Source organism: Amblyraja radiata, chromosome 29 (assembly GCF_010909765.2).
Source record: "Amblyraja radiata isolate CabotCenter1 chromosome 29, sAmbRad1.1.pri, whole genome shotgun sequence".
In the NCBI taxonomy this organism is placed as follows: Eukaryota; Metazoa; Chordata; class Chondrichthyes; order Rajiformes; family Rajidae; genus Amblyraja; species Amblyraja radiata.
Genome location: NC_045984.1, coordinates 23,131,507 through 23,203,595, shown reverse-complemented (window position 1 = coordinate 23,203,595; position 72,089 = coordinate 23,131,507).

The window sequence follows — 72,089 nt, the reverse complement described above, 5'->3', positions numbered from 1 at the left end:
GCTCGCTACATTTTCAAACCAGATTCACGATCTATTTTCACACTCCCCCGTTAGATGAATGGAATACATTGGGCAATATTTTAGTCACCTACGGCCACCCTTGCAACCTCCAGGGGTCAAGGGTCAAGAGTGGACCCTGCAGCACCAATAAGTTGCATCATTTGTAACCTCTGTGGCAGCTTGCTTTTCGCCCAACTCCTCCTTCTCTCACAACAAAGGTTTAATTCTACCTTCCTCATGCACATGAAATCTTGGTGCAAAAAATTGTCATCACGGAAGCAAAATTACCAAAGGACTACTTTTTTGACATCAGCAAACGTTTTAGAAGGAGTCGCTGAATTCAAATGAAAAAGAACAAATGCCGGATCTATTTCCCGTTCATTTCTACTAAAAGGGTAGGGAATAAATATTTTATATAGCAGGTTCCAGAGTAATTTCCATTGATATTGGCCTTAGATTAGCATTAGCAACGGCGCCAGAAAACTATTGCTGAGTTTTTGTCAAGCTATTAAATGTACTAGATATTTGGCCTTGACAGAAGTACCCTGCAGAGCTGTGGCTGTTTAGAAATAAGCAAAGTAACTCATTCGTCTGAGGTTTTGTATTAACTTGGAGACTTAAGGAACTGCAGATGCTGGAATCTTGAGCAAAGCACAAAATGCTGGAGGGAGGAAAGCGAGTAATACAGCATTTGTGGACGGAATAGACAGGCAACGTTTTGGATCGGGACCCTTCTTCACAAGGGCCAGGGTGCAAATAATCCTTGATTATGTTGGTTGCTTTCCCGAGGAGCTCCAACCGGCGCGGCCTTGTCGGCTTCGGAAGCCGCGGCCTCCAGTACGGAAGCGGCCGTTCCAGGGTTCCCAAGCCGCTGCGAGGATTCTCCCGACGCCGGAGCAACATCACCCGGCGAGAACGGCCAGGAACATCGGGCCTCCGTAGAGGCAACTGTGGAGGCCTCAATGGGCCCGACTATGGGTGAACTGGGGTTGGGGACTGGACTTTGTGCCTTCCCTCATGGTGGGAGCCATTGTGGGGGGATGTTCTTTATGTTTAATCTCTTATTAATGTTATGTCTGTATTCTTTCTTTATGTGCTGCACTGGCAAGAAGCATTTCACTACACCTAGGTGTATGTGACTAATAAATAACCTTTGACCTTTTGACCTTTGAAGAGGTCTGCCCCCCCCCCCCCCCCCCCCATCCTAATCATCCAACAAGTACTACTGTTTGCATCTTTGTATCCCTTCGTTATCACCTCTTCCCCAGCCAACAATGGACCATTATGGGCACCACCCGTCCTTGGTCATCTGTTGTCGGCCTTGCCTTGTTCCGGCCTTTTCTGACCTTCAGTTCTCTCCCGTCTACTTTCAGTCCGAGGAAGGGTCCCGACCTGTAACGTTACCCATCATTTTTCTCCAGAGATGCCACCTGACCCGCTGAGTTGCTCCAGCACTTCATGTCGATCATGAAGTGTAGATCCTTGCATTTCAGTCATAAATGCAGGTTTCCAGTGCCTGCACTTGTTTTTGTTTTTCATTTAGTGTAAGTGGAAATCTCTATCTTGCCTTTGGATGACTTGCTCAAAACAGCAGGGTAACATCAGAACACAGAGTGCAGGAAGAACTCAGCGGCTCAGGCAGCATCTGTGGAGGAATGGACAGGTGACATTTAGGGTCAGGACCCTTCTTCAGATGGTCATATCAATGCATCACAGCTTTGCTTGGCAGCTGCTCTGTACAAGACCGTGTGACTTTACAATGAGTTGTGGATGTAGCCCAGTCGATCTCCAGCCCAGACCATCATACAACCCAACCTCCCTTCCATTTACTCCATTTATACATCACGCTGCCTCGGCAAGGCCACCAGCATAAGCATGGACGAGTCACACCCTGGCCATCTCCCCTCTCCCATCGGGCAAAAGGTATAGAAGAGTGAAAACGCACACCACCAGATTGAGGGTCAGTTTCTCCCAGCTGTTATCAGGCAACTGAACCATCCTACCACAACCAGAGAGCAGTGTTGAACTACTATCTACTTCATTGGGGATCCTCGGACTATCTTTGATTGGACTTTCCTGCTTTTACCTTGCACTAAATGTTATTCCCTTACCGTGTATCTGGACACTGTGAATGGCTCAATTGTAATCATGTATTGTCTTTCTGCTGGCTGGTTAGCACGCAACAAAAGCCTTTCAATGTACCTCGGTACACGTGACAATAAACTAAACTGAAACGGAAACTGAAACTAGATCAGCCTCCCCACCGTCGACTCCATCTACACTTGATGCTGCCCCAGAAAACATAATCAAGGACCATTTATAACGTGGTCATTCCTTCTTCTTCCCCTGCCAATGGGCAGAGGGTAGAAAGGCTTGAAACCAAGTGCCACCAGATTCAGGAACAGCTTGTTCCTCCCTGTTAGCAGTCCAGTGAACGGACCACTCGTCTGAAAAAGGGTCTCGACCCGAAACGTCACCTGTTCCTTTTCTCCAGAGATGCTGGCTGACCCACTGAGTTACTCCAGCTTTTTGTGCCAGAGAATGGTAGTTGAGGCAGTTATTGTAACAGCAGTTTAAAGATGCTTGGACAGATAAATGGATAAATGGAGGGATATGGGCTAAATGCAGGCAAATGGGACTACCTTAGATTGGGCATCTTGGTCAGTTTAGACAAGTTGGGCCAAAGAGCTTGTTTCTGTGCTGTGTGACTATAACTGCTACAGTGACAACGATAGAACAGCAAGATATGTCTTAGTCAGGCTGAGGAGAGTGGGGAACTGATGTGTCTTCAGTGCATCATTGAATCTTTGATGGATGCAGAGTCAACGGTTTGAGAAGTGCTACAATAAGCCTTTGGCAAGTTATTCTAGTGCATCTGGTGTTATGGTACACCAGTCATTGAAAGTAGGCATGCAGGTGCAGCAGGCAGTGAAGAAAGCGAATGGTATGTTAGCATTCATAGCAAATGGATTTGAGTATAGGAGCAGGGAGGTTCTACTGCACTTGTACAGGGTCTTGGTGAGACCACACCTGGAGTATTGCGTACAGTTTTGGTCTCCAAATCTGAGGAAAGACATTCTTGCCATAGAGGGAGTACAGAGAAGGTTCACCAGACTGATTCCTGGGATGTCAGGACTTTCATATGAAGAAAGACTGGATAGACCCGGCTTGTACTCACTAGAATTTAGAAGATTGAGGGGGGATCTTATAGAAACTTACAAAATTCTTAAGGGGTTGGACAGGCTAGATACAGGAAGATTGTTCCCGATGTTGGGGAAGTCCAGAACAAGGGGTCACAGTTTAAGGATAAGGGGGAAATCTTTTAGGACCGAGATGAGAAAAACTTTTTTCACACAGAGAGTGGTGAATCTCTGGAATTCTCTGCCACAGAAGATAGTTGAAGCCAATTCATTGGCTATATTTAAGAGGGAGTTAGATGTGGCCCTTGTGGCTAAAGGGATCAGGGGGTATGGAGAGAAGGCAGGTACAGGGTACTGAGTTGGATGATCAGCCATGATCATATTGAATGGTGGTGCAGGCTTGAAGGGCCGAATGGCCTATTCCTGCACCTATTTTCTATGTTTCTATGTTGCTATCTTGCAGATAATACGCACAGGGAACAAATCGACAAAACAGTGTATCTCACAATTTTTGATAGCCCCCTTTAAAGGAAGTCACTCCCAGTAATTTAGCTTTTAGATTTGGGCTTAATTTCAACAAAGTCACGTGTACCACGGTACAGTGCAAAGCTTTGTTTAGCATTCTATCCAATCAAACCAGAAAGCACTATACACAAATATAATCAAGTCAAACTCAAGTGCAATAGATAGAGCAAAGGGGAAGACACAGAATGCAGAATATAGTTCTCGGCATTGTAGCAAGTCAGTTCCAGAGACAAAGTCCAATATGCATAATGGGGTAGAGGTCAATTGGACAGTGCCCTAGCTCATAGAAGGACCATCAGCCTAATCCAGAAGACAGAGTATAGGTTATATTGCATGACTATGATTTAGACCTCAAACAATTAGCAGTGTTGTCAACAATTGGGATCTTGTTTATGATTTATTGATTTTCCACTATTTTTTAATGGGCACCAATCCCCTGAATAGAATGGCGAGATAGCAAAAATTTCTCTCTCTTTCACTTCCTCTTTTTCCATTCTCCTTCTAATCTCTCTTTTCTCATTCACCCTTCCTCTTTCCCTTCATGCCTTGAACAGTGCCTCTTTATAAAATAGTTTCAGATAGCGATGTTCATTTTTACTCAGGAGATTACTGCTTTAACATAATAGATTAGACAATGACTTAATGTAAATGCTCTCATCCGGCCCCTGTGGTATTCTACTAATGGATTGCTTTGAATCATGAAAAAAAAAAAAATGTAAAGGTTATACAAAACTATCCATCTATATTGGAATGTCAAAAAAAATGCTTTGATTCGTTGCTCTTATACATTTAAGAAATTAGTAGGGAATAAAAACTTTACGAGGGCCTGAGCTGTAAGGAGAGGTTGGGCAGGCTAGGACTTTATCCCTTGGAGCACAGAAGGACGAGGGGTGATCTTATAGATCTGTATACGATCAGGAGGGGAATAGATAGGGTCTATGCTCAGAGTATTTTAACCAGCATAGGGGAATCAAAAACCAGAGGACATAGGTTTAAGGTAAGAGAGGAAAGATTTATTAGGAACCTTTTCACTCAGGGAGCGGTGGTTATATGGAACGGGGGTTGAGGCAGGTACAAGATCTACTTTTTTAAAGACATTTGGACAGTTACATGGATAGAAAAGATTGAGAGAGATACGAGTCAAACGCAGGCAGGTAGGACTAGTGTAGATGGGACATCTTGGCTGACATGGATAAGTTGGGCCGAAGGGCCTTTTTCCATGCTATATGACTCTCTAATTCTAACTTCTTGGTTTCTTCGATGAAATGAGAATGATGACATCCAAATTCATCTAGCCATTTCCCCTCTCAATCTGCCATAATCACAGCTTCATATAGCTTTACTTTGTCCTTGTCGTGCTTGGAACGCTCCGTTTTACACGCGACCTTTGACAATCAGCAACTGATCAAAATCCTCTTGCTAAAGCGGGCATAATGCATTTACCAATGAGGGACAAGCCACTGAATTCGTAATATTCATAGAACATAGAACAGGAACAGGCCCTTCGGCCCACAATGTCCAATGCCCAACATGATGCCAACTAATCTCCTCTGCCTGTACGGAATCCATATACCTCCATTCCTGCCAGCACATTCCATGCACTCACCATTCTCTGTGTAATGGGACAGGTGCATATTTCCACCATTTAAAAAAAAAATACTTTATTTTATAATACAAATACTTTTATTCCAAAAAATAAAAATAAACATACAAATTAACACAATCAAAGACTGCCTATGTTGACAGTTTTACAAACAAACGATCATCAAATTAATATGACGCCGACTTTATCAACAAAACACTCGACCTCCCGCCCTATTTCCACCCTGGGAGGTAGGTTCTGACTGGTTGCCCTGTCCATTCCTCTCATATTTACACTTCTATCACATCCAAGATGGCGCACAAGCCAGGCGACTCTTTGTGTGCTGGTCACTGAGGTTGATTTGCAATCACTCATTACAATCGCTCCACCCTTTTAAATCTCTACCATCTCACCCTTTTAAATCTCTACCATTATGGATGGCTCGATTGTAATCATGTATAATCTTTCCGCTGACTGGTTGGCATGCAACAAAAGCTTTTCGCTGTACCTCTGTGAGTGCGACAACGAATCTCAAAGGTCTTCTCCTCAATGCTTTAAATCTAAGCCTCTTAAATACCCCTGGCATATCTGTTAAAGGCCCCTTTCGTATCGATTCAGAATCTTGATGAGTCGGGATTTTTGTTTATGACTCTGGGATCATAAAGTAATATGAGAAATCAACAGCTTTAAAGCAAAATGTAACTCAAAAGATATTTTGAAGTGATCGATATCTCGATCTCATCCGTGACAGTATCAACAAATCTTACATTCCCAAGAGTGTCACAACAAGCTTTCCACTTCAGTTTTAATATCTGGCTGCTCAAATAGACGCAGACCTTCCAAACTGCCCAGAGATCTTGTCCAATGCCGATCAGAAGACTTGCATTGTTGGCATCCAGCGACAGGGTTACGAGAAGCATCGATGAACCTTTGAGGTCTGTCGGGCCGTTGATGCGTTTAGTTCATCCATTAAGAAAGGAAGTTGTCTCCATTCAGGGTCTGAGGAAGAGCCTTCGACCTGAAACCTTAGCATTATTTCTCTTCCCACAGATGCGGTCTGACCTGGGGGATATTTCCATTGTGTTCTTACTCAGGGGTGGGATGTTTATATAGATTCAAAGAGTGATACAGTGTGGAAGCAGGCCCTTCGGCCCAAAGTGCCCAACATGTCCCAGCTACACTAGACCCACCTGCCCGCGTTTGCTTAATATCCCTCCAAACCTGTCCTATCCATGTTCCTGTCTAACTGTTTCTTAAATGTTGCGATAGTCCCAGCCTCAATTCCCTCCTCTGGCAGCTTGTTCCATACACCCACCACCCTTTGTGTGAAAAGGTTACCCCTCAGATTCCTATTAAATCTTTAGTAGATGTTCACAATCTCCTACCTCTTTCACAATTAATTTGGCCCTTACAGTTATCTCAGCTTGCAACGCTCCGAGTTAACCAATCTAGTTTAGTTTAGTTTAGAAGTTCGGTCACCGAGTCCTCCACATGGCCAGTGGTCCCTGCCCACTGAAGGGCCTGTCCCACGAGCATGCGGCAAGCGCGACCAAACCGGAACCGGGGGCCACGTGGAGGTCGAGTGATCCCCGTACAGGGCCTGTCCCACCAGCATGCGACTGCATGCGGCAAGAGCGACCAAACCGGAACCGGGGGCCACGTGGAGGTCGAGTGATCCCCGTACAGGGCCTGTCCCACCAGCATGCGACTGCATGCGGCGAGCGTGACCAAACCAGAAGTGGGGGCCGCGCGGAGGTCGAGTGATCCCGTACGAGTTGACGTGAAGTTTGAGCGAAGTCCGCGGGAAGTTCACGCTAATCATAAAACGTCAAGACACTGCGTACGGCGTCAAGACGCTGTGTACGGCGTTGAGACGCTGCGCACGTCCGTCAAGGCGGTGCGTACGGCCTCAATGTGGCTGCGGGCCAGCAGGCTGTTGCCGTGCGGAATTTTTGGACAGTGTCAGTTTTTCGGAGCCCCGCGCGATGTTGGGACCAGCTCCGCACAACTCCATACGGCTCCGGTGATCGAAGTGGGACCGGCCCCACGAGGCTGTACGGCTCAAGCGACCATGTTAGGTCGCGCTTGCCGCATGTAGTCGCTTGCTAATGGGACAGGCCCTTAACACTAGTTCCAAACATACTAGGGATAATTTACATTTATACCAAGCCAACTGGCTGTATGTCTTGGGAATGTGGGAGGAAACCAGAGCAGCAGGAAGAAACCCGTACGGTCACAGGCAGAATGTACAGACAGCCCACGAGGTGAGGATCGAACCCGGGTCCCTGGCGCTGTGATGCATCAGCTCGACTGCTGCTCCACTGTGCCACCCTAACCCGCAATAGGTTGATACAGGTGAGAGGGTTAGTTTGGCTGAGGGCTGGACGAAGGCCGGAGTTGAAAGAGAAACAAAAGGTATGTGAGATGCAGAGATAAGAGGCGAGAAATGTGAGGCCTGAGGAATGGATATACTGTTGGTGGAAGAGGAAGAAGGGAAGAGGTAAGTGAGACATGATAGTGGGAGAAATGGGTGCACATCCAGGTGGAGCACAGGGAAGAGGTGTGGGGGAATTAAGGGTTTGGGTTGTTACCTGTTGCTTAGGGCGGCACAGTGGCGCAGCGGTAGAGTTGCTGCCTTACAGCGCCAGAGACCCAGGTTCCATCCTGACTGCGGGTGCTGTCCATGCGGAGTTTGTACGTTCTCCCCATGACCTGCGTGGGTTTTCTCTGGGTGCTCCCGGCTTCCTGCCACACTCCAAAGATGTACAGGTTTGTAGGATGAACAGGCTTGGTATAAATTGTAAATTGCCCCTAGTGTGTGTGGGATAGTGTTAGTGTAAGGGAACCGCTGGTCAGTGCGGACTCGCTGTGTCGAGGGGGCTGTTTCCGCGCTGTATTTCTAAACTAAACTAAAAACGACAATTTGGAGAAGTCAATGTTCATGCCATTGGGTTGTCAGCTACTCAAGCGGAATCGGAGGTGCTGTTCCTCCAGTTTGCGTGTGGCCCGTTTATAGACGAGGAATGTGGTGTGGAACAATTTTCATCCAGGTGTCTCTGGACACTTAATGCAAGAGCTAGCGGAGGAAGCTACTTATTCCTCTGATATTCATGCTGAGTTGAAACACCGGGATAAGTCAGCAAATGAACTCAATAAGGCGGCCCGGTGTGGGGAAGAACTGTAACCATATATTTCACGTACATTGAAAATCCTTTTATGGATCTGGTGGGTAGTTGCGTACCTTATAAATCATGTCAGTTTTATACCTCTGTCTCTTATACCTCAATCTGCATCTGAAAGCAAAAATGAAATATTTATTTCGACAACCACGGTCGGGTCCGTTTTATAGGTCTGGGGAAGGAACTAGTGAGCGCAGCGATTAAAGCAAGATTGATTGAACTCGACTCAATAGTTTTTTTATTTTCACAATGCATATTGTTTTTCAAGAAAGAAACCAAGTTTCCTTGCTATTCTTCTGTAATATACAATAAAAAAAAGAATAATTGGACGGCTGCCAAAGAATCCAGATGTTGCTGAAATAGTCGTAAATATTGACAGCGTTGGACAGTTGCCAAGAGAACCCAGATGTCTTTGAAATATTTGGTGGAAATCATTAAAAAAGTAAGGTAGTGCCACATATTTTGGGGTGGGCGGTGGGGGGGGGGATGGGGGGGGGGGGAGGCATTTCAATGGATGGTTAGATAAAGTTTTTGCAGTCTTTTCAAGGTGCTCCACACAATTGTCTTCAGTATCAAGACAACACCTTTTCAGTATGTGTAGGAAGGAAGGTTCAAAGCAAAGATAGATACAAAAAGCTAGAGTAACTCCGCAGGTCAGACAGCATCTCTGGAGAAAAGGAATAGGTGACGTTTCGGGTCTAGTTTAGAAATACACTCTATGGCCCACTGAGTCCGCGCAGACCAGCGATCCCCGCACACCAACACTATCTTACACACACTGGGAAACCGTGGACAGTTACCCAGACTTTGTACCTCGTATGAATCTGTACCATCTTTGACACGATTACACACATAGGACAGTGACATGGACACCAACCCGAAATAGAATCTAATCTTGAAGGTGATGGGCAAACAAGATGTCCAAGAAAACCAGCAGTCCAAGAAGTACAAACTCCGTACAGACATCACTCGTAGTCAGGTTCTAACCCGGGTCTCTAGCGCTGTAAAGGGCATGTCCCACTTGGACGACCTAATCCACGAGTTTAGAAAATCTTAGACGAGTTGAAAAAAATCAAGGTCGTGTTGACTCGCTGAAGTAAAAGACCTCCTACGACTATGTCTACGACCTCCTACGACCCCCCTCGGCCTCAGACTTCCACACCTAAGACCAACTACGATTAGCTACGAGTGGAAAATGCTCAGATGATAAAATGATGTCATGTCCGCATTTTTTTCTCGGGGCAGCTACCGACCTACGACTATCTACGACTACCTACGACTACCATCACAACATACTACGACCTACCTAAGACCTACGTACGAGTAAAAAGTACCAATTTTTTCCATGCCGATCTTTTTTTAAATCTCGTGGACATTTTTTATCAGGCTGGAATAAACGCCGCGACCTACTTGAGGCCACGAGTACGCAGAGACCACTCACGAGCATGAGGAAGAGTTACAAAGACCTCCTACGACCTTGTGGCAACCATGCTGAGAGTATGAGTCAAGGTCAAACTCGGCAGAGGTCGCCAATTAGGTCGTGAAAGTGGGACAGGGACTTAAGGCAGCAACTCTGCCGCTGCGTCACCGTGCTGCCCGACTTAGTCCAGCATTTTATGTGCATATTCGGAACACGTTCGAGGCCACTTCATCCAGCCTGAATGAGTGCACCTTAATTGTTATGGGTTTCATCAAGAGATGTGTTGACGACTGTGTTCTGACAAAGACCATTTAGAGTCTGCCTTAACCAGAAACCTTGGATGAACAGGGAGCCACCCTCTCTGCCAAAGTCCAGATCCAAGGCTTTCAACAGGATGATCCCGCACTGTACAAGAGGGCCAAGTATGATCTCCACAAGGCTTACCAGAGATGCAAAGAGACATTTCCAAAACAAGCTGGAGTTTCAATTTAGCCACGTGGGTTCTAGGCGACTACGACAAGGTATGTATACCATCACGGGCTACAAACTGAAATCAGTGATGATCCCTGGCAAGGACACATCTCTACCGGATAGGCTTAATGCCTTTTTACACCTGTTTTGTGCAGGCAAACCATGTTCTTCAAAATGTGCTCCCCCTCCCCATTCCTCCACTGGTTTCAGACATCTCGGTCAGATCTGCTTTCACGGGGTTAAACCCTTGTAAGGTGGCCGGCCCGGATGGAGTCCCTGCACTCTTACACATCCAATGCATTTCAAAGGTAGCTGTGCATCTGGTGACACCGCGCCTCATGTAATACCGGAGATTCGCTGGGAACGTGGTTTTCTCAGGAGTGTCGGAAGCTTTCATCTTTTTTACAGGAGTTAGTGTGTTGTGTACTTATAATCAAATTACCTTAATGGTATAGTGCCATCAGTCCTTGTAGCGTTCATAAAGGAATAGATCCAAAAAGCAGTAGAATTTAAATTTATAATAATGCCAAGAGTAATACAAAAATACTAGAACCCATTCTAAATCCCTGTTTCCTGGTCCTACCGCCCATTACATTGTTCCTCGTCTTGTTGGGTCTCGTTGTCTGTTACCCGTTTTCACCTAGGCCACCTCTAACAATGGCCTGTTCCCTTTATCATCATTCCTTTTTTGCATATCTTTCATTCAGTTTGTCTGTATGCCTCTACATCACCGTCTACAGTACATATATATATCCACCGACTCTCAGTCTGAAGAAGGGTCTTGACCCGAAACGCAACCTGTTCCCTTTCCCCAGAGATGCTGCCTGACCCGCTGAGTCACTCCAGCTTTTTGAGTCCATCTTCGGTTTAAACCAGCATCTGCAGATCCTTCCTACTCATTGGAATTAGCCTCGGCACTATAGATAAAGAATGCAGAGTAAACAAGATATTTTGTAGGTACACAAAATTGCTGGGGAAACTCAGCGGGTGCAGCAGCATCTATGGAGCGAAGGAAATAGGCGACGTTTCGGGCCGAAACCCTTCTTCAGACTGCGATATCTCCTCAAGGTATGCCTACTTTGAAGAAGTTCTCCTCCTCTCTCCGGAGACAGTTTCACAACCTCCTCTCTAACATTTCCTTCGCTCCATAGATGCTGCTGCACCCGCTGAGTTTCCCCGGCAATTTTGTGTACCTTCGATATTCCAGCATCTGCAGTTCCTTTTTGAACAAGATATTTTGTAGATTCAGTTCAAACATTCATGGAATTGTCGCTGGCAAAGCTATAAAATAAAATAAGATACTTTCTTTGTTAGAAAAAGAACAAGCTTATTAAGAACAAAGTGTTTGATTTGCCACTGTTAGCCCCATCATAAAAAAATTCAATAGTTTTAATACACATCTTTAATGTGCTTTTTAACTAAAACCATCCATCATTATTTCCACGCGAAGCCTTAATATTCGTTTTCATTGGACTGAAGACTTCAGTGACCTGTAGTTAAAAATATAGTGTCATAAATCAAATGTGCTTCTCCCATTTACCCACTTTTTTTAGTGTCATTAAAGCACGTCGCAGTCAAAACAACTCCACCAAAAATAATTTGTGACCTTCCACCCAGCAAAAGAGATAAGAGCGTTCCTGACTATAGCTATCTTTGCATATTTAAATTACTTTTACAGAGAAATTAATTTATCCAGAGCGCGCCTCGATCTTAATTGATCTAGTTCAAACAACCAATTAATATTTAAAATAATTCTGCTAATCAATAATTAATATTGAATGACTTTAAGTCTCAAAGCAGTAAATGGCACCGGGCTGCAAAGAAACCATATTTTTTTCCATTAAAAAATTCTGTGTATGTGGGGTGCATGCAAGCCATAACAAAGGTTGCATTATTCTCAATGTGTTACTGCGCGTTGGCAGTGGATGAGGCAATTTGCTGTCAGCATTTGTCAAGTATGTTGGCTCCAATGCATGAATGGAATTAAATATAAATGTTGCCGTTAGAGTTAGATGTTGCCCTTAGACCCTGAGAGAGTTAGATTTAGCTCTTAGGGATAACAGAATCAAGGGATATGGAGAAAAAGCAGGAACAGGGTACTGATTATGGATGATCAGCCATGATCATATTGATTGGCGGTACAGGCTCGAAGGGCCGAATGGCCTACTCCTGCACCTACTTTCTATGTCTCTATGTTTCTATGTAGTATAAATCCACTGTTAAATCATAGCTGCTTTCTGATTGATTGAAAGATACTGCGTTGAAACAGACCCTTCGGCCCATCGGGTTGACACTGACCATCGATCATCCATCCACATTAGTTATCTGTTATCCCACTTTTTTCATCTACTTCGTACACACTAGGGGGAAATTTACGGATCGAACCCGGGCCTCTGGCACTGTGAGGCAGCAGCTCTACCAGCTGGGCCACTGTGCCACTCGACATTTAAACCGATTCCGTGTTGGTTGGGATTCTGGCAGGCAGTAATTTGGTGTAACGTATAAATATAACATAAAGGGAAAGTACAAATATGAATAGAGTAAAGCATATTAAAGCAGGCATGGAAACGGAGGAATGTTACGTTATGAAATATAGACTACTCTTTCGAATTTATACTTTGTGAACTTTCAAAGTAAAGATTACCTCGAGTCTTCCATCTGTGATATTGGCTCATTTTTCTCCTCTCTATTAATTTATTCTGACCCGCTGGGCATCCCCTACACCTCTCTGCATTCATTTTGTCCGAGTTCTCACTCTCTTTCTCCCCTCTTCTCATGGTTTTTGTTTAATTTCTTTCTCACTAACTGCTCCCATTAACCCATCAACTCATAGAGTTTGCACGTTCTCCCTGTGACCGCGTGGGTTTCCTCCCGGTGCTCCGGCTTCCTCCCACATCCCACGGACGTGCGGGTTTGCAGGTTAATTTCCCTCTGTAAACGACCCCTAGCGTGTATGGAGATGATGAGAAAGGGGGACAACGTAGAACTGGTGTGGACGGGCAATCGATGGTCGGCGTGGACTCGGTGGGCCAAAGGGCTTGTTTCCATGCTGTATCTTTCAGTTAATCAAATAGCCTCTACAACTTACCCACAGAGCAACTCTGACCTCTCAGAGATATTCCCTTTGTCCTATCCATCTCTCTTCTAATACCTCTGCAATTTAAAACCAACTTGGTTCCTCTCTTTCCCCCATTCTGACTGAAACATGAACTCCTTTTCTCTGCCCTCAGCATATCTGCATTGTAATTCAAACAGTTTCATTTTTTCTTTCAGATTTCCAGCATCTACAGTTGTTAGCTTTTCTTTAAATATAAATTTAAGACACTTTTAGATAGGCACATGGATATGCAGCGAAAGGAGGGTATGCATTATGTGCAGGCAGTTACGAGCACGGACATTGTGGGCCGAATGGCCTGTTTCTGTGCTGTACTGTTCTATGTTCTATGTATGACTATTACTCCTTAGGACTTGGCTCAATTACATCACCAGCTAAAATGTAAGCCTACTAAGCAAGGCTAAGCAATAAATACTAATCCAACCCGATCTAACAAAGCCAATTGAGAATAACTTGGGAAATATGTTACCATTTTAACGAACTGACATGATGAGACAAACATTCTATGGAACACATGTGGTAAATTTCAGAATGCACTTAGAGTCATAGCGTCATTGCACGGAAACAGGCCCTTCGGCCCACAATGTCTGTGCTGAACATGATGCCGTGATGTTCATGAACTGTTCTATGTTAGCAGAGTGCAATCTGCTTAATCTGTTGTGGAAACAAGGAACTGCAAATACTGGCTTACATAAAAAAGACACAAAGTGCTGGAGTAACTCAGCTGGTTAGGCAGCACCCCTGGGGAATATGGAGAGGTGACGTTTCGGGTCGGGACCCTTCTTTAGTTTAGCTTAGTTTAGAGACACAGTGCGGAAACAGGCCTTTCGGCCCACCGAGTCCGCACCGACCAGCGATCCCCGCACATTAACACTACCCTACACACACACACTACGGACAAGTTTACATTTATACAATTATACCAAGCCAATTAACCTACACACCTGTAGGTCTTTGGAGAGTGGGAGGAAACCGAAGATCTGAGAGAAAACCCACGTCAGGTCACGGGGAGAACGTAAAAACTGCGTACAGACGAACACCCATAGTCAGGATCGAACCCGGGTCCCTGGCACTGCAAGGCAGTAGCTCTACCGCTACACCACCATGCCACCCAAACCTCCTCAGACTCAGTCTGCTGTAACCTATCACAACAAAACCGTTATTTGAAAATCTCCATCAGAACGTTTCGGTAGGTGGGCCCCAGTAGCAGAGAAATCAATTTGCCTTTGGTTTTCCGATATTAAGTTTAGTCTATCTTTGATAGCATTGTCTAGCCTGCCCTGCACACATGCTAATGCAGAGCCGCAATTCTCAGCAGGTACAGGTCCCTTTCTGTACATTAATGAGAGGGATTGCCATAACTTCTCAGCCCGAAGCATTCTGCAGACCCATACGAGGCATATCAGCTGAGTCCCTTAACCCTTATCCTGGCACGCAGGGGAAAGGTGCGTGACATTTTCCATAGGATGATTGCATCAATATTACAGTCTCCCAGGAGCTTTAACCACCGCTTGTAATATTGACAGATGAAAGATTATGAGAAAAAAACAGTCACTCTCAATGCTGCAAAGACAATGCCTTTGCAAGCCTTCGAGGAGCCTGCTAATATTTCACACGGCATCAAAATATCGTATCACTTCCAGCCCCATCGAAGAATATTCATGTCGAGGATGCTCTTTGTTCTGCATATCATATAGTTATTATCGAAACACTGAGCGAGCTCATTCATTTTCATTTTGCTTGCATACGAGTAAGATCTATTTGTGTTTAACCTTCAAAGGCCATTTAGCACATCAAATATCAAGAGATTGTGATTGCACGACATAATAGAATAGAATATAGCTGTTGTGATGTGTATATATATGAACATTCCTGTTGTCCTTTCCTTCACTTACCTTCATTGTGTCGTACAGCACGGAAACAGGCCCTTCGGCCCATCTCATCCATTCCGACCAAGACGATGCATCTAAGCTAATACATTTGCTTGCATTTGGTTGATATCCGTCAAACCCTTTCTTATCCATATACCTGTCCTAGTGTCTTTTAAATGCTATTATTGTACCTGCCTGAACTACCTTCTTCGGCAGCTCGTTCCATGTACATACCACCCTCCGAGTGAAAACGTTGCCCCTCAACTTCCTGTTAAATCTATCCCCTCTCACCTTAAACCTATGTCCTCTGGTTTTTGATTCCCCTACCCTCGGTAAAATACATTGTGCATTCACCCTGTCATTAACCTCACAATTTTATACACATGATCTCATGGCAGAAGGTAACATGAATTTGAGACTCGGTACAGAACGATTAACGTTTAACGGTTTAGGAGGTAGCCCGTACAGCTATTTATGAGCCATTCCTTAATCAGACACGGTGGTGCAGCTAGTAGAGCCGCTGCCTCACAGCGCCAGAGACTCGGGTTTGATCCTGACCTTGGGTGCTGTCTGTGTGGTGTTTGCACGCTCTCCCTGTGACTGCGTGGGATTCCTCCAAGTGCTCCGGTTTCCTCCCACATCTCGAAGACGAGCAAGTATGTAGATTAATTGGCCAATGTAAATCGCCCTTAGTGTGTAAGGATGGATGAGAAAGTGGGATAACATGCGACTAGTGTGAACGGGTGTTCGATGTTCGGCTGGGACTCGTGCTTTTTGCAAATGCAGCAGTCTACTCACAATTAAATGAGTTATTTTCTTCGTCAAGCTATCTGCACCAACAAACTTCTTTATCGCAAGGGAGGCCTTTATGGCCCATCGGGTCGATGCTATCTCACACAGGGCAATTGCAGCCACAATTTATTTTTTCTGCGACCTATTCTCCCCACCTTTCTTCCCCACATTCTAACAATGGGAAAATCCACCGTGTCAATTAACTGATAAACCAGCACATCTTGAAAGAAAACGGGGAGAGAAATCCATTGTATCACAAGGAGGCAAACTACACGGGCATAGAAGATTGTGGACCAAGTGCTGCGAGATGAGATTAATATGAATGGGTTACTGCTGGTCTGTGTGGATGGGATGGGACACACGACCTGTTTCTATGCTATACAATTCCATTTGTATCTTTCCCCTTCCTGGAGATCAAACTGTTTTAACAAGGCAATGAAAAATAAATAAGTGTTATCTTAAAGCATGTCTGCAAGTCTCTGCCTAATGACTATCAAATGTCCACACTCTCCATTTTGGATAGAAATCGAGGCTTCCAGGACTTATTTTTGGAACGTAAGCTATTTAAGGCTGTAGCGCCAGGGTTCAGAACTCATCCATATCCTGCAGCAGTGAGCCAACGATTTTCTATAATTTATGACAAAGAATGTTGAAAGGTAGAACTCTAAAAAGTGCACGGAGCCAAACGTGGCTGTTTGAACTGATCACGTTCTCGCGGAGTAATCTCATAAGTCATAGGAGCAGAATTAGGCCATTCGGCCCATCGAGTCTACTCCGCCATTCGATCATGGCTGATCTATCTTTTCCTCCCGACCCCATTCTCCTGCCTTCTCCCCGTAACCTTTGACATCCTTACTTAATCAAGAACCTGTCAATCTCTGCTTTAAAAATACTCAGTGACTTGGCCTCCACAGCCATCTGTGGCAATAAATTCCACAGATTCACCACCCTCCGGCTAAAGAAATTCCTCCTCATCTCCATTCTGAAGGTACGTCCTTTTATAAACCGCTCATTTGATCAGCAGAAAACCTTAATCCATCCCCTTGATAAAAAAGGAAAATAATATTTTGTGGGAAATAAAACAATTCAGGAGGAAAAGAAAAATAAACAAAAATCAATGGTGCAAGATATTGGTGAGGCTGTATTTGGAACACTGTGTTCAGCTTTGGTCACCTGCTACTGGAAGAAGGCCATTAAGCTGGAAAGGGTGCAAAATGATTTACAAGATGTTGGCAGGACTCAAGGACTTGAGCTATAGGGAGAGACTTGGCAAGCTAGTGTTTTAATCCTTGGAGCACAGGAGGCTGAGATTATAGAGGTGTATAAAATCATGAGAGGAATAAATAGAGTGAATGCATAGTCTTTTACCCAGGGCAGAGGAATCGAGAATTAGTGGACATAGTTTTAATATGAGAAAAGATAGATTTAATAGAAAACTGAAGGGCAATTTTTTCACATGGAGATGTTGGGTATATGGAAGGAGCTGCTGGAGGAGTCATAGTCATAGAGTGATACAGTGTGGAAACAGGCCCTTTGGCCCAAATTGCCCACACTGGCCAACATGTCCCAGTTACATTAGTCCCACCTGCCCGCGTTTGGTCCATATCCCTCCAAACTTGTCCTATCCATGTACTTGTCTAACTGAGGTAGTTGAGGCAGATACTATAACAACATTTAAAAGAAACGTGGGCAGGTGCATGGATAGAAAAGGTTTAGAGGGATGTGGACCTAACTTAAGCAAATAGGATTAATTTAGATGTTCAACATAAACACATTGGGCCAAACGGCCTGTTTCCAAGCTGTGTGACAGACTCTAAATCAGGGATTTCGTACAATATGTTGAAATTTTGGACACAGTATATATGTATATGGAGTATTATTAGATCGGCACAGGCATTAAACCTGCAGGCATTGTGCAGCCATTTGTGGCTTTTATTTTGTTCCACCCATCCAGGATTTGATCAAGGCGACTCCACTAAAACGCATGCGGCACATTTGTTTAATCGCGATGCAGAGTTTTGGTGTATCGATGGATGACGGGGGCATTTAAAAAAAAAAAGTTCAATCTGTCTACACTCTCAGGCCAGGTGCTTTCCATTAGGCCTGAAATCCCTAACAACGTCCCCGTTTCAGGCAGTATTTCACTCGCACACGCACATAAATCCACGCAGCCCCTCATATGGATACTTTTAGTGGTTTTTCACCGTTTCGCGATTTCATTCCTGCATCGGTGGCCGTAGAAATTTGTGACATTTTTAAAAAACATTGCTTATATGATCCTGACTTGAGAAAAAAGAACTGCTAACTCGGGCTTCCTTGGGTTTGATCAGTCAAGAATCAAGAATGTTTTATTGTCATGTGTCCCAGATAGAACGTTGAAATTCTTACTTGTAACAGCTCAACAGAATATGTAAAACATAGTACACTGTAAACAATATAATAAACGGGAGAGACGAAAAAGTTCAGTGTGTGTGTCTATATACACATACAAATACACATCTGTGGGTTTTCTCCGAGAACTTCGGTTTCCTCCCACACTCCAAAGACGTACAGGTTTGCATGTTAATTGACTTGGTGTAAATGTAAAAATTGTCCCTAGTGTGTGTGTGTGTGTGTGTGTGTGTGTGTGTGTGTGTGTGTGTGTGTGTGTGTGTGTAGGATAGTGTTAATGTGCGGGGATCACTGGTCGGTGCGGACTCGGTTTCCGCTCTGTATCTCTAAACTAAACTAAACACACGCGCACATACGTACACACAATAAAACAAACAATAATAGTGCAATATTAGCAATAATAGTCGATTGTAGTTCAGAACTTATTTGAGGTTGTAGAACTTAATAGTGTGATGGCTGTAGGGGAGAGAGTACGAGGCGGGATCAGACCACTCCTGCCCTCGCTTCCTCAGGCGGGACAAATGTGCGGTTTAGCGCCTGTGTGCCATGTGTGCTGCTGGCTGCTGCTGCACCGATCTCTGGAATGAGATTGATTCGGAGATCACACAGCACACAGCCTGCTCCCCACAGCTGACTGCCCTTAGAGCCGACGGGCTCTTTGTTGTTGTCTGACGAGAGACTGGCAGAAATATCATGGGCCGACATTAGAACTTGCGCCTTTTTCCACCGGAGTCTGTGATTGAGTTACAGCAAAGGCTCAGATCAGATCAAATGCAAACACTTGCCCCGGCCAAATGCTTCAAAGATGACTTGGTTCTTTTTTAAAAAATAAAACCCCACAAAACCTCTCAGGTTACGCAGAGAGTTCTGACAAATGTCCGTCGTAATGTTAAAGCATGTTTTTAATATTATTAACTGTATCCCCCCCGTAAAGCCTAAGGAATTCCAGCTTGCTCGCTATCATTCAAAAGACTAAGCATCAGTTCATCATCAAAATACAACGTGCAGGGACAATTGGATATCTGTCAGTAAATTAAAAGGCAGTAATCTTTTCAAAGGGTTCAAACCACATTTCACAGACGCAGCAGATTTGAAGTGGTTTGCAGGTGGAAATTCAGGATTTAATTGCAGACAATAATGTAACTACAGCAGTTGAAATATATACATAACGTTAAAACGTCTTCGCCTAGAAATGGTTTGGATCTGTCCCGGTTTGCAGATACAAAAATCAGTTTTTACTCGGGGACAAACACAGTGGTAATCAGTTTGCAGGTGAAACTGCACCAATCACCAACCTGGCTGCCCACATATGATTACAGTCCCTACTAGCATCTGAATCCTTAACTTAGAGCCACAACCATAACTTGGACCCCCTTCTGACTGGAGTATCTCAACCCGAAATATCATCTATTCATGTTCTCCAGAGATGCTGCCTGGCCCGCTGAGTTAGTCCAGCACTTTAAGTTCTTAACAAAAAGCTTTTCACTGTAGGAAGAAACTGCAGAAGCTGGTTTAACCCCAAGATAGACACAAAAAGTGGGTCAGGCTACATCCCTGAAGAAAAAGAATAGGTGACGTTTCAATTCTAATCCCTTCTTCGTGGCCCGAAACGTCACCTATTCCTTTTCTCCAGAGGTGCAACCTGACCCGCTGAGTTACTCCAGCTTTTTGAGTCTATGTTAGCTTTTCACTGTACCTCAGTACATTTGACAATAAACTAAACTAAACTAAACTAAATGTATGTTTTTTTTATTACAGAGGTTTGTTTAGTTTAGAGATACAGCATGGAAACAGGTCCTTCAGCTCACCGAGTCCATGCCGACCATCACCCGTTCACACATTAGTTCAATGTTATCCCACTTTCTCAATTTATAGAGGCCAATTAACCTACAAACTTTCCCAAGTCTTTGTGGTGAATGGGGAATGATATTGGGTGGAACGGTGGCGCAGCAGTAGGGTTGCTGCCTTACAGCGCTTGCAGCGCCGGAGACCTGGGTTCGATCCCAACTACGGGTGCTGTCTGCACGGAGTTTGTACGTTCTCCCCGTGACCACATGGGTTTTCTCCGAGATCTTCGGTTTCCTCCCACACTCCAAAGACGTACAGATATGTGGGTAAATTGGCTTGGTAAATGTAAAAATTGTCCCCTGTGTGTGTAGGATGGTGTGAAAGAATAAGAAATAGGCCATTTAGGACAGAGATGAGGAAAAACTTCTTCACCCAGAGAATTATGAATCTGTGGAATTCTTTGCCATAGAAGGCAGTGGAGGCCAATTCACTGGATGTTTTCAAGCGAGAGTTAGATTTAGCTCTTAGGGCTTAAGGAATCAAGGGATATGGGGAAAAAACAGGAACGAGGTACTGATTTTAGATGATCAGCCATGATCATATTGAATGGCGGTGCTGGCTCGAAGGGACAAATGGCTTACTCTTGATCCCAGTACAATCCTGACCTCAGGCGCTGTCTCTGTGGAGTTTGCACGTTCTACCTGTGATAGCATGTGTTTCCCTCGAGTGTTCCTGTTTTTACCCAGTCGGTGAAGGCTGGGAGATGAATTGGCCACTAGTGTGAGTGAAAAGGGACAGCCAGAATCCAGGGTTCAACTCACTAAAACCAAAGCAGGAACATCATTTCACCAGAACCATTAATCCTGTTTCTCCCTCCGCAGATGCTGCCTGGCCTCTTGAGTGATTTCAACATTTTCTGATTTTGTTTCAGATTATCAGCGTCTGCAGTTTTCTTTCAAATTTTCAAAAATAGTTGAGAGCCAGTTTCCATTCACCCTTTGACCCCTCCCTTCGTACACTCATCTCCCTCATTTCCCATTTATCCCCCCCTCTTTCTCCCCTGTCCCTGCCACATTCCACCCGTATCCCTCCCTCTGGCATTACATTTCACTCCACTTCTCTCCTTGTTTGACACCATTTTTGTCTCCTTTGTCAATTGGAATCCCAGGGTCATTCCACCATGATGCAGGACAGAACGCCACAGGAGATCCTTCTTCCCTGTGGCTATCAAACTTTTCAACCTGCCCCCCCTTGTTCTGTCACAGGGTAGACTGAGACTGACTCTTCCCCCCCCCCCTTCCCCCTCACCCCCCCCCCCCCCCCACCCCCCCCCCCCCCCAACTTTTGCACATCCCCCACTCCTTTCCACTCGTCACCTTAATTTCATGTTGTATGTATTTTGTGTTTCAATTTCCCTGCTGGGATAAATAAAGTCCTAACCCTATCGTATTGCAGAGTCGTACAGGTTCTTTGGCCCAACTTGTCTATGCCGACCAAGGTGCCCCACCTACGCTATCCCACCTGCCCGCATTCAGCTGCGCCTCCTGCTATCCAGAGTTTTCCTGCGTCCATAATATTAGAGAATAAATTCCAGCTCACAACCCGCGCTAATTAATAGGAACATGGATTTAAAAATACCTGACTGGTGCGGCCCAGTACAATAAAACAAATTGGTTACCTCCAGACTATGGAGCCCTAATTCTGCTACATAAAACGAGAGCTCACTTTGCCATGGAGCATGTACGTCAGCAAAAAATCTAACAAAGATTATCTATCACACAGAAGGTTAAGAGAATATATCACAGAATGAACCATGAAGGCTAGAATAAAATTATATTGATCCAGCACTGAGAAACTTTCACTCTACATAAAATGCTTATTTAACCAAGTTAATCCCTTCCCTTCTCTGAAAATGAAGTGGTCACTTCGTAGCTTCAGCTGTGGAACCAAGAGACCACGATGCATACAGTAAAACTCTGGTAGGCCTGAATCTAACCATCTGATCGCCTTAACACTGTGACAGGCTGATTTAGCCAAAGATCTGAGTGATAAATCATAGACCCATGGAGTCATAGAGCACAGAGGATGGCCCTTCGGCCCAACCATTCCATGTTGACCAAGATGCCCCATCTACACTAATCCCACCTGCCCGCCTTGTCCCATATTCCGCCAAACCTTTCCTGACCATGTACCTGTCCATGTGAATTTTAAAAGTTGTTATAGTGCCTGCTTCAACAACCTCCTCTGGCAGCTCATTCCATATACCCACCACACTCTGTGCGAAAAAGATGCTCCTCGGGTTCCTATTAAATCTTTCCCCTCTCTCTTTAAACCTATGTCGCCTTGTTCTTGATTCCCCAACTCTGGGTAAAAGACTTTGTGATTTCACCCTGTCTATTCCCATTTCGACCTCTCTAAGATCACCCGTCAGTCTCTAAAATGCTCCAAGGAATAAAGTCCTGATCCTGCCCAACCTTTTGTTCTTTTCTTTTTTTGTTCTTTTTTTCTTAATAGCTTGATTGGAGTAGTTTTATTTGAATTGTCTGTTTAGTTTATTTTATTGAATTTCGCATTTGTTAATGGTGAAGAATGGGGGTAGGACTTGACAAGCATAGGCTTCTTCCTATCCCTTTTCGAACGAGTCTAATGTGTATTATGTTGAAATTGACTTTTGATTTTTTAATTTATGTATGTACATATATGTTATGTATATGTGTATATGTGTATATGTATGTATGTATATATGTACATGTATATGTATGTACTTATGTATATATATATATATATGTATATATATATATGTATATATATGTATATATATAATTTTCCTTTTATTTATTCATTTTCATCTTTTCTTTTCTTCTTTTTTTTTTTTAATCGTTCGAAATAAAACAAAAGAAAAGAAAAAAGAAAAAGGTCCTTGAGTCCTGGCAATATCCTCTCCGCGCTCTTTCCAGCTTCATGAACATATTTCCCGCTGTGGCTAACGGTACCAGTCAACCACAAATACTAGCAGTAGTGACAGAAACTCTTATCTGTCATCTGTGCTGGACGAAAGGGCCGAAAGGCCTAATCCTGAACATATTTTCTATAACACAGCAAGTAGTCTTTTTCAGAGACACACAGAACTGCAGATGCGGCAATTCTTGAGCAAAACTGATATATACTGTATATATGTGTATAAATACATGTACAGTATATATATACATATACATATACATATACATATACATATACATATACATATATATATACACACAGTATGCACCAGTGCTTTCTCTGTTGCTGTGTGTCTGTATGTCTCTGTCTCATTCTCTCTCTGGCTCTCCCTCTCGCTCTCTCTCTCTCCTCTCCTCTCTCTGTCTCTCTGTATATCTCTCTCTCTGTCTGTCTTCCTCTCTCTATAGAGAGAGGCAGAGAGGCAGAGAGACAGAGAGGCAGAGGCAGAGGGAGCACAGTAGCACAATTGGTAGAGCTATTGCCCCACAGTATCGGGGACCAACGTTCAATGGAGGGCAAGGACTCGGTGGGGCGAAGGGCCTATTTCCGTGCTGTATCTCTAAACTAAACTGAAATGGTGACTAGGCATCTAATATGGCCGCCACTCTATCCACGGAAGAACTGCATTCCTTGCCTCATGATAAAGGCTCCAGTTTAGGCCCAAACATGCAAAATGGCCAGCAGTGCTCAAGGAAACAGAGTGATAGGGAAGTCCAAGCTGACCTTTGGACTTAAATCTGCCCTCCTTTCCCCTTGGGTCCAAGATTTGCCAGCCACAGATGGCAACAAATGTAAAACCCACACAGACACAACACAAACTCAAACTTCATCTCCTCAGGAAAAAAACTAATTACCATTCACCCCAGCAAATGACAGAACATACGTGGAAATCCAATTCTTTGCATTGTTTAATGTCTTACTGGAAACCTGGAAGAGATCTATTTGCAGCATATTTAGAGAATTACTCCCAGTGTAAACCACAGTTGTAAATCCTTAAATTTTTCAAGGGAAGAAATCAGTTTGAGGAAATCAGTCAACGCATAATCCCCCGCAATTAAAGATTTGCAATTAATGGCGAACCTGTCACTGTGTTTGTCCATTTTTACACCTTGGACCAGTGAAATATAGACATATAGCATTTTCTTATTTAATTCCACCACTGTACAATAAATGACATCTTGTGACATTACGAGTTTGGAATCGTTGTAAAAATGAATTTACAACAACATATTTATTAGGCTGTGCCGCTTGTATGCTTTGAAGGTGTCATTCAGTGCATTACTGGCAGAGGCTTGCATTGTGAGATACTAGTGCCCTCTCTCTGCCTCCTCTGTGCTTACAGCTGAGTGAGCCATTCTAAACTGACCCTGCTTCATCTCCTTCATAGAGTTCGCCCTCCCTGGGGGCAGCTCACGCCATCTGTCCCTCTCCTTTCTAATGCCTTGTCAACAGGTGGGCAGAGCAAAGGGAAGGCTGATCCAGCTGATCCAGTTTAGTTTAGCTTAGTTTAGTTTTGAGATACAGCACTGAAACAGGCCCTTCAGTCCACCGAGTCCGCACCGACCAGCGATCCCCGTACATCAGCACTATCCTACACATACTAGGGGAAATTTACTATTTTTACCGAAGCAACTTTACCTACAATCCTGTACGTTTAGTTTAGTTTAGAGATTTAGTTTCGAGATACATTGCAGAAACAGGCCTTTCGGCCCACCGTGTCCACGCCAACCAGCGATCTCCCTGTCCGCCAACACTCTCGACACACACGAGGGACAATTTACAATTTTACCGAAGCCAATGAATTTACCGAAGCCAAACCTGGAGTGTGGGAGGAAAACGGAGCTTACGGAGAAAACCCACACAGGTCCCGGGAAGAAAGTACATACTCCATACAGACAACACCTGTAGTCAGGATCGAGCCCGGGTCTCTGGCACTGTAAGGCAGCAACTCTACCGCTGCGCCATCGTGCTGAACTTCACCGTGCCATCCTCTAGGTCACTGCTCAGGATGGGTACGTGCTACCCAAGTCCATTCACCTCCAGTCTACTGAGTGTGTGTACTGGATGTATTTATCACAGGTGGACCCTAAAGAACTCTATCGCTGCGCCACCGTGCCGACCTTTTATTCTGAAAACCTTCTTCAGATCCACTCTAACCTTTACTTTGCTTTAACTTTATTTCTTCTTCCTGAGGATACAGAAGCTTGAAAGCTTACACTGGGAGATTTAGGAACAGCTTCTTCCCCTCTGTTATCAGGCTTCTGGGGTGGAAGATTGCAACCTTCACGTGGTCCGCCCTGTTTCGATGAATGCAATCAACCCGGCGTGCACAATCAAATAAGATCAAATAGAACAAGTTGTCCAACAACTTTAGGCTGTACACGCCATACGCAAGAAGAAGAAGATCGGGCTTCCGAATCGAACCCGGGTCCCTGGCGCCGTAAGGCCGTAAATGACAATTATAAACCTAGATGTGAACCTAAACCGAGATGCTGCCTTGCCCGTTGAGCTACTCCAGCTCTTTGTGTGGTTTTGTTTTTGTAAATTGGCATCTGCAGTTCCTTGGGTCTCCTGAAGCGAAATGAATCCTCATCGTCTCTGGATGACCTGTGGTCATGGGAAGACCTTGTAAAGTCCAGAGCCGATGGCACCGAACATCAGAATGGAACCCGGGTCATTGTAGCTGTGAGGCACCAGCTCTACCAGCTGTGCCATTGTGTTACATTGAAACCACTTTGACCAGGACCTTTTTAGGTTTGTTCCTCCTTACTGAAACGGCCGATTCTCTGTACTGCCACAATGTTGGGAAAAAGGAGAAGTAATCAGCGTTGTGACTGTTGATGTTAGCAAGCAGCTCTTGTGGGCAACGTGAAAACTCCCCAAAAGGCTGCCAACTGCCTTTCCATAATTTTATAAATGAACTAGACCAAGTGGGACCCGTTGGGTCCCTGTCACACAGGCGGCCTGGTCCCCCAACGCAATTCGTTCCCCAAGGTAATATTCCACCACTCACCTGTTCCCCCAACATAATCCATTCCCCCAACGCAATGTTCCACCATTCACCCATAGCCCCCAAATGCACAGGGGCTGCTTATTTTCCCTTATTTACCCTCCCTCATTTTAAACTATAAAAAAAATGCAATTGCACTTGCTAGGGCTGTCAGGACTCAGTGTCCTGGGATTGCAACATTGTAGCGGGCAGGGCTACAATCCCATTGTGACGTCATAGCTGTAACTGCCAGTGCAGAGGGAAGAAAATGTTCTCAAATTGGGATTTTGTAGTTAAAAATGTGAATAGCTTGTAAAATATAAGATAAATCTTAAAACTTAAAACTTGATACACCACACCACAGGGTAATGGTGAGTAAGGTGGTCCAAACATTGTACTACTATTGTGTACCATTTTGGCATAGTTCAGGCCATGAAAAGCACGAGCACAAACAAACACGCAAACTCATTCACAGACAAGATGAGAGTTTTAGTAATATACAGATAGATAGATAATGGAAACTTCGCTGATGTAGGCCCAGTGTGTTCAGGAGAAGAATTAAATCAATGGCTTCTTCAGTCTGAATGTCACCTACCCATGTTGTCCAGACATATTCTGCTTGGATAGGTTACAAGCCAACAGTATGTTTACTGACATTTCTAATTTGGGTAACGTCTAACAACACTCCCTCTTTTCTCTCCCACACCCTCCCCACCTCCCGTGTGCCCCACCTGGACACACCCATTTCTCCCCTCCTCCTCCGCCTACATCCTTTCCTTTGGATTCACAATTCACAACTCTTCAACACTTCTGGCTCGCACCTTTTTTTAAATCTCTGGCCTTTAACCAACCGTCTGCCGATCAAACCCCCTTCACCAGGACCTGCCACGCTTTGTCCCGCCCCTCCTCTCTTCTAGCTTTCTCCCCACTCCCCTACAATCAGTTTGAAGGAGGGTCCAGACCTGAAACATCACCAATGCATGTTCTCCAGAGATGCTGTTTGACTTGCTGAGTTACTCCAGCACTTTGTGTCATTTTTTGTAAACCAGCATCTGCGGTTCCTTGGGCCTAAATAAATGGCTTTGAAGCTTACAGCCGAACAGTATGAACTTAAAGTTCTCCAATTGTAAGTAACTTCCCCCTCTTACTTGCCCGTGCATTTGGGTATGCATCTATTTCCTCCACTATCACTGCCTCTCACTCCTCATCTCCCTTTATCTGCCTTTCCCCCCCTTTTGTCTCCTTTCCATCTCTAGCCTCTATCCACCCTTCAGCCAATCAACACCTCCCTTACCTTTATCCACCTATCACTTGCCAGGCTTTGAGGCCTCGAGTACGCGGAGACCACCCTCGAGCATGAAGGAGAGTTACGAAGACCTCCTACGACCTCGTGTCGACCATGCTGCGAGTATGAGTCGAGGGCAAACTTGCCAGAACTCGCGGATTAGGTCGCCCAAGTGGGACAGCCCCTTAACTCTTCAAACTTTGTTTAAACTGCAGAAAAGTGTAACGTTCAAACGATGCCCAGGACTGCAAGCATGGCAGAATCAAGTACTCGAGTGGGATAGTTGCTTTCATGGTTTATGGCCACTTAAACCCCTGGAGTGTGTCACAATGTAAGTGATTGCTTATTTTCCTCATAATTGGATGAACAGTAATTGGCTGCAGAGGAGAGTTGGTAGAGCTGATTATGCCAATTAGGTGAATTGTGTATGGTTTGGTAAGTGACTTGTAGTTTTGTAATAGGCTACGGTATGAATAATTGATGTTTCTGGAGAAGCATCCACTATTAAAGAAATGCTCCAGGGAAGGTTTGCAAAAAAAAAAAAAACAAAAAAAAATCCTGTTTATGAGACTTCCCCATGAGGGTTGGCTAGAATAGTTAGTTAAAAATATATAATTTCATTTCACAAAGTTCGATCCCACATCCCCAAAATTCGACCAGCGAATAACAAGATGGGATTAAAGCCACTTAGTAACAAGAGTATTTAAAAAATACCTTGTTAAACGTTCACATAATAGTCAAGAGAAGCAAATTTGAGAGATGATTGGTTTTAAATGTCTGAGAGGTGTTTTATAGGCAGGTTAAGTAGCAAGTTAGCTAAGTTTTGTTGCAGAAGGGGTTCACTTTAGCTCCCCCTCCCATGCCAACACTGACCTATCTGTCCAGCGCAAATTGGCGGAACAGCACCTCATATTTCGCAAGAGCAGCTTACACCCCAGCGGTATGAACCGTTGACTTCTCTAACTTCATGTGACCTTTGTGTTCCCTCTCTCTCCATCCCTCCCCCTTCCCAGTTCTATCCGACCTCTCTGTCCTGGGTCTCCTCCATGGCCAGAGCGAGCAACACCGGAAATTGGAGGAACAGCACCTCATATTCCGCTTGGGGAGTCTGCATCCTGGGGGCATGAACATTGAATTCTCCCAATTGTTTTAGCCCTTGCTGTCTCCTCCTCTTCCTCAGCCCTCGGGCTTTATCCTCCCTCAGCCCTCGGGCTCCTCCTCCTCCTTTTTCCTTTCTTCTCCCCGCCCCCCCACCCCCCATCAGTCTGAAGAAGGGTTTCGGCCCGAAATGTTGTCTATTTCCTTCGCTCCATAGATGCTGCTGCACCCGCTGAGTTTCTCCAGCATTTTTGTGTACCTTCGATTGTCCAGCACCTGCAGTTCCTTCTTAAAAACTCTCTGACCAGTCTTACTGTCTCCGACTAATTTTATCTCTGTTTGCTTTCTTGTTAGCTTCTCCCAGTTTACAATGACCCATTCTATATCTTCCTTGGTCTCCATTCCCTTTGACCTATTGTCACACCTTTAACACTTCCTAATCTATGCACCTCCCCCTCCCCCTCCCCTGACATCAGTCTGAAGAAGGGTTTCGACCAGAAACGTCACCCATTCCTTCTCTCCAGAGATGCTGCCTGTCCCGCTGAGTTACTCCAGCATTTTGGGTCTATCTTCAGTTTAAACCACCATCTGCAGTTCCTACCTGCTCAACAGTAAGTCACCTGGATTTAGAGGGTTTAGTTACGAGGAGAGGTTTATCTAACTTAGATGGACACAAAGTGCTGGAGTAACTTGGCGAGACAGGCAGCATCTCTGGAGGAAAAATGGGTGACGTTTCCATATAACCATATAACATATAACAATTACAGCACGGAAACAGGCCATCTCGGCCCTACAAGTCCGTGCCGAACAACTGTTTTCCCTTAGTCCCACCTGCCTGCACTCATACCATAACCCTCCATTCCCTTCTCATCCATATGCCTATCCAATTTATTTTTAAATGATACCAACGAACCTGCCGCCACCACTTCCACTGGAAGCTCATTCCACACCGAATGAGTTTCATGTTGGAACCCTTCCGATAAACTTCTGATAACCTTCAGATAGACTTGAATTGTTTTCTCTGGAGCAGTGGAGGTTGAGGGGAGACATGATAGAAGTATATACAATTATGAGAGGCGTAGATAGGGTTGACAGTCAGAACTTTTTTCCAAGATAGAAATATCAAAGGCGAGAGGGCATATCTTTAAAGTGGGAGGAGCAAAGTTGAAAGGAGACGTGTGAGGTAGGTTTTCTTTATACAATGGGTGGTGGGTACCTGGACCATGCTGCTTGGGCCTGTGGTGGAGGCAGATATGGTTGATAAGTGTCTAGTGAAAACATGGATATACAGAGAATGAAGGATCATGTGCAGATAGATGAGATTAAGCAGTCTAGGCATCATGTGGGCTGAAGGACCTGTCCTGTGCCTGTACTGTTTTATGAAGATGAATCCCAGGTTTAGGGCTGAGATGATAGCAGAATGGTGAGGACAGAGGGTGAATAGACTATGGCTAGAGTTGAAGGCAACAAGCTGAGATGTCAGGCCAGGGTTGATTGCGGAAGAGTGAGGGTCACAGAGAGATTGAAAACTATGATAATGAACCTCAAATCGGTATTTTGTTTAGTTTAGAGATACAGCATGGAAACAGGCCCTTCGGCCCTCCGGGTCCACGCTGACCAGCGATCCTCGCACATTAACAGTATCCTAAACATAACCGGGGACAATTTGTTTACACATACGTCAAGCCAATTAACCTACATACTTGTGCATCTTTCGAGTTTGGAAGGAAACCGAAGATCTCAGAAGAAACCCACGCGGTCACGGGGAGAACGTACAAACTCCGTACAGACAGCACCCGTAATCGGGATCGAACCCGGGTCTCTGGCGCTGCAAGCATTGTAAGGCAGCAACTCGTGGCCGGCCCGATTGTGAAGCTATTGTAAGGCAATGTTGCCAAGGTCTCCTGGGTTTACAATGAGGCAAACACAATGAACTTGGACAAGTTGGACTGTGTTTACAGAAGGATAAGGAATGTTGAGAGGGAGATGGGCCAAACGCGGGCAGGTCGACTAGATTAGATGGGGTATGTTGGTCGGCATCGGCCAGTTGGGTCGAAGGGCCCCGTTTCCATGCTGATTACTTTATGGCTTTATAACTATGACTCTTTAAGTGGGCAAGCAGGGCAGTGGTTAGTCATCTCTTGAAGCAACAAGAAGATAAACCTGTCAGTGATGGTGAAGTGAAACAGGTGGTGGAGGAGGTGTAGCCTGGATGTGAAAGCTGAATTAGAGATGTGGGATTTAAAGTTCAACGTCACGTTTCTATTTTTAACTCCATTGTCAGATCTCCATTCAGTCCCATTTATTTACAAGATCCTACTTCAGTCATCAACCATGCCACCACCACTTCAAAAGATAGGAATAACACTGAGGGGGAGCAGGTTAATTTAGGGATACAATGCGGAAACAGGCCCTTCGGCCCACCCAGTCCGTGCCGACCAGTGATCCCCGCACATTAACACTATCCTACACACACCAGGGAACAATTTACAATTATACCAAGCCAATTAACCTGCAAACCTGTACGTCTCTGGAGTGTGGGAGGAACCTGGAGACCCTGGAGAAAACTCACACAGTTCACGGGGAGAATGTACAAATTCCATACAGTCAGCACCTGTAGTCAGCCTCAAACCTGGGTCTCTGATGCTGTAAGGCCGCAACTCTACCGCTGGGCCCACTAGATGTGAAAGAAACAATATTCAACAGGGCGACTTCTTTCTCATATGCTCTAAATGCAGGTGATTCCAATGGGGATCTGGACCCTGTTTTATTTTACGAGCTGATTTAACTCCAGATACTCTCTTCACAAAACCCTTGCTTAATGGTAAAAGGGAATATATTAAACACAACAGATAAACAGGTTCCGACCTGAAATGTTATCTATCCATGTTCTCCAGAGATGCTGTCTGACCCTCTGAGTTACTCCAGCACATTGTGTCTTTTTGTGTATCCGGCATCTGCAGTTCTTTGTTTCGACAGGTTACTGTCATCACAGAACAATAGGCAGACCTGTGCAATCTCAAAAGCAACAGGAAATTTCAGAACGTCGTTAACGAAAATGAACAAAGCTTATACGTTTACTGTGAATCAATGATTCTAATGTCACAGAGTCGTACAGCACAGAAACATGTTCTTTGGCCCAATTCGTACCTGCCAACCAAAAAGGATGATCAGAACTGAACACAATACTACAAGCACAGGGTCCCAGAATTCCTATTCTCCTCTCCTCAAATCTCCAAACACAAAATATCAAAGCAAGGTTAAAAAATTTTAGAATCCTTCTTACGAAGTGGAATCTTATGTCTTACGTGGAAGTTAACATTATGGGCAATAAACGACACAAAATGCTGAAGTAACTCAGCGGGACAGGCAGCATCTCTGGAGAGAAGGAATGGGTGGCATTTCGGGTCGCGAGCCTTCTTCAGACTGAAAGTCACGGGAAAGGGAAACGAGAGATATAGATGATGATGTAGAGAGATATAGAACAATGAATGAAAGGTATTTCCAAAAAGTAACAATGATGAAGGAAACAGGCCATAGGATGGAAAGGTCAGTGTGGGAATGGAAAGGAGAATTAAAGTGTTTAGCAACCAGTAGATCGGGTAGGTTGAGGCGGACTAAAGAAAGGTGTTCAGAAACGATCGCCCAGTCTACGTTTGGTCTCGCCGATGTATAAGAGTCCACATCTTGAACAACGGATACGGTAGATGAGAATGGAGGAGGTGCAAGTGAACCTCTGCCGAACCTGAAAGCACTGTCGGGGTTCCTGGACAGAGTCGAGGGAGGAGGTATAAGGACAGGTGTTGCATCTCCTGCGGTTGCAGGGGAAGGTACCTGGGGAGGGGGTGGTTTGGGTGGGAAGGGATGAGTTAACCAAACACTCTTAGTGGAACACAGTCATTCATATGGTCTCAATGCTTCTTAGGACAGGAACCCAGATACCCAAAATGGTGTTGTGATCTCTGACACATGAGCATGTACTCATTCGGGTTGTGACCCTTCTTCAGACAGAGAGCATTTTATAACATGTACAGCCAGGTGCATCTCCGTCTCATATCCTAAGCCGGAATGAAAGGATTTGTTATAGCCTTGTGGAGAGGAGTATCGGGATTCTGGGACCCTGTACTTGTAGTATTGTGTCCAGTTGTGGTCACCCTCTTTGGTCGGCATGGACGAGTTGGGCCGAAGGCGCTGATCATCTGAGCGTTCACCTGATGTTGTTGAGGCCACACTTTGAGAACTGTGTTGAGTAAATACTCTGATCATTAATAGAAAGGGAAATATGCCTACGGCCATGCTTGATGTGCCAAGTAACGAAGAAGATTTTAATTTTAGTTTTAGAGATACAGCATAAAGCCAGACCCCTACGGCCCACTAAGTCCATCGTTCATCCGCTCACACGATTTCTATGTCATTCCACATTCCAAAGACTGGTCCGAAAGCTTCCATCATCTCCATCACAATGGAGGGAAATAACTTAAGGTGAATGGACTTTGTAAATGTACCTCAGTACAAGGGACAATAATAAACTAAACTTGACTAAAACTGCAGACGCTAGTTTACCAAAAATAAAAAACACACAAAGTGCTGAAGTAACTCAACGGGTTAGGCAGCATCTCTGGATGACATGGATATGTGATGTTTCAGGCTGGGACCCCTCTTCAGACAGAGTTCTTCAGACATGTACAGCCACATGCATCTCCTTCTCACTTTCTTAGCCAGGATTTACTACTGTTATAACAATAGTGGAGTATCCATTCCATTGGGCATGATATTGGTGTGGCCACTGTGTTCAGTTGTGGTCACCCTTATTAAGCTGGAAAGTGTGCAGAGAAAATTTGCAAGGATGTTGCCAGGTCACAAGGGCCAGATCTAAAGGAAAAAGGATGGGCAGTCGCGGACATTATTCCTCGGAGTGCAGGAATAGAGGGGATGAATGTACCAAGTTTTTTTACCCAGGGTAGGGGAACCCAAAGGGCAGAGGTTTAAGATGAGAGGGGAAAATTTAATAGGAAACAGAGGAGCAACCTTTTCACACAGAGAGCCTGAAGAAGGGTCCTGATCCAAAATGTGGCCTATCCATGTCCTCCAGAGATGCTGCCTGACCCGCTGAATTACTCCAGCTCTTTGTGTGTTTTTTAAGATTAAGATTCCTGGTTTTGACGTAGCCCCATTGTTTCATATTCGGCTGATGCATACAAGAATAATGTTTGCATTAAAACAGATATTCCGCAAACTCTTCTTGGTTTGAATTAATGACTACTACTTCCACCGGGGGGGGGGGGGTGGAGGGAGAAATAAGTGGGATTCCAGGTGAGGCATAGGGGAGGGAAAAGGGGGGGGGGTGGCAAGAGATGGGGGGGGGGGGGAGGAGAAAGTAGGAGGGGTGGGGGGTGGGTGGGAGAGGTTTATAGGGCGGTTACCCAAAATTGGAGAATTCAATATTCATATCGTTGAGTTTTAAGCAACCCCAGCGGAATATGAGGTGCTATCCCTCCAGTTTGCATGTGGCCTCACTCTGACAATGGAGGAGGCCCAGGACAGAAAGTTCAGTGTGGGAATGGGAAGTGGAGACAAAATGGTCGACAACCGGGAGATCCAGTAGGCCTCGGTGGCCAAGCGCAAGTGATCACCTTTCTGCATTTAAAAGCACATGTTAATCTGAAAACAATCAATTGCCTTTTATTTAATCTTAGGGTGTCTATAAAAAGTATTAATCTTTAATTGACCTCAAGATGGTATGTAACTTAGTGACACAATGGGGAATAGAAATAGTGATGGTAATGGAAAATATATTTACATCACGTTATCTAATATTTCGGTATTTATAAAGCAGTACATTCATGGTAAGGAATGTCACTATTAGCTATTTTAAAAATCTATTGCTATAATTAAACTTCATTGTGGTGAAAATTAATCCCATAAGGAAAACGTGCTCAAGTGAAAAATTTACAGCAATGAACATAAAATTGCTATAAGCAATAACCGAGAACCTTATAATTAATCTGAAGAATATTTGTTAGGTGTAAACAGAGATTCATTTGTTTTACTAGACTTGTTGAAACAGGAAGATCGTTTCATCAAGAAACTGTTCTGAAACATGAGTACATGCTGGAGGAATTCAACGGGTCAGGCAGCATCCTTGGAGGGAACTGGGAAGAGTCTAGGTCTAGTGGTCATAGCCTCAGAATTAAAGAACATTCTTTTAGGAAGGAGATGAGGAGACATTTATTTAGTCAGAGGGTGGTGAATCTGTGGCATTCTTTGCCACAGAAGGCTATGGAGACCAAGTCATTGATAGGTGGATTCTTGATTAGTACAGGTGTCATAGGTTATGGGGAGAAGGCATGGGAATGGGGTTAGGAAGGAGAGGTAGATCAGCCATGATTGAATGGCGGAGTAGACTTGATGGGCCGAATGGCATAATTCTACTCCTATTCCTTATGACCTTATGAAGGATGTTTCGGGACAGGACCCTCCTTCATGCTCTGAAATATATGGGAAGTAGTGTCAAATTCTTTTTATATTAAATGATTCAGGGCAGTGTGTTCCTCATAGCAGCTCGTAATACCAATTATACTCACTAGATGACAGTGTATGCCCAGCTGGACCTGCTGAGTTCCGTTTGGTTTAGTTCAGGGATACAGTGTGGAAACAGGTCCTTCCTCCCACCAGTCCACGCCGACCAGTGGTCACCCGTTCACTAGTTCTATCCCACACACAGAAGCTATTTAATCTACAAACCCCGTAAGGAAAGTGGAGCACCCGGAAAAAAAACCCAGGCGGTCACAGGGAGAACATACAAACTCCATACAGACAGCACTCGGAGTCGGGATCGAACCTGCGTCTCCAGCGCTGTAAGGTAGCAACTCTGCCGCTACCTCACCGTGATGCCTGAGTTACACGACGTGTTACTCTAGCATTTTGTATCTATATTTGGAACACGTTTGATGCCACTTCATCCAGCCTGGATGAGTGCACCTTAATTGTTATGGGTTTCATCAAGAGATGTGTTGACGACTGCGTTCTGACAAAGACCATTTAGAGTCTGCCTTAACCAGAAACCTTGGATGAACAGGGAGCCACCCTCTCTGCCAAAGTCCAGATCCAACGCTTTCAACAGGATGATCCCGCACTGTACAAGATGGCCAAGTATGATCTCCACAAGGCTTACCAGAGATGCAAAGAGACATTTCCAAAACAAGCTGGAGTTTCAATTTAGCCACGTGGATTGTAGGCGACTACGACAGGGTTTGTATACCATCACGGACTACAAACTGAAATCAGTGACGATCCCTGGCAAGGACACATCTCTACCGGATAAGCTTAATGCCTTTTTACACCTGTTTTGTGCAGGCAAACCATGTTCTTCCAAATGTGCTCCCCCTCCCCATTCCTCCACTGGCTCTGTTTCAAGCATCTCGGTCAGATCTGCTTTCACGAGGGTAAACCCTTGTAAAGTGGCCGGCCCGGATGGAGTCCCTGCACTCTTACACATCCAATGCATTTTAAAGGTAGCTGTGCATCTGGTGACACCGCGCCTCATGTAATACCGGAGCCTCGCTGGGAAAGCGGTTTTCTCTGGAGTTTCGGAAGCTGAGGGGAGAAGTTAGAAGTGAGTCAAGAGTGAAGAGAGTCAATTGTGTTTCATTGTCACGTGTCCCAGATAGAACAATGAAATTCTTACTTGCAGCAGCACAACAGAATATGCAAACATAGTACACTGTAAATAATACAATAAATGAGAGAGAGAAAAAAGTTCAGTGTGTGTGTATATATACACATACCCACAAATACACATATATATAGATCATATATACATATATATATATATATATATATATACACACACACGCACACATACGTACACACAAAAAAATGAACAGACGACAAACATTGTATGATATTATGGAGTTATAGAGAGTCAGAAGCTTTTTCCCAGGATGGGAATGACAAAAACTAGAGGGCATAGCATTAAGATAAGAGGGGCAAAGTTTAAACTAGATGTGCGGGGCAAGTTTTTTTTACACAGAGTGAGGTGGGTGCCTGGAACGCACTACCAGTGGTATTGTTAGTAGAGGCAGATACGATACTGGTGTTTAAGGGGTTTTTAGATAGACAGGTGGATATGCATGAAATTGTGAAATATGGATCGTATGGAAGGCAGAGGAGATTAGTTTAACTTGGTGTCATGTTTGACAGACTTTTTTGGGCTGAAGGACCTGTTCCTGTTCTATATCCTATGGTCTGGAAAGAAGTATTATTTTACACTCCAAAATAACTACAGATTTAAAATGTTGAAGCATGTGATTTACCTCCTCTTCTCAGTGCCTCAGTCAATCCTATATTCCTCATGCATTGACTACTTCAACACACCAATTGATGAAGCTCTGAATCCCAATCTCCCTTACTTCCCCTAACCCCTACCTGGCTCAGGGCATGACCTGACTCCACAAACTAATACAAATATTGGGAGGACATCAGCATAGATGTTAGCATTCTCCCTGGTTGTATAATTCAGCTGCTCTCTGGAAAAAAAAGTAAGTGAGTTATTGGAAAATAGGGTTGATCTTAAGAATGTGTGTGTGGGGAGCAGATGATACTGCCCCTTACACTACAATAACTGGTGTACCACACAAAGTGTTGGAATAACTCAGCAGGTCAGACTGGGGAAGTGTCCCGACATGAAATGTTACCTACCCATGGCCTCCAGAGATGCTGCCCGACAAACTGAGTTACTCCAGCACTTCACGTTCCAGCAATAGCAGTTCCTTGTGCCATAAGGTCATAAGGTCATAAGGAATAGGAGTAGAATTAGGTAATTTGGCCCATTAGGTCGAATGCCCCCCGCCATTCAATCATGGCTGATCTAAGTCTCCCTCATAACCCCATTCTCCTGCCTTCTCCCCATAACCTCTGACACCTGTACTAATCAAGAGCGCGAACCAAGTGTCTATAATATTACCAGCGATCTCCATCCCGATAGTGCTTATTCCGTACATATTAATGTACTAATGTGTTCGGTTACATAGCGCTGATGGGATGGATCATAATGAAGGGTCTCAACCTCAGAAACGTCACCTATTCCTTTTCTCCAGAGATGCCGTCTGACCCGCTGAGTTATTCCACCATTTTGTGTCCATCTTCGGTGTAAACCAGCATCTGCAGCTCCTTCCTACACATAAAGTTTCATGTAATGTCGAGTTTACTGCCAAATGCACAAGTACAGTGAGGTACAGGTGCAGAGAAAATCTTCTTTCCGGCAGCATCATAAGCACAGGGCCTCAGACAACAAACACAAACATAAACTATACATAAATTACAGATAAATTCTGCAAAACAGTAAAAGGCAGTGTAAATCACAAGACATTGCAAACATAATTAGTCCAAAACACAATGAGTGCTCCATTGATGAGGAATCTCCATCATCGTGCTGAAACCCTTCTTTAGGCCTTCTTCAGTCTGAAGAAGTGTCTTGACCTGAAACGTCACCTATCCTTCATCCTTCATCCTTCTCGGCCCCTCGGACTCAATCAAAATGATAGCAGGCAGTCTTGGAAGCCTTTCCCCACTACTCAAACCTCACATCAAAAACCTCGGCGTGATATTTGACTCAGCACTGAAATTTGGCAAACAAGTCAATGTTGTGGTAAAAGCTAGCTTCTTTCAGCTTCGGATGATAGCTAAAATAAAACAATTCCTCCACTTTGATGACCTCGAAAAGATCATCCACACATTTATCCCCTCCCGTCTAGATTACTGCAACTCTCTTTACACTGGCATCAGCCAATCTTTCCCTGTCCCGCCTGCAACTGGTCCAAAACGCCGCAGCGAGACTCCTGACGGGCACCTGAAAAAGGGACCACATCACCCCGATCCTGGCCTCTCTCCACTGGCTCCCTGTGCGGTTCCGTATACGTTTCAAGACCCTCCTCTATGTCTACAAAGCCCTCAATGGGCTTGCCCCCTCCTACAATGAAAGTCTTCTCACTCACCACTCCACCTCCAGGTCCCTCAGATCGGCCGACTTGCGGCTGCTGAATATCCCGCGGTCTAGGCATAAGCTTAGGGGCGACCGTGCCTTTGCGGTTGCAGCTCCTTAGACTGTGGAACAGCATCCCCCTTCCCATCAGAACTGCCCCCTCCATCGACTCCTTTAAGTCAAGACTAAAATCTTATCTATACTTCCAAGCCTTTCCTGACGTCCACTGAGCGAGGGTTATATGTATATATGTATGTAGTTTGTTTGTTTATACTATTCTTATAACAAATGTAAAGCACTTTGGCCAACGAGAGTTGTTTTTTAAATGTGCTATATAAATAAATGTGACTTGACTTGACTATCCATGTTCTCCCACGATGCTGCCTGACCTGCTGTGTTACTCCAGCACTTTGCGTCCTTTTGTGTATCAACCAGCATCTGCAGGTCTGAAGAAGGGTCTCGACCCGAAATGTCACCCATTCCTTCTCTCCAGAGATGCTGCCTGTCCCGCTGAGTTACTCCAGCATTTTGTGTCTATCTGCAGTTCTAGGTTTCTTTGCTTTTACATTTGTGCCTACTAACACCTTGAAAACAATCTGGGAGGCTTGTAAAAAAAATTGCGAGTCTCTATGCACGGATGGTAACTCGTCCAGAATTATCATCATGAGACACTGCACGATGTGTGGCTGTGAAGTAATGCACCAAAAGCAGAAATGATGGCTTTTCCCACAAGATGGCAGCCTTAAATTCCACAAACTCTCCAGCAATCAGTTTTGTTTGCATGCACCATTTTGAAAAATGAAAAGCTGAGCAACAGGAACTGAATAGTGGGGACAGAGATCCATGAGGATGTTTGCAGCTTCTGCTCTGTCCACCGATGATTCTTGCATGAAAATTGCGCGGGGGATTCCTTAGCAAAAGCCAACGCAAATGCCTCGTTCCTCGTTGAAATCAACAGGTAACTGAACACAAGTCAATTGCACAAGTCGCCTGTCAATCTTCTTAGAATTTCATCCTTTTTTTTCAAAAGCCCACTTATAAGTCTTGATGTCAGGACAACAACCTCTGCTTCAATGTTAGCAAGATGAAGGAACATGGTATCAACTTCAGGAAGTATATGCCCCTGTTGGAATATATATGCCCCTGTCAGCATTAATGGTGCCAAAGTGGAAATGGTTGAGAGTTTCAAATTCCTTGGTGTAAATATTACCAATGATCCGAAGTGGACCAGCTACATTGAAGCGGCAGCCAAGAAGGAACACCAACGCATCTACTTCTTCAAGCGACTGAGGAAATTTGGCATGTCTCCAATGACTCTTACAAACCTCCACTGGTGAACCATAGAAAGCATACTGTCGGGTTGTATCTCAGCTGGGTTTGGAAACAGCTCTGCCCAAGACCCGCAAGGAATTGCAGAGAGTTTTGAATGTAGCCCAGTCCATCACATGAACCACAACCCTCACTGTTGACTCCATTTACACTTCACTCTGCCTCGGGAAAGCAGCCGACATAATCTTGTTGCACTTGCGTCATTCCTTCTTCTTTCTGTTCCTGTTGGACAGACAATACAGAAGCTTGAAAGCACACGCCACTAGATTCAGGAACAGCTTCTTTCCCTCTGTTATCAGGCTTCTGTATGGTCCTTCCTTCCTTCCACAAGCTAGAGTAGCATCCGACTCTCCAAGCTACCTTGGGGATAGTGAGGATTGTGGTTTATGTGATGGATCCTACATTCAATGGATCTTATAGAAACATATACAATTATAAAAGGACTGGACAGACTAGATGCAGGAAAAATGTTCCCAATGTTGGGCGAGTCCAGAACCAGGGGCTACAGTCTTAGAATAAAGGAGAGGCCATTTAGGACTGAGGTGAGAAAAAACTTTTTCACCCAGAGAGTTGTGAATTTGTGGAATTCCCTGCCACAGAGGGCAGTGGAGGCCAAATCACTGGATTGATTTACGAGAGAGTTAGATAGAGCTCTAGGTGCTGGTGGAATCAAGGGATATGGGGAGAAGGCAGGCACGGGTTATTGATTGGGGACGATCAGCCATGGTCACAATGAATGGCGGTGCTGGCTCGAAGGGCCGAATGGCCTCCTCCTGCGCCTATTTTCTATGTTTCTACCTAGTTGCGGATATTAGACGGTCGTTGGAACAGTTGCGCTATGATGCCGAGAACTACATTCAGTACTCTGTATCTTTCCCTTTGCTCTACCTATTGTCCTTGCATTTGGCTTCAATGTATTTATGTTTAGTATTACCTGAGTTGATTGGATAGCATGCAAACCGAAGCATAATACTGCACATGTGACAATAATTGAATTGAGTTGAGTTTATTGTCATGAGTCAAAGTACAGTGAAAAGCTTTTTGTTGCATGCTAATCTGCCAGTGGAATAGACAATACATGATTTCAATCGAGCCATCCACAGTGTACAGGTACATGATAAAGGAAATAACATGAATAACGTTCTGTGCAAGATAAAGTCCAGTAAAGTCTGATCAAAGATAGTCCGAGGGTCTCCAATGAGGTAGATAGAAGCTCAGGACTGCTCTCTAGTTGTGGTAGGATGGTTTAGTTGCCTGATATCAGCTGGGAAGAGACCGTCTCTGAATCTGGAGATAGGCGTTTTCACACTTCTATGCCTCTTGCCCGATGGGAGAGGGGAGAAGAGGGAGTGGTCGGGATGCAACTCATCCTTGATTTTACTGCTATCCTTTCCGAGCCAGCGTGAGGTGTAAACGGAGTCAATGGAAGGGAGGTTGGTTTGTGTGACGGTCTCCTGCAATGAAGACGGTGGATCTTCAAAGGGCGCAATCTAATTCGCTGCCTGTGGCAACACACATCTCCGCAGAAGGCAACCAGTGGAAACTGGAGACAGAATTATCCAGCCAATACTTGACACATAATAATGAACAGGGTTGGCCATCTAATACATGTTCCTTTTCATGAAAACCATTGCTAGCTCCATTCATACAGCTGTTGTTGAGAAACATTTCACTCGGTGAAATATGCCAACTGGCCAACAAACTGCACCGCAGATCCAGAATTTACCATTAAAACACCGCAAGTGTGCAGCTGTTTGTCGCTCAGTTGGAGAGTTGGACTGTAGTTGAGTTTAGTTGAGTTGAGTTTAGTTTAGTTTAGTTTGGCTTAGTTTAGTTTATTGTCACGGGCACTGAAGTTCAGTAAAAAGCTTTCTTGTTGCGTGCTATCCAGTCAGCGGAAAGACTAGACATGATTACAATCTAGCCATCCACAGTGTACAGATACAGAATAAAAGGAATAACGTTCGGTGCATGATAAAGTCCAGTTAAGTCCGATTAAAGATAGTCCAAGGGTCTCCATTGAGGTAGATGGTAGGTCAGGCCAGCTCTCTGGTTGGTGAGAGCATGGTTCAGTTGCCTGATAACAGCTGTGAAGAAACTGTCCCTGAATCTGGAGTATCCAATCACCCCAATCATCGCTCTACACTGACCTGCAGCTGAAACTCCATTCATCACATCTCGGCACATAATGTCCAGTAACTGCATTAATGGCCACTTTTTTTGGCAGAAAGCCACAGACTAACAGTTGTTTAAACAAGACCCACAATAGACGTAGTGTATCATGATGGACATGCATGCTGACAAATGAGATTCAATATTGTGAACACCAATTTACCAAACCTTTCACTGTTTATATTCCATTTTCAGCCTATTGGTGATTAGCAGAATCTATGAAGTAAACTGTATTAAAGTTCACGAAAAATCTACAATCAATGAAATTACCATTAGAGGAGCACATTTTGCTCCATTAACCCCGATTGTGTTACATTAAACTACATTTGGTTGTGAATGTGCCGTCTATTGTTGAAGGTGCTTTCTGCTCTGTTGCAGCTGTTGAAAGTATGTTGTCGTCTTATCGCTTGAAGTGCATCGATTTACATGCATTGTTCCGTCATTTGTAGCTTGACTATGATGGAGTTGCCATTGTCCATTTCCTGGTGCAGCCTCTGCACTTATGAAGAGCAGAATCGTGCGACAATTACATAGAACAGAGAAGATTATGGCACAAGAACTGGCCCTTCAGCCCACAATGTCTGTGCCGAGAAATAATGCCGACCAGCTCTGATCTACCTGCACATAATCCACAACCCTCCACTCCCTGCATATCCATGTGCCTATCTCAAAACCTCTTAAACGCCGCTATTGTATCCACCTCCACAATCACCCCGAACAGCACATTCCAGGCACCCACCACTCTGTGTAAAAGACTTGCCCTGCACATCTCCTTTAAACTTTGTCCCTCTCAACTTAAAACCATTAAAAAAATCACTCCATCATTTCCTATGAATCAGTGATACTAATGCATATCATTCAGTCGCAGCGTACTGCTGTTTCATCCTACTTGAAGTTTAAACTTTAGTTCCTGATTTTCTTTGTCATTTGATGAATCATTTGTGAATGTCATTTGTGAATCTTTTGATCTCAATAGAATGAGGTAAACAATTGTCTTAAAATAGTAAATTAAAGATCAGGAGCTTAGCAAGTGCTTACCCATCTATTTTAATTATATTTATGAAAGGGCAGACCCACATTGCTCTATTTAAAAGTTCACTGGTAAGTCAAAGAAGTTCTTCCAAAATGAACTGGTGAAAATCAATTGCAGTATTTGTGACTATGCAATATTACCTCAGTATCATTGCTTTTTGGCTGTTAGTTTAATGTTATCTCCATTATCCGGACTCTTGATCGGACCTCTCATATGCTAAGGATGAATTCCTGATCTTCCAATCTACCCAAGTTGCAGCCCTTGCACTTTTTTTAAATGGGTACTTTCTCTGTAGGTGTGACACAATATTCCGCACTTTGTTTTCTCTTTTGCACCACTTGAAGTGACCATGTATGGTATAATTTGGAGACTTAAGGGATTTCAGATGCCAGGATCTTGATCAAACAACAAACTGCTGGATGAACTCAGTGGGTCAGAGAGTGTCTGGGAGGGAATAGACATTTCGGGTCGAGAACCTTCTTCAGGCTTGGTATGATTTGCCTGGATAGCACGGTATCTGGGTACATGTGACAATAATAAACCAATAGCAATATCAATTCTATATGTGTAGGAAGGAACTGCAGATGCTGGTTTATACTGAAGATAGACACAAAGTGCTGGAGTAACTCAGCGGGTCAGGCAGCATTTCTGAAGAAAAGGAATAGGTGATGTTTCGAGTCCGAAGAGTTCCGACCCAAAACGTCATCTATTCCTTTTCTCCAGAGATGCTGCCTGACCCACTGAGTTACTCCAGCATTTTGTGTCTATCTTGAAGTCTACATATCACCAGTCTCACCCTGTGAGTACCCTGAGAAATGTATAATTAAATCTAAAGTTTGAACTATTGAGTTCAGTCTGCTTGTTGTTCAACGTATAAGAAGTATTAGCTTTAGTACGAACACATCATATTCCTGTGCATAATCAGTACAAACCGATCAAATTTTGCTGCCCAAATGAAGGTGAAGCTAATGGCATTTATTTTTATTTTACATCTATGGTGCAGTCACTTCAGTTAAAAGTAGAAGTATGATTAAATATGAATACAGACGCTCCCTAACTTACGTAAGGGGTAAGTCCCGTGGACCCTTGCGAAAGTCAGATGTTACGTAAGTCGCAAGACCATGTGATTTGTCCCATGTGGAGACATGTTGCATCAACCACGGGAACAGCTGACTTGCTTGCGGAAACTCGAGGAAAAACATTTTCACACAGTGTTGTGGATCTGTGGAATTCTCTGCCACAGACGGCAGTGGAGGCCGATTCGCAGGATGTTTTCAAGAGAGAGTTGGATAAGCTCTTTGCGCTAACGGAATCAAGGGATATGGGGAGAAAGCAGGAATGGGGTACTGATCCTGGATGATCAGCCATGATCATATTGTATGGCGGTGCTGGCTCGAAGGGCCGAATGGCCTACTCCTGCACCTATTTTCTATGTTTCTATGTTTCTATATTTCTAATCGCCACGTGCAACGGCGGTAACGCAATGCTTCTGAAACTACCGAGACGGGTAACTCAGTTGTAAAGCAGTGGGCTTCAAGAATTATTTAAATTCTTTACAAGGGTACAATACATATTTAATTCAGAGAAGATAGACGCAAGATGCTGGAGTAACGCCAGCGGGACAGGCAGCATCACTGGAGAGAAGGAATAGGTGATGTTTAAATTAGAGATAATTTGGAGATGGAGCAACTTTGACCCGTCCAGTCCACGCCAAACATCGATTGCCCATTCACACTAGTTTTGTATTATCCCACTTTCTCATCCACTCCCTACACACTAGGGGCAATTTACAGAGGACAGTTAACCTACAAACCCGCACGTCTTTGGGATGTGAGGTGAAACCGGGGCACCCGGAGGAAACCCACGTGGTCACAGGGAGAACGTGCAAACTCCACACACACAGCACTCAAGGTCAGGATCGAACCCACGTCTCTGGCGCTGCGAGGCATCAGGTCCATCAGCTGCACCACTGTGCCGCCGTTTAATAGTCAAAAGACAGAATTGCTTTCACTGCTATCATCCACTCTGCTTACGCAAGGCAAACATCGTCTTATTTTTTTTTTTTAAATGATAGGAATCAGCAAAGTCAACATTAAGTATTCAGCTAGTGGAGGCTTATATTTCTCAACCATCTGTAATGAAGTTCCTGGTGTGAACAGGGAACAAGTTTATTGTAATGAGAGTTGTAATAACAAGAATTGAGTCTTACTCTAATTTCTTTCAGTATGATTTATGTCTGAATATCAAGATGAACAACTGGGAGGAATATTAAATAACTTTCCTCATCAGACTGCTGAAGAACAGCCTAGTGTGTAATTTCCATTTTCTCACACAGACTCCCAGTCATTGTGAAAGTCGTAATTAGTACGAGCACTCAGATTCAGATGCTAAAGTATTGGGGAGGCTAATGGTTTTTGCCTTTACTTAACATCAATGATGTAGTCAGAAGACAGAATTGCTTTCTCTGTAATCCCTCACTTTCCTTTTTGAAGGCAATTGTCAGGAAAGATAGAACATGGAACAGCACAGCAGACGAACAGGCCCTTCGGCCCGCAATGTCCATGCCGAACATGATGCCAAATTGACCTAATCTCCTCTGTCTGCAGATGATCCATAGTCCTCCAGTCCCTGCATATCCATGTGCCTTTCTAAAAGCTTCGTAAATGCCACTATCGCCACTATGCCTCCATTGCCACCTCTGACAGCGGGTTCCAGGCATTCACCGCTCTCTGTGTAAAAAAAAGACGTTAGATTCTAGGGTAACCCAGCGTGTCGGGCAGCATCCCTGGCGTCATAGAGTCTTAGAGTCATACTGCATGGAAACCAGTTCCTCGGCCCAACTTGTCCTTGCCAACCAAGATGTGGCTAAGGGGATCAGAGGGTATGGAGAGAAGGCAGGTATGGGATACTGAGTTGGATGATCAGCCATGATCATATTGAATGGCGGTGCAGGCTTGAAGGGCCGAATGGCCTACTCCTGCACCTAATTTCTATGTTTCTATGTTTCTATGTCCCATCTACACTAATCCCACCTGCCCGCGCTTGGCCCCATATCCCTCTAAGCTTTTTCTATCCATGAACCTCTATGATTGCCTTTTAAATGTTTAAATGTTGTTTTAGTACATGGATGAAGGACATGAATAGGTGGACGTTTCAGGTCAGGACCCTTCTCCAGACTCTACCTGCACCACACAACCTCTTTAACCTGTTCACTGCCAAGTCTTTTTTTCACTATTGGCCATACTTGGTGGCACTGAACAGGTTAAACTTTGTTCCTAATACATGCGTCATATATATTGAGGACCCGGATCGGAAAATTCAATAGTATGTTCACAGCACACAAAGTTAAATTGAATCATGGAGCATTTAAAAAGATCACAATCTGCACTGGGATTTCAGAAACTATATGAACTGCATTCTCAAATAGACGGTTTCATTTGTCTAAAGTTTAACTGATGTCCAAGAGAGTGTTTCGCAAAGATCCTGTCACCCCTTCACTCCGAAGATAGACACAAAGAGCTGGAGTAACTCAGCGGGACAGGCAGCATCTCTGGACAGAACGAACGGGTAATTATTTTAAAAACATTTTTTTTTTTTTTTCCCTTTTACCTTCCGCCCACAATATTTAATATGTAAAAGAACATGTGATTCTGTTCCATTCTGTTTGTAGTTTGTCTGGTTGTTTGTTTTTTTGCACAAAGTCCGCGAGCATTGCCACTTTTCATTTCACTGCACATCTCGTATGTGTATGTGACGAATAAACTTGACTTGACTTGACTTGACTTGGGTGACGTTTCGGTTCGAGACACTTCTTGAGAACAGCATCTGCAGTTCCTTCCTACCCCTTCACTCTTCTTTAATGAGAACTTGAGATGCTGGTGTTGTCAATGCAGTCAAGAATCCAGTTAGGATATAAAGTGCTGGAGTAACTCAGCGTGACAGGCAGCATATCTGGAGAATTTTGGGTCCATAGATGCTGCCTGATCCACTGAGTTACTCCAGCACTTTGTGTAAACCAGCATCTGCAGTTCCTTGTTTCTGTCCGTCCGACCCGCAGAATCACAATCTTCGTCGCTGCCATTGATATTTTGCAGCTTTTGCCTGGTGATGTATCAAAGGTTTGTTGATATTGTTCATGCTTCCTCCATATCCAAATTACAGTTTGCCTATGAAAACGGTATTTAAAGTAGCACCTGTATGATCTCAGGTTGTCCCAAACTCTTAATGGTCAATTAAATATAATCACTGATGTAAATGCACCAAGCAGCTTGTACACAGCAGGATCCCGGAGTACCAACATCTGATTAAAACCAACATGGAGTCTGCATCCATTGGCCATTCTGCTCGCAGAAGTTCCTGATCATTTTATTATTCTGGTCATGATCATTAAACCCACGCTGTCACTGTCCAATGTAAGATGGCGGCCCAGTGACACAGCTGGTAGAGCTGCTACCTCACTGCGCCAGAGACCTGGGTCTCGATCCTGATCACGGGTGCTGTGTGTGTGGAGTTTGCACGTTCTCCCTGTGACCTTGTGGGTTTCCTCCAGGTGTTCTGGTTTCCTCCCACATACCAAAGACGTGGGGTTTTATATGTGGATTGGCCTCTATAAATTGCACCCTGGTGAATAGGGAGTGGATGAGAAAGTGGGGTAGCAAAGGACTAGTGTGAATTGGTGATTGATGGTCCACATTGACTCAGCGTGACAAAGGGCTTGTTTCCGTGCTGTATCTCTGAACTAAAGTGGGTTTTTTTTTTTCAGTTTATGTCCCTTCCATTTGTTTAAAGTGTCCTCTTTAGATTTAATATGTTTTTAGAGATACAGCACAGAAATAGGTCCACCGAGTTCGCACCGACCAGCGATCCCCGCACATTAACTCTACCCTGCACACACTAGGGATAATTTCACATTTATACATTTATACCAAGCCAATTAACCTACAAACCTGTACGTCTTTGGAGTGTGGGAGGAAACTGAATATCTCAGAGTAAACTGACACAGGTCACGGGGAGAACGTACAAACTCCATACAGACAAGCATCCGTAGTCAGGATCGAACCCAGATCTCTGGCACTATAAGACAGCAGCTCTACCGCTGCGCCACCATGCCGCCTTCCCCTGGATAGAGACCTACTTACACCTGTTTCACATCTATGGCTCAGTCTGAACTCTGGCATCACCTTAATCACTTCCATCTGCACTAGTTCATGTGTTCTCTACACCCTTTCTGTAGAGAGCCACCTCCAACAACAGATCATGGCTATTAGAACATACTGTAAGGCACTGGAACAGACCTTTCAGCCCACATTGTCTGTGCCGAGCTTGGTGCCAGGTTAAACTAATCTCCTCTGCCTGAACATGATGCATATCCCTCCATTCCCCACATATCCATGTACCTATCCAAAAACCCCTTAAACGCCACTATCACATCTGTTCCACCATTACCCCCCGACAGTGCAGTCCAGGCACCCACCGCACTCTGTAAAAAAAAGTACCCTGCACATCTCCTTTAAACTTTGCCACTTTCACCTTAATGCTGTGCCTGGACCACATGCGGCCTGCAACAGTGGAGCAGCAGCAGAGGACACCACGGCTACGCTTGGCCAAACCCACCTAACAATACTGCCAGGACAACAGGCCTTCGAGGGCAGGTCAAGAACCCTGCACTTAAAACTGGAACTTGCAAATGGTACCAAACTGGTGACTCTGTATACTGTCTCAGTGTGCTACTACTATACATTTTATGTATGTGAGTGTATGTATGTGAGTGTATGTGCGTGAGTGTATGTGTGTGATGCTTACCTAATATGTAGCTAAGTGCTTATATACAATGATACTAGTACTGAACTGTGTACAAAAATGAATTTCACCAGGTAATTGTGATGAATAAAGTATCATACCATACCACTTGGGAAACGAGGACTGGTGGGAGTGGTGTAGATGATCAGCATGGTCAGCATGGGCAAGGTGGGTTGAAGGGCCTGTTTCAGTGCCGAATGACTATGACTCTATGCCTCTGTAGAAGAACCCTGAGAAAAAACATGTTTGACTGTCTACGTAAATGAACTCTTCAGCTCACTAATGGTCTCTGGATTCCTGAGAGCGAGCACTTCTGTCAAAAACAGATGTCCATTTTGTCAATCCTGAAAGAGAACGTGGTTTGTGTATTTTTCAGCATTTTGATCTATCCTGGCAGGCCTTGAGAGCAGTGCCTAATGTGCAACGATTATGTGCACTCTTCACGTCAAATTTTCATAGCACTTCTAGCATACCTTCACCTTACCTTGTACTGCCAACTACTGATACGAACCAAGGGGTCACCACTGCCCAGAGGCTCAACTCAGCCACTTAAATACCGGGACTACAAGAGCAGGTAGGAGGATAAGTATCTGTGGCGAGGAGATTACATCTGAACACCCTAAAGTCATCTAGAGGCAGAGAGTCATAGTCAGACAGCACGGAAACAGACCCTTCAGCCCAACTTGCCCATGCCGACCAAAATGCCTCATCTACACTACTCCCACCTGCCCATGTTTCACCCATATCCCTCTATTCCTTTCCTATCCATGTACCTGTCCAAATGTCTTTTAAATGTTATCTTTAGTACAATACGATACTATACGATAGAACTTTATTTATCCCAGGAGGGAGATTGATCTGCCAACAGGCATAAAAAACACAAAAACACAAAATACGTGAAACATGAAATTAAAGTGATTAGTGGAAAGGATTGGGGATGTGCAAAGATTGGGGGGGGGGGGGGGGGGGGGGAGTCAGTCTCAGTCTCAGTCTACCACATGACAGATGAGTGAGGAATTTTTTTCGTATTTTTCGGTGACCTGATACGTCAGTCAATTATGCCGGCAGTCGCCGAAAAAATCGCCAAGTGGGACAGGCCCTTAAGACTCAATGACTCTATAAGTTCCTGTATAATACCATCAACGTTGGACTTGTAACAATTCACTAATGGGCCCGCCCCGTCTTTACCCATCACTACTTTAAACCAAATAGAACAGTGGTCGCTGGAACTCAAAGGCTCAGAAACACTTCAGTCTCTTGCCCTTCCCAATTTCCTAAGAGTAGATCAAGTTTTACCCTCTCCCTATTCAAACACTCATAACAATTATAAAAGTTAATATTCCATTTGCCCCCTTGATCATTTGCCTCGACTGAATGTCGCCCTTCGGTGATTTGTGCACATGCACGCCGATGTCCTTCTGAACCATGCACAGTTTTACAACCTTTAACAAATTTCTATTACGTGTAACAAAGTTGATAACTTCACATTTTATTCAGACTACCACATAGTCACCCAATCACTCAGCTTGTCCATATCCCTATGAAGCCTAGGTTAGAGTAACACAGATAAACTACCCCTCTGTTAACAGATAGACTGTTATCAGTTATCAGATAGATGTCCAAAGAAAGATCTCGACCCAAAAGGTCATTCCATCTGTCCAGAGATGTTGCCTGTCCCGTTGAGTTACACCAGCATTTTGTATCTATCTTTTGTGTAAACCAGCACCTGCAGTCCTTCCTACACCTCTATTTTCTGACTTCTGAACAGTCCTTCCATAAACTAGGGTGCAGTCCTAATTCCCCAACCTACCACATTGGACATTGGACTTTTTCTCTAGAACTGTTGTGCTCGATGCTAAGAACTGTATTCTACACTCTGGTATATTTCTCTTCACTCTAATTTTAGTACTTGCGTTTGGCTTGATTGTATTCCTGTATAATATTATCTGATTAGATCGGATAGCGTGGAAACAAAAGGTTGTCACTGTACCTCAGTACATGCGACAATAATAAACCTAAATCTAAAGCTACCTTAAAAATAAAATATGGATTAAACCACATTGAATGTAATAGAAAATTCTTGTGCCATTTAGCACAGGAACAAATTAGACTAAAGCTTAGTTTATTTAGTTTAGAGATACAGCGCGGAAACAGGGCCTTCGGCCCGCCGAGTCTGCACCGACCAGCGATCTCCACATATTAACACTATTCTAAACTAGGAACAATTTTTACACACATACCAAGCCAATTAACCTACAACCCTGTACGTCTTTGGAGTGTGGGAGGAAACCGAAATTCTCGGTGAAAACCCACGCGGTCACGGAGAGAAGGTACAGATAGCACCCGTAGTCGGTATCGAACCCAGGTTTCTGGTGCTGCAAGCACTGTGGGGCAGCAACTCTACCTTGCATAGTATTTTGCAAAATACTTTTAATTTAGATTTACTCACCAACTGATTAACCTAAATGAATTACAAATAATCAAAAAAATGTAATGTTATAACAGGCTGTTCTTGATCCAGGCATCAAGTATCACAATAAACACAATCTTTTCCTATTTAACAGTACACCAATTCCATTTGCAGCTTAGTAATTGAATCATTGATAATTAATAACTAAGATTCTCAAAAATACCCCTGAGACTGGTTTGTAAAACTATTCAGAGTGAGGAAATTAGAAAAATAATGAAGGGCATTAGTAAAATCACGAAAATGTGGGAACTTTTAAACATTCATTTTTGATTCTGCGTTTTATTGTAGATCTAGACTAAGTGGGACCCGTTGGGTCCCAGGGTCACACGGGAGGGCTGGTCCCCCAACGCAATATTCCACCTCTCCTCCAATTCCAATATACACACTCACACACACAGACTCATACATATACACACACACTCACACACACTCACACACCCATTAACTCGCACATACACATATACTCACACATACACACACACTCACTCACACACTCACACACATACTCACACACTCACACACACACTCACACACACATACACACACATATTCACACACACAAACACTCACACACACAGGCACACACACACACACACACACACACACACACACACACACACACACACACACACACACACACACACACACACACACACACACATACAGACTCACACATATACACACACTCACACACACATACACACTCACACACACACATACTCACACACACTCACACACACACACACAGACACACACTCACACACACATACACTCACACACACACATAGACTCACACACAGACTCACACACACATACTCACACACACTGACTCACACACCATATATATGGCAGTGAACTTGAATCTACTTATATGGCTGAGCGCGGCCTCTCCACTGTGGAGCTTCAAACGGCGATCCCAGGTGAGGCATCGCCCGCTCCACGGTGTATCCAGTGCTGTGCCGCCGCTGCTTGAGCTCTGGTCCGGTCCTCGGCAAGAAAGGCCACGCCAATCCAGTTGGTAGGCCGCGGGGAGGGGGGTGAGGACGCGACTCAGATAACAGTCGCATCCTCGCCAGGAGGCAACTGGGAGACGGTTTCCCCCTTACCCTACCCCTCTCCCCCACATAGAAATACTAAAGAAACCTCCTCAACATACTTTTAAACAAGTGAATGAATTTATTCACATTATAAAATGGTGCAATTAAATTAATTAAAGTCCATACAGATAGATTTTCATAAATTCAGACTTTAGTCTTACCTTTCAGTTAGAGTTGATTCATGGGGGCCTTTGTGTTCCAACACATCAGCAGGGACTTTGAAGGCTTTCTTGCACTTTAATCCATTTCGCAGCACTTTCTTTAGCCTTTTTAATGCTTTTCCCACTAAATACAATTACCTGCTGCAAGTTTCCACGACATTTATTCCACAGAACAACACATCGGAATCTCCAGTAAAACAGGCATCTGTGAAGCCCCCTCAGCCATTTTGTGTGCTAGCCTGAAACAAAGCGCGTGATTGGCCAACTGGCAGACAACTCAATGTTAAATGTACTTTGATTGGACTAAAAAATTCCCGACATTTTTCCGGTTTTTCTCTAATTTAATAAAAATGTGCAAGTCTTCTTCATATCGAGTTTCAGGGGTGATTTATATTTTAAAAATTACACAATATGTGAAAATTTCATGTAGTTTGGTGACTTGGGTCACGAAACTGCAGAATAAAGCTCCTCGGCCCACAGCCTATATATAAAATTATAGTATATCACTTATAAAAGCATCATAAATTATATATTAAAAAAAAACACAATACATGAATTAAAATCCAGAATAAAAAATGATCAATGTCCTACAACGAGACAACAATACTAGTGTCTCCACAACTGGGATTCGTAGCGTGTAGTGCTAAACCTTATGTTTGACAAGGCGACAATAATTACATTTTTAGAGTCATTTATCTTGCAAATGAATTTATACATATGATTTCTTAGGATAGCTTCTAAAGTACTGACTCCTGCAGCCACAAACATGTTACTAGCACTATTAAGAGAAGATAGACACAAAATGCTGGAGTAACTCAGCGGGACAGGGAGCATCTCTGGAGAGAAGGAATGGGTGATGTTTCGGGTCGAGACCCTTCTTAAAACCGAGATGAGAAGAACTTTTTTCACACAGAGAGTGGTGAATCTCTGGAACTCCCTGCCACAGAGGGTAGTCGAGGCCAGTTCATTGGCTATATTTAAGAGGGAGTTAGATGTGGCCCTTGTGGCTAAGGGGATCAGAGGGTATGGAGAGAAGGCAGGTACGGGATACTGAGTTGGATGATCAGCCATGATCATATTGAATGGCGGTGCAGGCTCGAAGGGCCGAATGGCCTACTCCTGCACCTAATTTCTATGTTTCTATGTTTCTTCAGACTGATCAGTCCTTTCTCTCCAGACCCTTCTTCATCCATTCTTTCTCTCCAGAGATGTTGCATGTCCCGCTGAGTTACTCCAGCATTTTGTGTCTATCTTCGGTTTAAACCTGCGTCTGCAGTTCCTTCCGACACAATGCTATTAAGAGTCTTGCCATCACCACATAAAAGCAACAGATGTCCAAAACTATGGACATTGAAAATAAAATGGTTCCCGGGAAAGCTCTCAACAGAAACTGGAAATAAACCCAAACAGAGTTTATTATCAGCAGAGTTTTCCTCCACAGACGAGTTTAAGAGGCCCAGGACAATTCATGCTTAAGGCCCCAGCTGGATTCTGGTCACAAGCTAAAGCAGAAAACAGGTGTTCTCATGCAGTTAGTTTAGATTCGAGATACAGAGTGGACAAAAACAGGCCTTTTGGCCCAACGAGTCCACGCCGACCAGGTTCGATCCTGACTACATGTGCTTGTCTGTACGGAGTTTGTACGCTCTCCTCGTGACCTGGGCAGAAGCTCCCACATTCCAAAGATGTACCAGTTTGTAGGCTAGTTGGCTTGATATAAATGTAAAATTGTCCGTAGTGTGTGTAGGATAGTGATAGTGTGCAGTGATCGCTGGTTGGTGCGGACTCCGTGGGCCAAAAGCCTGTTTTTGCGGTTTGTTCGCTCGTGTGCCAGATGACGTATAGCTCGCTGTTGGCTTCTGTCGTCGTCCAACATGTTGACAGAAATGGTCGCCTGGGATCGTCATGATGAGGCTTCTGTCATGATCCCCGATTTTGCGCTGTATCTCCAAAAGAAATAATAATAATAATAATAATAATAATAATAAATACTTTATTGATCCCCTCAGGGAAATTCAGATGTCCAGAAGCCCCCAACCAAACAAACCCACAGATTCAAAACGAACGCAGACAGAAAATACATAGAATACAATGTGGACACTACCTGAGAGCAATAAATACTTAAAAAGACCAATAATTAACAATTAAAAATTAAAAATTGCAAAAATGCATCCCCCTACAGCCTAGCGGTCCGAATTATAAAATCTAATGGCTGCAGGGGTGAAGGATCTCCTGAACCGCTCCGTTCTACAGGGCAGGGAGAGGAGCCGGATGTTGTTCCGAGTGCTCTTTTGACTCTCCAGAATTACATGGAGGGGATGCCCGGGGTTTTTCAGGATGACCTGCACCTTGTGCCTCATACGCCTCTCAAGCACATCCATCCCAGAGTCTACTCTCCCCTCCAGCACTGAGCTAGCTCGTTTAACCAGTTTGACCAGCTTCTTGTTGTTTTTTGCACTAATGCTGTTGCCCCAGCAGACAACAGCGTAGAAAATAACACTTGCAACCACAGTGTTGTAAAACATGTGCAGCATATCATTACACACATTGAAGGATTTGAGCCTTCTGAGGAAAAAGAGTCTGCTCTGGCCTTTTTTGTAGAGGGAGTCAGAGTTGACAGACCAGTCCAGTTTGTTATCAAGGTGCACTCCAAGGTATTTATATGTCTGCACCGCCTCAATGTCAGCCCCTGCAGCGTTGACCGGCTGAAGGGGGAAATTGTATCCACCAGTCACTTGCCAAACTTTGTCCTGCTCCCACCTCCCTTGCAGCTTTCCCCCCCCTTCTACAATCAGCCTGAAGAAGGGTCCAGACCCGAAACGTCACCTATCCATGTTATCCAGCGGTGCTGCCTGACCTTGCTGAGTTACTCCAGCACTTTGTGCCTTTTTTTCTTCTTCATAAATCTGCATCTGCATTTCCTTATGTCTCAATCAACTCTGTAAATGACTACGTCGAAGCAAAGGAACTAAAATTACCTGAAAACAAGTATAAGTGAAGCACTTAAAACAGATCGACAAAGCAGGGGCATAAGCGAGTGCTTACAATATCAACTTTCACAAGAACTCAGAGAGCCACAGGCATTGAATATAAAACGCAGATTCCCATCGCATGCGGGGAAAGGAGCTATTTTACGACGTGGTCTGGTTCGGATGGTTGTCGGAACAGTATAACACCATTTGAAGTGGTTTAGGACAAAAGAAAATAAAAAGGAAGTCATTGGCCTGCACTGATTGAAGGTGCCAATGCAATACTAACCATGTTGGGTTCTTGGCATGTGGGTTTAAAACTGGAAACTATAGCCTCTCCAGGTTTCCTGTCATTAACTTGCAAAATAGGCATGTTATGCGCATGTTTTAAACATCCTGCTCGATGTGTGGCTGAAGTTTCTAGCCTCATGTGTTTCGCGGTTTTGCCGGAACAGAATTGAAAAAAACACAAAAGGATGTGGCACTCGGTCAGAAGTCAGCATCGAGGCTCTATAGCAGCGAAGTTTATGACCTTCCAAGCTGGTTCAGGATACTGCCGAGCAGCAGGAGCCTCCCAGTGGGAATTCCGCTCCGTGCAGAAGTGATAGCGGAGGAGGAGAAGGACGGGAGACAGAATCTAAGGGAGTGCAACATCATTCAAGGGAAAGGTTGTCAACCTGCAGAAATAGGCGGGGAAATGGCAGATGGAGTTTAAGTGTGAGGTGTTGCACTTTGGGAGATTGAATATAAGGGTAAAATATACAATTAGTGGCGTGACCCGTACCAGCGTGAATGTACAGAGGGATCTTGGAGTCTTATTCCATAACTCACTGAAACGTGGCAACACAAGTAGATAGAGTGGTAAACTTTAGACTTTAGAGATAAAGCGTAGAAACAGGCCCATCGGCCCACCGAGTCCACGCCGACCAGCGATCATCCTGTGTACACTAGGGCCAATTTAACAAAGCCAATTAACCTACAAACCTTTACGTCTTTGCAGTGTGGGAGGAAAGTGCAGCATCTGGAGAAAACCCACGTGGTCACAGGGAGAACGTACAAACTCCGTAGTCAGGGTCGAACTCGGGTCTCCGGCACTGTAAAGCAGCAGCTCTTCCGCTGTGCCACCGTGCCGCCCAGTAAAGAAGGCATTCGCTTTGCTTGCGTTCATAGGTCGGGGCTTTGAGTATTAGAGTCAGGAAGCCATGATGTAGCTTTACCGGACTTTGGTTAAGCTGCGTGCAGTTCTGGTCAACCCCATTACAGGAAGGATGTGGAGGCTTTGGACATGATGCAGAGGAGGTTTACACGAATGATACCTGGATTATGGGGCATTAGTTACAAGGAGAGGTTGGACAAGCTTGGATTGTCTTCTCTGGAATGCCGGAGATTGAGAGGAGGACTGATAGAAGTATATGAAATTATGAGAGGCATAGATAAGGTAGACAGTCAGAACCTTTTACGCAAGGTGAAAATATCAAAGATTAGAAGGCACAGAGGGTGGTGCGTGATTGGAACCTGCTGCCAGGGTGGTGGTGGTGGCATTTGAGAGACTTCAGGATATGCATGCAACACTTCACACTTGCTTGGATTAAACTCCATCTGCCATTTCTCTGCCCATTTCTGCAGATTGATATATTTTTCCTTGAATGATGTTGCACACTCTTTGATTCAGTCTAGCTTCTTCCTTCTCCTCCTTTCTCAGTTCTACGTGGATTGGAATTCAAGCTCTCAGGGAACTATGCACATGTACTCCTCAACCCCCCTGCTCTACACTTGTGTTTTCCAATGAACATCTATCAAGATGTGTGTTGAAATACAGTCCAATCTTTTGTAATATATTTTTAAGTAAGGCGGCTGATAAGAAAAAAAACGAGGTGGTCATTTCAAAAAGCAAGCTGCAAAATATTTTAGCGTAAACTCTTCTGGTGACCATGTTATTGAGATGTTGTTGAGCTGGGAAGAGTGCAGGGAAGATTTATGAGGATGTTCCCTGCGTCTAGTGCAGATGGGGCATGTTGGTCAGCATGGGCATTTGGGCCGATGGGCCTGTTTCCACACTGGATGACTCTATGACATGGACTTGAGAGTCTGAGCATATAGAGAGAGGTTGGGTAGGCTAAGACTTTATTCCTTGGTGCTGACCTAAGGACCACATAGTCCTTAGCATGATCAAAAACAGTCGATAGAAGTTTGATAGAAGTAGGACTTTATTCCGAGGAGCACAGGCGGCTGAGGGCTAATCTTATAGAGGTGTATAAAATCATGAGTTGAATAGATATGTTAGATGCACAGTGTCTTTTACCCAGAGTAAGGGAATCAAGAACCAGAGTGCTTAAGTGTAAGGTGAGAGGGGCAAGATTTAATAAGAACCAGGAGCGCAACTTTCTCACTACAACTTTCACTTCGCTACAGATCCATGTGCCTGTCTAGAAGCCTCTTCCCTGGTGCCAAGATTGTTTCTACCTCCACCACCACCCCTGCCAGTACGTTCCAGGCATCCACCTAACGCCGTGTAAATAAACATCTCCCCTAAACATTGCCCCTCTTACCTTAAAGCATTGCTCTCTAGCCTCTGATGTTTCCTCCCCGGGAAAAAGGTTGTGACTGTCAAAGAGTTGGGATGATGCAAGCTGAGATAATGGAGATATAGAGGTGTAGTCATAGAGCATGGAACCATTCGGCCCATACTGTCCATGCTTACCAAGATGCCCCAGATTACAAAATCATGAGAGGAATAGATCGGGCAGATGCACAGAGTCTCTTGCCCAGAATAGGGGAATCGAGAACCTGAGGACATACCGGTAGATTTAAATGTAAAGGGGGACATAGGTTTTAACATGAAGATTTAATATGAACCTGAGGGGTAGCTTTTTCACACATGGGTATATGGATTGAGCTGCCAGAGGTGGCAGTTGAGGCAAGTGCTATTGCGATGTTTAAGAAACATTTGGACAGGTACATGGATCGGACAGGTTTAGAGAGATATGGGTCAAATGCAGGCAGGTGGGACTAGTGTAGATGGAACATGTTGGTCGGTGTGGGCAAGTTGGGCCGAAGGGCCTGTTTCCACGCTGTTATGACCCCATGACTCTATCTACAAGTCGCACCTGCCCGCGTTGGCCCATGTCCCTTTAAACCTTCCCTGTCCATGTACCTGTCCAAATGTCTTCTAAATGTTGCCCTGCTAGATTCCTCCCCACTTCTTCCTCTTCATTCATTCAGTATTTATAACACCGCTTGTATTCCCAGCAGAGATTCGGGGCTGTTATTTACACTTTTCAGATGCTTTTCCTCGTTGCAACCACTGCTCAGACACACCTGCTGCACAGCGAGGCTGCCATCAATCCAGAACGGTACGGGGAGAGCTTATCCCGAACGTCTCTCGACACAAGCAGTTCCACGATTGATCAGCAATGTCACTGTCAAGCTGGCAAGCTGTGAAGCCTATTTTTAAAAGGCTTGCCGCTGCAAATATTTGCAAGTTGATGACATATGACCACCCTGGTCACGATCATAAGCTCCTCTAGGTCACAGGCACGACGTGCATATAAAGCAAAAATGATTCTCAACTCGTTCTCTCTTTCAAAATAAATGGACTGATTTCATGTTTATATATAGCGAGGGATTTGCAATGTCGTTTTACAGACAATATTGCGCGCTCTCTCTCTCTCTCTCTCTTTCTCTCTCTCCCTCTCTCTCTCCCTCTCGCTCCTTCAGTATATTCCTCAAAGGATCCATTCAATTGTGTGTCGATGGGCGATAGGATTTGGGGCAAGGGTTGTTGATGGGAATGCGTGGAGTACAAAATGGTTTCGGAGAGGATTGGATGTAAAACTAGGCGCTTGATATTTGGCACAGACTCCGTATCCAGAGAGCCTGCTTCTGCGCTGTATATATAATATTAGCAAATATTTAAACAAAAATATGATTCAACGTTGAACCCATACGCTTGAAATATCCCCTTCTGTTATCAGGCATCAACTAGGGTACAGTCCAGATTCACCTCCACCCCATTGCAGACATTGGACTTTGTCTAAGGAACTGATGCACTACAATGCCTAGAACTACATTCTGCACTCTGTATCTTCCCCTATGCTCCACTTAGTCTGACTTTATTGTATTTATGTAAAGTATGTATGTATAGTTTTATTTTGCTGGAAATACTAATAATTGAATATTAAGAACTAATGATAATGGTGGCAGCTTTTTAAAGAAAAATAAGCATGTTTTCAGTACTGGAGTTCAGCAACAGAGGGGTTAATTTCTGGCACGAACCACAGGGAACTGTTCTGCATCATGGCTTTTCACCATTGCTTTAAACATTAGGATTTTCAATTCATTCTACTTAATTACTGCAGCAAATGCGCAGTCATTAATATGCAAAAATGCAAATAATGTTGTAATTAAGCAGCAAATCTCCAGAGGATTTTTCCATTATAATATATTATTAGTTTGGAGGGAGCATGGCGATGAATACTGATGAATATTATTGGAGTTGAAGATTAAAAATATGAGAAATGTCCTGTCATCTTGTGGTACCCTTTTGACATTGTGGTGATTTGAAAGAAGAAATCTACATGAAAGATTAAATAACTAACAGGTTTTTCTGCCGAATTAATAATTTACAACAGTGAAGGGAACAGTGGGCTCTGAATACATGCACAAACTGTGGGAATATTGTTATTGATGTTCTGCAGCTCTGGGTAATATTAATTAATGTATTCAGAAAATCGGAGGATAAGGAATCATGAATATGTTTGTGGAAGAAGGTGTCATTATTGTTCCACTTGTGTGGAAGAAGCTGTTGACAGACTCTTGACGACAAACTCTGCAGTTGAAGTGACCTTCCCTGCTTTAGTTTAGTTTAGAGATACAGCAGAGAAACAGGGCCTTTGGCCCACTGAGTCCACGACGACCACTGATCCCAATACACTAACACTAGGGACAATTTACAAATTTTACCAAATTAACTACAAACCTGTACATCTTTGGAGTGTGTGTGGGGGGGGGGGCAAACCGGAGCACCCGGAGGAAACCCACGCAGTCACGGGGAGGACGTACAAACTTCGTACAGACAGCACCCGTGGGCAAGATCGAACCTGAGTCTCTGGCGCTGTAAGGCAGCAATTCTACCGCTACACCACAGTGCCGCCCCTGCTTGCTCTTCCGAATTACTCAAGGCAGGAGCTAAACACGATTTAAATAGAGATGCCAGAAACAACCCAGAGAATTGAAGGCAAGCAGATCTGGTTTGGAATTTCACCAGCTGGAGGACTTTGTTCAAAACAACATTATGGAGTTCCAATTTTAATAGCTTGCTTCTTCTCCCTTCTCCCTTGTGGCAGAAGGTGCAGAAGCTTTTAAGCGCACACCGCCAGACTCAGGAACTGCTTCTACCTTTCTGTTATCAGGCATCGGAACAGAACTTCCCTAAGCTAGGATACAGTCCGATTCACCTCAACCCCATTGCAGACATTGGACTTTGTCTATGCCCCTGTCCCACTTAGGAAACCTGAACGGAAACCTCTGGAGACTTTGTGCCCCACCCAAGGTTTCATTGCGGTTCCCGGAGGTTGCAGGTGGTTGCCGGAGGTTGCAGGTAGTGGAAGCAGGTAGGGAGACTGACAAAAACCTCCGGGAACTGCACGGAAACCTTGGGTGGGGCACAAAGTCTCCAGAGGTTTCCGTTCAGGTTTCCTAAGTGGGACAGGGGCATTAGGAACTGGCGCACTGTAATGCTGAGAACTACATTCTGCACTTTGTATCTTCCCCTTTGCTCTACTTTGAATTGATTGTATTTAGGGACAGCATTATCAGATTCAATTGGATAGCATGCAATACAAAGTCTGTCACAGTACTTCAGCACATGTGTCAATAATAAACCTCAATCTAACCTAAACATGAATCTAAACCTGAATCTTATATAATATTACATAACATGAGCCTCTGAGATAAGGCATGGCTCCAATAACATAAAGTGGATGGTATTGAAACTTCATACATCTATACCACAGCTAAAAAGAAACATTATCCCCTCTGATGCACAGTCAATGCTCCACCTACCGTTCAGTGCTGCACTGTCAGAGTCTGAAGAAGCACCAGACCCAACCCGTCACCTATCCATGTTCTTCAGAGGTGCTGCCTGACCCGTTGAGTTACTCCAGCTCTTTATCTTCTGTGCAAGATTCCAGCATCTGCTATTCCTCGTGTCTATGATATTTTCTTCTTTGTTGAACAGTTTGAGAACAGTTCATCACCTGTGTATTTAATTCTGCATCGTAAGATTAAATGCGTGAAACATAGAAACATAGAAACATAGAAAATAGGTGTAGGAGTAGGCCATTTGGCCATTCAATATGATCATGGCTGATCATCCAACTCAGTATCCTGTACCTGCCTTCTCTCCATACCCCCTGATACCTTTAGCCACAAGGGCCACATCTAACTCCCTCTTAAATATAGCCAATGAACTGGCCTCAACTACTTTCTGTGGCAGAGTATTCCAGAGATTCACCACTCTCTGTGTGAAAAATGTTTTTCTCATCTCGGTCCTAAAAGATTTTCCCCTTATCCGTAAACTGTGACCTCTTGTTCTGGACTTCCCCAACATCGGAAACAATCTTCCTGCATCTAGCCTGTCCAACCCCTTAAGAATTTTGTAAGTTTCTATAAGATCCCCCCTCAATCTTCTAAATTCTAGCGAGTACTTTAAGTACAGCAGAGGTACAGGCTTTTGGGCCTACAACATCTATGTTGAACATGCTGTCAAATTAATCTCCTCTCTGTACGTTTATCATATTCCTCTATTCCCTGCATTCCCATGTGCTTATCCAAAAGTTTCTTAAACACCACTATTGTATCTGCCTCCACTATCACTCTTGGAAGCATTTTCCAGGCACTCATTACTCCCTTTGTTAAAATCATGCCCCGCATATCTGCATTAAACGTTACCCCTTTAACCTTTTGAACCCCTCTCACCGTAAGTATTGTGAGTGAAGATGAAGTTCGTAAACTTTGATGCAAGTGGGTACAGGCTTTAATTGAGTAACTGGCTGAGAATACAGCATGAAAACAGATCGTTCAGCCTACCAAGTCCACACTGACTCACTAGTCGCGGTCTCCAGTAAGGAAGTGGCCGTTCCAGGCATCCCAAGCGGCTGAGAGGGTTCTCCCGACGCCGGAGCACCATCACCTGGCGAGAGGGCCTGAAACATCGGGCCGCCGTAGTGCCGACTGCAGAGGCCTCAATAGGCCCGACTATGGGTGGACAAGGGGATGGGGACTGGACTTTGTGCCTTCCCTCACAGTGGGAACCATTGTGGGGGGATGTTTTTATGTTTATTGTTAAATTCTTTAATGTTGAGTCTTATCTTTATTTGTGTGCTGCAATGACAAGTCAAATTTCACTACACCAATTGGTGTATGTGATAATAAATGTCCTTTGTACCTTGTTTGTTTGTAGTCCACTAGATCGCACTAGTTCTATGTCATCCCACTTTCTCATCCACTCCTTACACATTGGGACAAATTTTACGGAGACCAATTAAACCTACAAACCCGCACCTCCTTGGGATGCGGGAAGAAACATGGAGGCACGTGGAGGAAAGCCAGATGGTCACAGGGAACACGTGTAAACTTCACACAGAGAGTACCCAAGCAACAAAGTCAAACCTGGGTCTCGGGCACTGTGAGGCAGCAGCTTTATCAGCCGCGCCACTGTGCCTCCCTTTGAATTAGGTTTTCCAGCATTGAAATATTTAAAAGACAATCGATTAGTGAGTGGGTTTCCTCTGGGTGCACCGGTTTCCTTCCGCATCCCAAAGTCGTGCGGGTTTGCAGGTTAATTAGCCTCTGTGAATTGTGTGTAGGCAGTGGATGTGAAAGTGAGGTAACATGGAACCAGTGTGAACAGGCCACAGCATTAGCTTGGTGGGCCGAAGGGCCTGTTTCCATGCGGCTTGACTCTATCCCCAAAAAAACGGAAGAGAATGTGAAAGTCACCACCACAGAGCCACAGAAGGTAGTTGAGGCCATTTCATTGGCTATATTTAAGAGGGAGTTAGATGTGGCCCTTGTGGCTAAGGGGATCAGAGGGTATGGAGAGAAGGCAGGTACGGGATACCAAGTTGGCTGATCAGCCATGATTATATTGAATGGCGGTGCAGGCTCGAAGGGCCGAATGGCCTACCCCTGCACCTATTTTCTATGTCTATGTCTATTTCAGAGAGCAGATGAGGTGAATGGACTGTTTGGATGAATTGGAAGCTGGATAAGTATATGAGTGAGAAAAAACTCACAGCATTGTAAATGAAAGATTGGGAGGAGACACAGTTTGAACGAACCTGCTGAAGCTGACTGAAAACACCGAGTGTGTGTTTCTTTGATTTGTATTCTATGTAACTCCATGCAATTCAAATTACCCCGAGTATGCAAATACTCAAATCTCTCATGTGGAGGTTTGTTCTGTATTTCAGTAGGATATTTAGCCGGGTGAGACTAAAAAAGATGGTACACCGTGGTTCTTCCACCTAGGAAGGGAGATGGGGGGAGAACAAAGATCTCGTGTGGAATGAGGTCACAGTTAGTATAAGAATAAGTCATTTTAGTATTCGGTGTTTAGCAGTAAAGTGGAGAATGGGTGGGGAGACCAGAAAAACCTTCCCTAGAGCGAGCAACACAGAAATGTATGGGGGCTTCTGCTTTGTACCAATGATATGAAGCAGCCTCGCATATAAGCCAGGTGCAAGTGGGGTTAGGTTGGTTAGGCAACTGGGTCAACATGGACAAGTTGAGCCGAAAGGTCTATTTCTGTGCTTGTGCAGCTCAATGACTTTATGATTCAAATGCACATGTTGAATGGTGTGTGTTTTGTTTTATGGATCACTAATCTGAATTTGTTCCTTTCCATTCCAGAGAAAACAATCCCAGTTTATCCAAACTCTCCCTGTCGCTGAAACCCTCTAAACCAGGCGGAATTCTGATGAATATCCCGCACTCTGGACATATTATTCTCATCCCATCACAGTTTTCCCTACTGGTCCTTTTCCCAAAACAATGGGAAACATTAGAGCGGCATGGTTGTGCAGCAGGAAAATTGCTGCCTTACAGTCCTTGCAGCGCGGGACACCCAGGTTTGATCCCGACTACGGGTGCTGTCTGTACAGAGTTTGTACGTTCTCCCCATGACCTGTGTGGGTTTTCTCCGAGATCTTCGGTTTCCTCCCACACTCTAAAGATGTACAGGTTTGTAGGTTAATTGGCTTGGTAAATATAAAAATTGTCCCTAGTGTGTGTAGGGTGGTGTTAATGTGCGGGGATCACTGGTCGGCACGGACCCAGTGGGCCGAAGGGCCTGTTTCTGTGCTGTATTTCGAAACAAAACTAAACAATTGGAAAATAAAGTAGAGACGTACTTCAACTAAAGCGGGAATACGACATCTGATACTGGTCGTCGCACATTAGTGGAGGATCTAAATGTTTCTGGAGGTAATGCAGAAAATGTTTACTGGAATCACTCCTCAATGAGCCATTCTAACTCTAACAAGCCCCCACGTCTCTGTTCCAATTTTCTCACCCCTATTACAATCATTCTGAAGAGGGTTGTGACCTGAAACATTGTCTGTCCATTCATTCCACAGATGCTGCCTGACCCGTCGAGTTGCTCCAGCACTTTGTGTTTTGTTACAATTAGATTGTTGGCTGACAGAGCACTGGAACAGGGTAATCCATGGACCTCTGTTCTCTCAACAATTAGAAGTCACTGCCTATAAAGGTGGTGGAAAGAAAAGCAATCAGTCCCTTCAAACATGAATCGAATACACATATGTCATTAAACTGGAAATAATGCAGAAAAGATTTACCAGGATGTTGCCAGGGCTCGAGGGCCTAAGCTATAGGGAAATGTTGGGCAAGTGAGGAGTTTCTTTCTAGGAGCGCAGAAGCTGAAAGATGATCTTATAGAGGTGTATACAGTCATGAGGAGAATAGATAGGCATAATGCACGCAGTCTTTTACCCAAGGTAATCAAGAATCAGAGAACATACATTTGACGTGAGATGGACAAGATTTTATAGGAACCTGGGGGGGCAAATTTTATATTCAGGGGGTGGTTGTTATATGGAACGAGCTGCCAGAGGAGGTAGTTGAGGCAGGTACAATAATTGCACTTGGACAGGTACAAGAATAGGGAAAGGTTTAGAAGGATATGAGCCAAACACAGGCAATGGGACTGGCTAAGATGAAGCATTTTGTTTGGCCTGGCTGTGTTCGGTCAATTGGCCTGTCCATTGTAAATGGCTCCATGCCTCCATGAGGGAAAATAATTGGTCGATCCATGGGCACAGAGCAGGACAATGGGACTAAAGGAAATGATATATTTGGATCCAGCACAGAATAGATGGGCCGAATTACTTATTTCCGACCCACAGTAATCTTGTATTCCTATAAACCAAGGGATGAAAATTCTGCAGCAGTTTTGAACTAGTAGTTCTTGTTATTTACAAAAGCAATTTAACATCTCAGGAAGCGAAACCACGTAATAATAAAAAATTCTCTTTTCATGATGAAACTGCATGAATAGTAAGTAGTAAATTCCCTATCTCAGCACCTCATGGAATTGTTGTGAGAGCCTAGATCCTGGATTGGCAATTTTCCAATGATCTCTTCACCGACATTCCATCTTCTGTAAGCCTGAACTCATCAAAAACGTTGCTGCCAGCAATCCCGTTTAGCAGAATAAAACATCATGCTACAAGTGGCCCACTGAACCCCTCTAACCACACTGTAAACCTTTTCACACATGCCTACTTTTCCATTTTAGTTTAGAGAGAGAGGGCGATTACAGAGTGGAAACAGGCCCTTCAGCCCACCGAGTTCACGCAGCCCATTGATCACCCGTACACTGGTTCTATGTTCTCCCACACCAGCGGCACTTTACCGAGGCCAGTTATCCTACAAACCCGCACGTCTTTGGGATGTGGGGAGACACCGGAGCACCCGGAGGAAACCTATGCGGGGAGAGAACGTGCAAACTCCAAGCAGACAGCACCCGAGGTCAGGATCGAACCCTGGTCTCTGGTACTGTGATGCAGGAGCTCTACCGCTGCGCCACCACGCCGCCCAATTTCATTACGGGGAGAAAGGAGGAGAATGGGATTGAGAGGGAAAAATAGATCAGACATGATCGAATGGCAGAGCAGACCCGATGGGCCGAATTGCCTGATTCTGCTCCCACGCCTTATGGTCTTATTTAGAGATGGAGAGAGAAAGGTACAGCACAGAAACAGGCCCTTCAGCCCGCTGAGTTTGTGCTAGAATCTAATGACCCTGTTCTATTCCGCCGCATTCCCATCAACTCCCCCTACATCCTCCACCTCCAACTGCACGCACAGGGCAGTTTACAGAGCCCCCTTAATCTATAGACCCACACGACTTTGGAATGTGCAAGGAAACCGGAGCACCCAGTGGAAACCCCCGTGGTCACATCGGAAAACATGCAAACTCCACAAGCAGACAGCACCCGAGGTCAGGATCGAACCCGGGTCGCTGGCGTTGCGAGGAAGCAGTGCTACCCGCTGTGCCAATGTACCATTAAGGGTTTGAAGAGAAAGCCCATCAAAATGAGAATACACAAGTATCTTGTTGTGTTTTATGACTGTTGGAAGACCAATTTCTCTCCTGGGATAAGTAAAGTTCCATCATATCATATCGTATCGCTTGTGTATTCGCTGTCGATTTGTGGTTGCATTGAGCGGGTGAATTTCTGCCGTCATTTGAATAATCCATTCACAGCATTTTTGACAAGAGGTGCTCATGAAAATGAGACGGAGGATCCTACAAATTCTGCATTCTGTTCATACCCTGCGGAAGCGAACTCATTGTATGTGGGCAATTTGGAGAGACCCAGTATCAGGAATCCTGTACAATCACTCAGATCGGAGATCACCTTTGCAATACTCCCGGAATGTTATCCCAGCATTTCTCTGCTGTTGATGGAGAATTGCTGAGTGAAATCTCATGCTTAAACCCTGATCAAAATCCAAACAGGAGGTGTGAAGCAATTTAAATGCTATTGTACAGTGCCATTCATATCATCATCGGTATAATTTGTTCACCAAAATAGCAGATAATTGCTGGAAAAGGAATTAAATTGTTCCCGAATATTTCACAGGCACCATTGGTTTCCTGTAACTACAGCTACAATGAGCCTAAGCTGCTTTTTTTTTTAACAGAAACACTCATCAATGAATAACTGTGAGGCTTCATTTTTCCGGCAGAACTGTTTTTTTTAATATAGAGACACAGCATGGAAACAAGCCCATCGGCTCATCGGGTCCACGCTGACCATCGATCACCCGTTCACAGTAGTTCTATGTTATCCCACTTTCGCTTCCACTCCCTCCCTGCACACTAGGGGCAATTTACAGAGGAGAATTAATCTAGAAACCCAAACGTCTCTTTGGGATGCGTGAAGAAACCGGAGCACCCGGAGAAAAACCACGCGGTCCCATCATTCTTCATCGTTGAAAACATTAGCAACGCCGTGGTGCTGGTTTCCAATGGGAACGGTGACGGACGCACCACACATCTCTGTCCTCCAGTTCCTGCGGACTTCCACCGCTGCAAGTATAGGATTTTTGTGTGTGTGCTTCATCATCGTTCCTTACAATGGGGTGTACGACAGTGATCGCAACTTCTACTGAAATGTGGATGGCCGTTGAGTCGCTAGGAGCTCATCTGCCTTTGCCAGGTCTTGTTTTTGGTCCTGCTGGGGGTCCACAGACCCCTCCTCACCTGGCAAACCAGGTTGGGGAGACGGTTTAGTCGCTGACTATCCGACCATGGAGCAGGTAGCACGGGATTACATGGTACCCGTGGCGGGGGGGAACTCCCCCAACCTGACAATGAGAATAATACAGAAAGTTGCTCACTGGTCAGTGTCGATGTGTCACATGGAGGACATGCATGTCGTGTGTCACAATGGAGGACATGCAAACTCTGCGAAGAGATCACCAGAGGTCAGGATCGTACACGGGATCGGAGCTATCTTCATGAACACTCACAACTAATTTTATGGTAACAGGAGTTTGGTTCCTAGAATCTTTCAGCATGGAAACAGACCATTCAATCCACACTGACCAGTGAGCTCCTTCCTGTAATAATCCCATTGTGCAACACTCAGTCCATAGTCTTTACACTTTAGACTTTCCACATTAAAGATATAGCGCGAAAACAGGCCCTTTGGTCTACCATGCCGACCAGCGATCCCCCATAGACTAGACCTATCCTACACACTAGGGACAATTTACAATTTAGAGGCCAATTAACCTACGAATCTGTGTAGGAAAGAACTGCAGATACCGGTTGAAGTCGAAGGTAGACACAAAATGCTGGAGTAGCTCAGCGCGGCAGGCAGCATCTCAGGAGAGAAGGAATGGGTGATGTTTCGGGTTGGGACCCTTCTTCAGACTGATTCAGAGTTCAACCTACAAACCTGTATGTCTTTGGAGTGTGGGAGGAAACGGAGCACCACGAGAAAACCCACGCAGGTCTCGGATAGAACGTGGAAACTCCAGGATCGAACCTGGGTCTCTGGCGCTGTAAGGCAGCAACTCTACCGCTGGATCGCTGTGCCACCCATTGTCTCCTCTCTGTCTAGGCGGTTCAGGTGCTAATCTTTGCTCAATGCCTCATTCCAGACAGCAGGTGTACGTGCCGAAGGATACAATGAAGCTCAGTGCAGCGAACACCAACACTCTGCAGGAAAGGACCACAGCTCAAACAAGGGACAGAGACATCATCGTCGGGGGCGACACGTGCAGCAAGAACATATTGTTTAAAGATGGGTGTGAACACGACTGAATATGCAAATGTCTTTGCACACATTTTATTATATATACATATTCTATTTTGAATAAAGTTATTGATGAGCAGGAAAGAGCCCAGGGATGATTCACAAGGATGTTGCCAGGATTGAAGGGCCTGAGCTATAGGGTAATGTTTGGTTGACTTTATTCCTCGAAATAAAGTCTACGAAATAAAGTCGACAAGAGACTTTATTCCTCGAAGTGCAGAAGGCTGAGATCTTATGGAGGTGTATAAAATCATGAGGGGAATAGATAGGGTGAATGCACCCAGAGTAAGGGAATCATGAACCAGAGGACACAGGTTTAAGTTGAGATGGGGAAAGATTTAATAGGAAGCTGAGGAGCCATTTTTTCACAAAAGATGCTGATGGGTGTATGGAACGAGTTGTCAGAGAAGGTAGTTGAGGCAGGTACTATAACAACATTTAATGCACATGGATAGGAAAGGTCTAAGGGATATGGACCAAACGCAGGCAGGTAGGATATGATAGCGACAATATGGACATACAATAAGACTCCAATAATGCAGCATCCTTCGGAGTTTAGGAATGCAGGATCTCTGAACAATCGGGTGCCGGACTATTGGAAATAGACACAAAATACTGGAGTAACACAGTGGGACAGGCAGCATTTCTGGAGGACATGGGTAGTGGTACAGCCCAATGGTATGAATGTTGATCTCTCTAACTTCAAGTAATCCCGGCATTCCCTCTCTCACCCAGCTTCTCGTTCTCCCATTCCTTCTATCCAGAGGTGCTGCCCATCCCGCTGAGTTACTCCAGCATTCTGTGTCTATCTTTGGTGTAAACCAGCACCTGCAATTCCTTCCTACGCATTTTGCCAGATTGATGGAGTTTCTCTGTACCTTGTTCGGTGATTCCTGTCATTCAGCCGCTAGCCTTGCAAAACTGGGGCTTGTTGCCAGTATCGACAGAGCTTCAACAACCCACGGCTGCTGCCTATCAATCGTTAAATAAACTCACCACAGTAAGACAGGACCGGCATTTAAATACTGATTTAATGACAGCTCCTGCGCTCCTGTGTTGCTTTTCCAGCCAAGAAACCACTGCTACAAGTTCACTTGCAGGATGTTTAATTGGGTTTTTTTTGTTCCCACACGGGTTCTTTTCTCTTTTACCTAAATCTGACCTTTTCCTCGTAGTTCAGTTTAGTTCAGTTTAGAGATTCAGTGCCCTTCGGCCCACCAATCCGTGCTGACCAATGATCTTCATATACTGACACCATCCTACACAAACAAGGGGCATTTTACATTTAAACCAAGCCAATTAACCTACAAGCCTGCATGTCTTTGTAGTGTGGGAGGAAACTGTAGCGTCCCGATAGAAAACCCACGCAGGTCACGGGGAGAATGTGTATAATCTCCGTACAGACAAAACCCATAGTCAGGATCGAACCTGGGTCTCTGGCTCAGTAATGCAGCAACTCTACTGCTGTGCCACCGTGCCACTCTCTCTCTGGTTAGCCCTCTCATTATGTTGTTTATTCTATGTTCGCGCCCTTTTGCCATCTTTACGTCACAGCGGTTAATGTGGTAGACTGGGCAACTTGCTCAGTGAGACTGAACCTACTATTGAATGTTCTTCCACAGTGCTGTTGACCTAGACCTAGCCAGCTCACACTTCCAACATGCACCTCCATGCAGTCCTGAACTGAAAGTCAGATGAAGAGAATTGGACAAGGGTGAGCACAGCAAAAAGTAACGAGATTGGGAATATTAATTGATCCCTCATTTCTCCTTCGGGAAGGCAATGCCAATGTGCGGTGTACCTGCCTTCAAGGGAGGGCAATATTGGACAGTCCACATGGTGCATGCTTCTCTGATGGTCTCTCTTGGGCCCAACACATCAATGCAATCACAACGAAAGGTACACAAAAATGCTGGAGAAACTCAGCGGGTGCAGCAGCATCTATGGATCGAAGGAAATAGGCAACGTTTCGGCCCGTTCCAGCATCTGCAGTCCCTTCTTCAACAACCACAAAGAAAGCTCACCAGTGCCTTTACTTCCTCAGACGTCTGATGAAATTCAGCAGATCATTTATTTTTTCTGTTTAGTATAGTTTATTGTCACGTGTACACGAGGACCAGTGAAAAGCTTTTGTTGCGTGCTATCCAGTCAGCAGAAAGACAAAACGTGATTACAATCGATCCATTTACTATGTATTGATACATGATAAGGGAATAACGTTTTAGTGCAAGATAAAGCCAGCAAAGTCCGAGCACGGAAAGTCCTAGTGTCACCAATGAGGTAGATAGTAGTTCAGGCTGCTCTCTGGATCAGGTCGGATGATTCAGTTGCCTGATAACAGCTGGGAAGAAACTGTCCCTGAATCTGAAGGTGTGCCTTTCCGCACTTCTATACCTTTTGCCTGATGGGAGAGGGGGGAAGAGGGAGTTGCCGGGGTAACTCATGCTGCCTCCGTGCGGAGGCAACATGAGGTATAAATGGAGTCAATAGAAGGAAAGTTGGTTTGTGTGAGGGTCTGGGCTGCATCCACAATTTGCTGCAATTTCTTGCCGTCTTGGATGGGGCTATTCCCAAAGCAA